Below are 72,089 nucleotides of genomic sequence, written 5' to 3' on the forward strand. Positions count from 1 at the left end.
GGGGGGCACCTCAAAGCCCCCCTCCGTGGCGACATTCCCTCCCCCTCCCTCTCCTACCTGTCCCCCCAGTGATCCGGGCTGCACAGGACGCTATCCGTCCTGTGCAGCCAGTGACAGGACGTCCTCTGTCACATGGCGGCGATCCCCGGCCGCTGATTGGCCGGGGATCGCCGATCTGCCTTACGGCGCTGCTGCGCAGCAGCGCCGTACAATGTAAACAAAGCGGATTATTTCCGCTTGTGTTTACATTTAGCCTGCGAGCCGCCATCGGCGGCCCGCAGGCTATTCACGGAGCCCCCCGCCGTGATTTGAAAGGAAGCTCGCGCGAGCGTCTGCTTCCTAATTAATCAGCCTGCAGCTGGCGACGCAGTACTGCGTCGCTGGTCCTGCAGCTGCCACTTTGCCGACGCACGGTATAAGCGTGCGGTCGGCAAGTGGTTAAGTGACAGGTTCTTAATGGCATGGCATGCAGTCAGGTTCCTAACTTCTTCCCTGTATGCAGCTTACTCATTGTCTGATATTCAGCTCAATGACAGACCTATCATCTGCAAATTTAACAATTACTGTATGTTTGAGTTATGGATAGGTTGGCAATTATGAGTAAACAGTGCATAGAGGAAAGGAATTAGTACACAGCCCTGTGGCATGTCAATGCTCAGGGTAAGGGTGGAGGATGTGTTTTTTCCTAAGCTAACAGCTCGAAGGCAATTTGTAAGAAAGTACAATAACCAGTTAAATATGGGGGGAGCAAGACCTAGTGCATCGAGTCTGTTGGCTACAGCTCAGCATTTAACACTATCGTACCTAGCCAGTTGACCAACAAAGAGCATCCTAACATAGGTGTTGGTCTTTTCTAGGTGTTAGAGGGCAGCATGGAGAACTACACAGATGGTGTCCACAGTCGATCTATTTGTTCGGTAGGCAAACTGGTGTTGATCTAGTTTTGCTGGGATGGAGGCTTTGATGTGTGTGGCTACCAAACCATTCAAAGCACTTGGCGATGACAGGGGTGAGAGCAACTGGTCAGTAGTTATTAAGACAGGTTATCCTTGGATTTGGAACTGGCAGAATGGTTGTAGATTTCAGGCATGAGGGACTACATCCAAGGAGAGAAAGAGGTTGAATATTTGAGTAAATACGTCCGCTGGTTGGCCAGCACAGGCTTGGAGCACCCACCCTTGCACACCCTCAGTACCTGCAGCTTTCCTGATGTTTATATTTGTGAGTGCCTGCCGCACTTCATGTATGTGAAGGACCAAGGCCTGTGAATCTGTAGTGAGCATATTGCATATTGAATTCCTTTCTTGAGGAAAGCTCTGGCTACACTAGTGGAATTAGTGTTTTCAGTTATAGATTCTGACTCCCATTTTTTAGAAGAAGCGTTCAGAATGTATGCTTCCTGCAGATCTTGTACATTAACTGGGCCTAGACCAGCATGCTTATCGCTCCACCCCAGTCACATTAGAAAGTAATCTACTGTTTCTGTAGTATCTAGGAGTGGACCACAATATGTTCATGGAGAGTGGACAGACATCTATATTCAAGTTTTTATTGAGCTGATATGTCTTAGTAGAAGACAGACATAATATTTTTATGTGGAATGGAATGAGGTGCTGGTCAGCTTCTTAGATCTAGGTATGAAAAGACTTCCATACTTCCCTGCTTCACAAATCTCCAATGAACACTGCTGAGTGGTCTTACTCTACATGGTAGACTTAATAAATTAATGTTCTATAAAGGCGTGTACACACTTCCAACAAAAGCGCACAACCAACCCAACTGCATGACCGACTGCACGACTAAGTGATTGCATGACTTGCATGACAATCTCCTTATTGTATACAATATCTTTTGACCCTCATACTCCATGTAGTATGAGGGTCAATATTTTATCTGCGTGTGTGTTGCCGCTGGCTCCTCTTCCTGCCCTCTAGCGGTCAACTCTCTGTCCTCGCTTCTCCTGCATAATGCTCACTGGAAAATGGCAAGATAGTTGTGCAGCCGCATGGGTCCTAGTACCTCACCGTGCCGCTGATTTGCACGCACCTGTGCACGCTCTCATTTGTGTTCTCGTCATGGACCCCTAGCAGACAGATCGTCGGCATCAATGAGATACCGTGCAGTTATTGACAAAATGAAAGTGAAAACTTCTAGTAACCAGTGGTGCTCAAATACCCCTTTTTAAAATTCGAGTTTGGTCGAATTCGAATAGTAAATTATTCGAGGTCAGTCGAATATTCGAGTCGAATAATTTTTACTATTTGATTCGACCTCAGACTTCGAGCTCACTATTCGAGTCGGTATTCGAGCTCATTATTCGAGCTGACTATTCGAATTGGCCTTAAATAGCTTCCAACACTTGTTTTGAGGGTGAAAGATGCAAGAAACATCTTTTTTTCCAAGTAACAACAGCAAGTGATTATGTGGGGATGTTCCTTTAAAAAAAAAAAGGTGGAAAGAGAAGTTGTGTCCAGAATTTTGTTCAGTACTGTATATACTTCTTCTTTATCTTCTATATCTTCTTCTTCTTCTTCTATATCTTCTTCTATATCTTCTTCTTCTATATCTTCTTCTATATCTTCTTCTTCTTCTATATTGTCTTCTTCTTCTTCTTCTTCATCTTCTTCATCTTCTTCATCATCATCATCATCTTCTTCTTCTTCATCTTCTTCTTCATCTTCTTCTTCTTGATCTTCTTCATCTTCTTCATCTTCTTCATCTTCTTCTTCTTCATCTTCTCCATCTTCTTCTTCTTCTTCATCTTCTTCTTCTTGATCTTCTTCATCTTCTTGATCTTCTTCTTCATCTTCTTCTTCATCTTCTTCTTCTTCTTCTTCTTCTTCTTCTTCTTCTTCTTCATCTTCTTGATCTTCTTCTTCTTCTTCTTCTTCTTCTTCATCTTCTTCATCTTCTTTTTCTTGATCTTCTTCATCTTCTTCATCTTCTTTTTCTTCTTCTTCTTCTTCATCTTCTTCTTCTTCTCCTTCTTCTTCTTCTCCTTCTTCTTCTTCTCCTTCTTCTCCTACTTTTTCTATATCGTCTCCTTCTTCTTCACTTATTTCTCTTTTCAATTTTTTTTGTAAAGAAATGCAGCTATTTTTGAGCGTAACAAATAGCTGGTGGCGCACGCATGTTGGAAGCGCCATTGTATGTGCTCCCTGGCAGTGGAAACACACAGACAGCAGGAGGTAAATTCAGCAGCAGGAGGAGGAGGATGAGTGTGTGGCAGCAGGCAGTCAATGAGGCAGGCAGCGTGACATAATAGCCCTGGTACCTAGCGGTGATACCAGGGCTGTAAATAAACACAGCAGGCAGGAGGTCCCAGACAGCGGTCGTGCAGCCCACATCGTGTCCAATACACAACTGGGACAACACAGTTTTCAACCCGGGCACCTCAGAAAAATTAAACTTTTTTTTTTTATGGTTTTTTGGTTTTGTTTGTAAAACAAATTACACAGATATATAGCTATTTTTTGACGTAATAGCTGGTGGCAGAGTGGCAGCAGAATGTAATTCTGTGTACCCTGGCAGTGGGAAACACAGACCGACAGCAGCAGCAGCAGGAGGAATGGAGGAGGAATGTGAGCAGCTATTGTTTGACGTAATAGCTGGTGGCAGAGTGGCAGCAGAATGTAATTCTGTGTACACTGGCAGTGGGAAACACAGACAGACAGCAGCAGCAGCAGGAGGAATGGAGGAGTAGTGTGAGTGTGGCAGCAGGCAGGCAGCATGACATAATAGCCCTGGTACCTAGCGGTGATACCAGGGCTGTAAATAAACACAGCAGGCAGGAGGTCCCAGACAGCGGTCATGCAGCCCACATCGTGTCCAATACACAACTGGGACAACACAGTTTTCAACCCGGGCACCTCTGAAAAATTAAACCTTTTTTTTTTAATGGTTTTTTGGTTTTGTTTGTAAAACAAATTACACAGATATATAGCTATTTTTTGACGTAATAGCTGGTGGCAGAGTGGCAGCAGAATGTAATTCTGTGTACCCTGGCAGTGGGAAACACAGACAGACAGCAGAAGGGCAGTACACAGCAGCCCACTGTAGTTGTAAAATGTGTGGCTGCAGGCGACGTAATAGTCAAAGTGAACCAGGCTGGCTTAGTGAGCAGGAGCCAGGAGGTGTTAAAGGGTGGTAAGGCACATTAACGATGGTTCTAAGTTCCGGCAGCCAGTTCATGTCCCCCTCTCGCCGACAACAGGGGCCAGGAACTCGCCTTCCACCCACGCCTGGTTCATCTTCAGAAACGTCAGTCTGTCCACAGACTTGTGAGACAGACGTGAGCGTTTCTCGGTGACCACGCCACCAGCTGCACTGAAGCAGCGCTCGGACAGCACGCTGGAAGGGGGGCAGGACAGCACTTCCAGGGCGTACTGCGCCAGCTCGCTCCAGATCTCCAGGCGCTTGACCCAATACTCCATGGGATCAACAGGGGCATCGCTGTCAAGCCCGCTGTAGGACCCCATGTAGTCAGCCACCATTCGGGTCAGGCGCTGGCTGTGACCGGAGGAGGATGCTGCTGCATGCACCTCCTCTCTAGTCACTGCTGCCGGAGCCTCTACAGTCCTGTAGAGCTCGTGGCTGAGAGACAGCAGGTCTGTGGGGCGCTTGCTGCTGGATGCAGGCACCTGCTGCTGCCTCTGTGCTAGCTGGACAGTGGGGGTGGAAGGCTGGGGGAAGGCTTCCTCCAAGCGCTCAACAAGGGCCTGCTGCAAGCTCCTTATTTGTTGCGCTGGGTCTCCTCCTGCAGGCGGCAGGAACTGGCTCAACTTCCCCTTGAGGCGCGGGTCCAACATCATGCTGATCCAGATGTCCTCCCTCTGCTTCATCTGGATCACCCTGGGGTCCCTGCGCAGGCACGTCAGCATGTGCGCTGCCATTGGGAAGAGGCGGGCCACGTCTGCTGGCACATCGACGGCAGTGCTGTCCTCCTCATCCTCCTCCTCTGCCGCCTCATCCTCTCTCCACCCCCGCACCAACTCAGCTGCGCTGTGCTGATCCCCCTCATCAGCAGCAAGGTCAGGGACCTCCACCAAGTCCTCCTCCCCCTCAGAGGTGGACTGTGCAGCTGCTTGCCGCTCCTGCTGGTCCAAGGCTGCCGCTCCCTGTTCCAGCAAAGCATCGAGGGCCCTGTTCAGCAGACAAACCAGGGGCACCCACTCGCAGACCATAGCATGGTCCCTGCTCAACAACAGCAGACAATTGACTCATCATGCCTGGGGTCAAAAGAGTGCTGAGTGACAGGTCGGCGACTGACGGTGAACTGGCCTCCTCCCCAGGCCCTGCTGGGCGGCTGCTGCGAACAGGGGTGGTGGTGGTGGTGGTGAGGGTGGAGGCCTCAGATGCAGAGCTGATGGCGGGCTGCTCATCCTCCGTCATCAGTTGCACCACAGTGTCTGCATCCTTTTCCTCAATGGGACGTTTCCGACCCGGCTGGAGGAAAATCAGAGCAGGTGCTACACGCTGCTGCTGCTGTGTCTCTGCAGCGTGAGTTGCAGATGCTCCTGCTGGGCGGCGCCCAAGGCGTCCATGGCCAGTGGCTATAGGAGGAATGTTAGCCACTGACGCTGCTGCTGCTGCGGAACTGTGCATGGTGGCGCGGCCGCGCCCGCGGCTTGCCACAATGCTGCTCCCTCTCCTCCTGATTCCCTTGCTGCCCTTCCCCTTGCCCAGACCGCGCTGGCTGCCACTTCCAGACATCTTCGATGTTTTGGGTGTAAACACAAAAGTTTTTTAAAAGGGCGGGTGAAAAGTGGGGTACTTTAATGGAGTGGGTTGGTGGGCGAGGTGACTGAGTGAGTGTCTAGTACAGTAAGTAAGTAGTAACAGAGTCAGTAAGTACAACTAGAAGTTACAATAATCAGTAGTAATAATCACAAGGAAATAGAGTGTGTGTACACAGACAGTGAGTGAGTGCACGCACACGCAGGAGCTAGCCTATGAACAGTGACTGAGTGTCCCTACTAGTACAGTAAGTAGTAACAGTAAGTACAACCAGAAATTACAATAATCAATCAGTAATCAGAAGGAAATAGAGTGTGTGTACAGTACACAGACAGTGAGTGCACGCACACCCAGGAGCTAGTAGCCTATGAACAGTGACAGTGAGTGTCCTAGTACAGTTACAGTATATAACTATTCAGAAGGAAATAGAGTGTGTGTACAGTACACAGACAGTGAGTGCACGCACACGCAGGAGCTAGTAGCCTATGAACAGTGACAGTGAGTGTCCTAGTACAGTTACAGTATATAACTATTCAGAAGGAAATAGAGTGTGTGTACAGTACACAGACAGTGAGTGCACGCACACGCAGGAGCTAGTAGCCTATGAACAGTGACAGTGAGTGTCCTAGTACAGTTACAGGATATAACTATTCAGAAGGAAATAGAGTGTGTGTACAGTACACAGACAGTGAGTGCACGCACACGCAGGAGCTAGTAGCCTATGAACAGTGACAGTGAGTGTCCTAGTACAGTTACAGTATATAACTATTCAGAAGGAAATAGAGTGTGTGTACAGTACACAGACAGTGAGTGCACGCACACGCAGGAGCTAGTAGCCTATGAACAGTGACAGTGAGTGTCCTAGTACAGTTACAGTATATAACTATTCAGAAGGAAATAGAGTGTGTGTACAGTACACAGACAGTGAGTGCACGCACACGCAGGAGCTAGTAGCCTATGAACAGTGACAGTGAGTGTCCTAGTACAGTTACAGTATATAACTATTCAGAAGGAAATAGAGTGTGTGTACAGTACACAGACAGTGAGTGCACGCACACGCAGGAGCTAGTAGCCTATGAACAGTGACAGTGAGTGTCCTAGTACAGTTACAGTATATAACTATTCAGAAGGAAATAGAGTGTGTGTACAGTACACAGACAGTGAGTGCACGCACACGCAGGAGCTAGTAGCCTATGAACAGTGACAGTGAGTGTCCTAGTACAGTTACAGTATATAACTATTCAGAAGGAAATAGAGTGTGTGTACAGTACACAGACAGTGAGTGCACGCACACGCAGGAGCTAGTAGCCTATGAACAGTGACAGTGAGTATCCTAGTACAGTTACAGTATATAACTATTCAGAAGGAAATAGAGTGTGTGTACAGTACACAGACAGTGAGTGCACGCACACGCAGGAGCTAGTAGCCTATGAACAGTGACAGTGAGTGTCCTAGTACAGTTACAGTATATAACTATTCAGAAGGAAATAGAGTGTGTGTACAGTACACAGACAGTGAGTGCACGCACACGCAGGAGCTAGTAGCCTATGAACAGTGACAGTGAGTGTCCTAGTACAGTTACAGTATATAACTATTCAGAAGGAAATAGAGTGTGTGTACAGTACACAGACAGTGAGTGCACGCACACGCAGGAGCTAGTAGCCTATGAACAGTGACAGTGAGTGTCCTAGTACAGTTACAGTATATAACTATTCAGAAGGAAATAGAGTGTGTGTACAGTACACAGACAGTGAGTGCACGCACACCCAGGAGCTAGTAGCCTATGAACAGTGACAGTGAGTGTCCTAGTACAGTTACAGTATATAACTATTCAGAAGGAAATAGAGTGTGTGTACACTACAGTACACAGACAGTGAGTGCACGCACACGCAGGAGCTAGTAGCCTATGAACAGTGTCAGTGAGTGAGTGTCCTAGTACAGTTACAGTATATAACTATTTAGAAGGAAATAGAGTGTGTGTACAGTACACAGACAGTGAGTGCACGCACACGCAGGAGCTAGTAGCCTATGAACAGTGACAGTGAGTGTCCTAGTACAGTTACAGTATATAACTATTCAGAAGGAAATAGAGTGTGTGTACAGTACACAGACAGTGAGTGCACGCACACGCAGGAGCTAGTAGCCTATGGACAGTGACAGTCAGTGAGTGTCCTAGTACAGTTACAGTATATAACTATTCAGAAGGAAATAGAGTGTGTGTACAGTACACAGACAGTGAGTGCACGCACACCCAGGAGCTAGTAGCCTATGAACAGTGACAGTGAGTGTCCTAGTACAGTTACAGTATATAACTATTCAGAAGGAAATAGAGTGTGTGTACACTACAGTACACAGACAGTGGCCCTGATTCACAAAGCGGTGATAACTCAGTTATCACGCCTAAAAGACTTTAGGCGTGATAAGCCGTGCAAAGCTGAGTTATCACCGATTTGTGCTGCTCTTCGCGCGAAGCTTCCGCGCGCAAAGTTTTGCACGCGTAGCGCACCGCGCTGCGCGCGCAAAGTCCCATAGGGCTCAATGGACGCTGCGCGCGAAGCACGGTACACTGCGCGCGCAGCGCGGTGCGCTACGCGCGCAAAACTTTGCGCGCGGGAGATCGCGCGAGTTTCTTCTTATCACGCCTAAACTGAGTTTAGGCGTGATAAAGGGCTTTTCACAGGCGTGCAAACACTTTGCACCGCTTTGTGAATCAAGCCCAGTGAGTGCACGCACACGCAGGAGCTAGTAGCCTATGAACAGTGTCAGTGAGTGAGTGTCCTAGTACAGTTACAGTATATAACTATTCAGAAGGAAATAGAGTGTGTGTACACTACAGTACAAAGACAGTGAGTGCACGCACACGCAGGAGCTAGTAGCCTATGAACAGTGTCAGTGAGTGAGTGTCCTAGTACAGTTACAGTATATAACTATTCAGAAGGAAAAAGAGTGTGTGTACAGTACACAGACAGTGAGTGCACGCACACGCAGGAGCTAGTAGCCTATGAACAGTGACAGTCAGTGAGTGTCCTAGTACAGTTACAGTATATAACTATTCAGAAGGAAATAGAGTGTGTGTACAGTACACAGACAGTGAGTGCACGCACACGCAGGAGCTAGTAGCCTATGAACAGTGACTGAGTGAGTGTCCTAGTACAGTTACAGTATATAACTACAATACAAAATACAATCAATCAGTACTAAAGGACAGCAGAAATACTGGTATAGATGAGAAATAAACAGAGGACAGGAGAGAACAGCTGCCAACACAGGCAAGGCCCTGAGGCCTAAAGCTGTAAGCCTGCAGCAGCTGTCTGAGTCTCTCTCTATGTAACACAAAAGCTACTAACTAAAATACAATGTCTATCTAACTAACAACAATATAGGTGTATATAGGAGGTGTATGTGAGCAAAAACGCTAGGTAAATGACCACAATAAAGCTCTTGCTAAGCCAACGCACAAAGTAGCAGATCTCTCTCTGTGCAAAGTCGGGCAAGGACGGAGAAACGGAACATGGCGGCCGCTATTTATAGGGTAGGGGCTGGCCAGGGTCCCCCTCAGTGATTGGCTGCCGTCAGAGGGCCTGGGAGCCCTCTGATTGGCTCTAAGGACATCAATCTGGGCTATGACGCTATTCGAGCTCGGTATTCGAGCTCGAATAGCGCTGTTAGCTCGAATAGCGCGAATAGTGAATGGGCTATTCGAGTTCACTCGAATAGCCCATTCGAATAGCTCCAGCTATTCGGAACTCGAATACCGAGCTCGAATAGCTGAAAAAGAGCTCGAATATTCGAGCTCTGCTGAGCACCACTGCTAGTAACTCGTGTATGTAATAAACACTACACGTTAGGGATAAACTGAGGGGGGACATCTGGTAGCCAAATAGTAAACTACACCCTAATACAATACATTCAGGGGCTTAACTAGAAACCACTGGGCCCCCCTGTGAAACTTTGCATGCCCCTCCATCCAAACACCCCCCCTCTTCCCCCCCAGCAACAACCACCCCCTCCATCCAAAAATCTTAAGGCAGGATATATATAAACTTTGACTCCTTACAGCACAGTCAGCAAGCAAATGGCAGTCAATCAGCCTGCCCTCCCTCACGGACCCCCACCCCCTATAAAAAATGCTGTAGCGCCCGCCATGTTCCAGTCAGAAGGGACAGTTCTTGCTGGAGATAGGGAAAGCGTTAGCTAGGCTTGTTTATTTTGATCCTCCCTGGCTAATTGCTGTTTAATCATCCCAAACAGCCCTTCTTTGGGCTACTTCATCCTTGCGCTGTTTTTTTTTTTTGTGTGCGACACTCCACAACCCACAGGCAGCCATCCAGAGCTGGACCCAGTGTCCTCTATAATTATGTGTCACATTAGACACAAGCACAATAGTGCTCCAGGGCATCTGTTATTATCACTCTATTGTGTTTGAACTGTTGCATAGTCTCAGTGTCCACCACCTGTGCCCACTTATAGTGATATTGAATTGTGTACCACATAAAAGCACACAAGCAGAGCACTATCACCACTGCTCCAGGGCCTGTGTTATTACTGTATTCTGTTTGACCTCACCACCTGTTGCTTAGTCCCCACACACACCTGAGGGCCTTACAGACCTGTTAGCGTTAAATCTGGTAAACATGGCGTTTGGTCTATCAAGCGGGCATAATCCTTACATTACCACTCTGGACATTTAAAAGCAGCCCTTTATTCCTCAAATGTAGGAATGTACTGTGATTTCTGCCCTTTAGGGATTAAAACCCGACTCTGCGTCAACTCTGTAATATTTGGTGGGACTTTTGGCATGGATCCCCCTCCGGCATGCCCCTATCCAGGTGTTAGAACCTTTGAAACAAGTTTTCTATTACTTTTGTGGCCAGAAACAGTCTTTGTAGGTTTCTAAATTCGCCTTCCCATTGAAGTCTATGGAGCTTCGCCCGGTTCACGTGAACTCAAACTTTTCCAGAAGTTTGTGTTCGCAAAGGTTGATGTTTGCAACATCTCTAGATATAGATAATTTTATTTTGATAAGTAGTGATAAAGTTATTGGCGAATGAAAGGGAGGAGAGCTGAAAGAGGAAAATTGCTCTAGTTCATAAGGGAAAAAAACCCTCAGTGGTGAACTAGCTAAGAAAGCAATAGATGATAATTTGATTATGTAATTGGGCCTTCATAATTTACAGCAAGGAAGAATGAATAGCATAGCAATGAAATGGCAGGTGCTATTAATGTGCTATTTAAACTGTAATTGTTTGAGATTTGGTCTGTATCGATTGTGGCAACTCTTCTGGTTTTCCAGGGCAATATTGTGACATGTAAAGGCCCAGACTGTACAAATCAGTATAATTTTTTTTTTGCCATAAAGTGGCTACATGCCCATCATAACAATTATAGGAAGGGTTTGTTATAAAGGTTTAGTGAATTGCCCCAGTGAGCTGTATCTGTCCTGGTAAGAATTTGTGTATCCTTTATAAACTAATTTTTCTGTGTACAAGACACTTTTAGAGTAGCAGCTACTTAGGGCGCACTCCACGGGCGACAGGCTATCATCTTCCTATTAACAAGTTTTGGGGAAAGCAGGGAAATTAGGTGCCTTGCCTGGTCCGCCAAAAACGCCAGAAATGGTGAGGCAGGGCCTCGGTGAGTGCCACGTAGCTCCTGAGTTGGGTATCTCTATAGCCGCTATGCACAGCCTTATTCTGGGGTTCCAGTGATTTCCGGAGCCCAAATTACTTCTCCCTCCGAGTTGCTACAAGTCAGAGGTGGAATAGTAATTAACTACTCCCAGAATTTCACCGGCAGCAGGGTGAGTTGTCATTCGGCTCACCCGGTGCCAAAGTGACCAGGTGGCAAGTTGTAATGTAAAACAATATTTTTCGTTTATAGCTTATAAATGAAAATATAGTGCTAAATCAATTGAATACACGTAAATGAAACGGCAAAATACCGTGTATAGCAACAAACGATTCGGAAATGAAACGCCAAATAGCGTCTATAACAAAAAACAATATTTACACTTGTATTAAGCATAGTAATACAATGGTAGATTTTACAGGTATTTTACTGCAATTATACCTAACTATAGGCTCTCCCTATCCCCTAGACCCCCCCTTTGTGTAAATATACATAATTTAATAAATTGTATATATTACAAATATTGTACTGTAAGTATACCTATCCCTACTCTCAAACAGAACCCTCCCTGTACCTATCCCTAACCCCTAGACTAGTGATGGGCGAACACCTGGATGTTCGGGTTCGGGAAAGTTCGCCGAACATGGCCGAGATGTTCGGCATGTTCGGGCCGAACCCCGAACTTTCCGAACATCCAGCTTTTGGGGGCCATATGGGGTCGCAGGCATAAGGGGGGAGCATGCCCCGATCACGGGGGGGGTCGGAAATTCCCCCCATCCCCTCCGCTAGCGCTCCCCCCTCTGCCCGCTTCCCCATTCAAAAGTTTAAGCAAAGTACCTGTAGTGGATGGCCTGGCAGTGGGCGGCACTGTGGAGTGAGGAGGAGGAGTCCGGAGAGTGACGAGTTGAGGGAGGCCGGGCAGCGGGCGTGAGGTCAGAGAAAGGGCGGAAGTACCACAAGGGTACTTCCGCTGAACCGCCCGCTGCCCGGCCTCCCTCAACTCGTCACTCTCCGGACTCCTCCTCCTCACTCCACAGTGCCGCCCACTGCCAGGCCATCCACTACAGGTACTTTGCTTAAACTTTTGAATGGGGAAGCGGGCAGAGGGGGGAGCGCTAGCAGAGGGGGTGGGGGGAATTTCCGACCCCCCCCCCCGCGATCGGGGCATGCTCCCCCCTTATGCCTGCGACCCCATAGGGGGGCAGTATTCGGCCGAACAGGGCCCTGTTCGGCCGAACAGGGGCCCTGTTCGGCCCTGTTCGGCGGCCATTAGAAGTTCGGGGCGAACCCGAACTTAAAAGGCCGAACACCATCAGGTGTTCGGCCGAACGCGAACATCACCCGAACAGGGTGATGTTCTGCAGAACCCCGAACAGTGGCGAACACTGTTCGCCCAACACTACCCTAGACCCCCTGGTGGTGCCTAATCCTAACCACACCCCCGGTGGTGCCTAACCCTAACCCCCCCTTCCCCCGGTGCTGCCTAACCTTAATCACACCCCCGGTGGTCCCTAACCCTAAGACCCCCCTGGTGGTGCCTAACCCTAACCACACCCCTGGTGGTGCCTAACCCTAAGACCCCCCTGGTGCCTAATCCTAAGACCTCCCTGGTGGTGCCTAACCCTAAATCTCCCCTGGTGGTGCCTAACCCTAACCATCCCCCTGGTTGTGCCTAACCCTAACCATTCTCCTGGTCGTGCCTAACCCTAACCATCCCCACTGCACAAACACCCTTACACACATATAAACCTAAAAATGGTATCATCCTGATTCAAAACTTCTTACACATATAAACAATAATATATTTAATCCTTAAAATACTTCACTATAAATAACATGAATAGAATAATTTATATATTTGTAATAGAATAAATAGCGTTAAAATCATGTACACATTAACAATATTATAAATCAAAAAAATAAAAAATATATATATATATTAGAATAGATAGCCTTACAATCACGTACGCATTAAAAATCTTAAAATAACGGTGATATTAAAAGCGATATATTAGAAAACTATAATCAACGCATTATAGGTGTAAAAACAAAGTTAATACCAAAAGCGATGTATTTCCAATAGAACAAGGTTGAAAATGATATTTAAGCATTATACGTATGAAAACGAATTTTAAATGATAAAATAAGTGCAATCGAAAATGTACTTGTTACAGCCCTGAAAGCGAAATTTAAAAACGGAAAAATAAGTAAAAGCTCCTATAAGCGAAATTTAAAAACGAAAAAATAAGTAAACCACAAAGTCAAAACATACTTGTAAACGAGATTTGTAATAAACCTTATTCTGTAAACGAAAACTTTTGTTAACACGATCCCAGCAACGGCTATTTCTCGGGCGCCCTTTTTTCCTGTCGGGCGCCCAATAGCCGATATTTTGCATTGCAGTCTATGGCGGTGCCCTTTTTGTCCATTAGCCATATGCGCCCTTTTTTACTGGCCCCGCCGCTTTTTATTACTTTTAGCTTTAACAAAAGGCTTTAACAAAATTTCAGTTTACAAGAGAAATCACATCAGTTTTCATTACCACGTGTCTGTGCTGGGGCATCTTCTGTTGCATACCTCAGTGTGGCTAGCCTGTGGAGTAAATATGCTTAAACTTGATTTTATTTTGCAATATTAAAATGGCAGTCAAATAATCTTCACAATGTATAAATTCCTGACATTATAGGTAATATATTATGCACGTATCAATGTCAAGGCTGGCATTTAAAGTGTGTAAGCACAGCACCACCTTGTGGCCACATCATAGAATCATTTTGGAAAAAAAAAATGTATGCATTGCTGACATTCATTTCAGCTCCTGTCTCCAATAGCACACCCTAATCTGATAAATGTAAGGCTATGCAGTACAGTAAGCCTTCGAAGTCTTGCCAATTTGTATTCTTAACTGAGAGGGAAACTTTTGATTTTTTGTTCTGTTTGTGTTCATGTTAACAATATCTCCCAATATTTCTGTTCAAGTCTTGTCCCAGAAATAAAATAGGAAGTTGGAGAATATGTCCCAAAGGGTAAAAAGGATTTCCTACCTTTTTTTTTTTTAGATGTATTTTTAACACAGGTGTTCAGGTGCCAAATTTCACAGGCACAGAAAGTAGGAGTAATCTTCCCACTAAAAATAAAATAAACACATACAAACAAAGATGATGGCGTGGTGGTGATGGCGGGCCTGTGAAAGGCTTATGAAGATGATGATGCTTATTATTATTATTGTACTGTACTGTATTGTATTTATATAACCTGAGGAGAGGAGAACGGCAAGTCCTTGATGTACCAGAAACGGTTTTATCTGAAGTGATTTTATCTGATATAAGGTGCACTTTATTCTGGGAATAGTGCAATACCTTGTAGGCGTTTTCATGCAATAGGATCCAGTTTTCATGGCCCTTCAACATGAGTTTAGGCTTTAAGTGTTTGTTGTGAATAAATTGTACCCCACAGTGATATCTAATTCAGTGGAATATGCTATATAGTGTCACATACCACAAGCGATAATCATATGATGCAGGGATATATGCAACTGCGGAAGATGGCGGCGCTATATAAATACTATATATGACTATGTACTATATATACTATGTATGACAAGAAGACACACCCAGCACTAGGGGAAGAGGGAAACAAAGGTGAATGAGGGAGGCTGGTGCACACCAAGAGTGCTTCTGAGCGTTTTTCAAATCAACAGTGATTTGAAAAGCGCTTGGCTAATGTTACCCTATGAGGGTGTTCCCACAGCAGCGTTGTGATTTTTTCAAAATCGCAGGAATACTGCATGTAGCATGTTTTTGAGCGATTCATTCAAAAATCGCTCTGAATATCGCTTGACAAATTCACACTCACAAATTGCTAGCGATTGCTATTGTCATTTTGGCGTTGCACTAGCCCAGAGAGAGGAGGAGTGGAGAAATTGAGAATAGCCTGAGATGGAGCAGAGAGCTTATCTGTATTGCAGTCCCACATCACACAGAGGCTACTTGCCAGGTAATATGACTCCTGCCCCTGCCAGTCTCTCACACAAGTCTGAAAGCAGCCCTCCTGGAGTCTAGGGACTGTCAAAAACTTTTCAACTTGTTTAACACCTTATCCACACATGCAGTCATTATAACAATGGGGAGAGACCAGACAGATGATGTTTGCCCCCGGACCCTGAGTCCAGGCAAGCTCTGCATCATGCTGTGTATATTTACCAGCTTGCCTGCCCTCTAATTGCATCATGTACATAAGGTGAACCTCTTCTGTCCTACATTACACTACAGACAGGCATTTCAGGGGATACTTCAGGGCACTTATAATGAAAAAGGCATTTACACATTTATAGGCTAAAATTCAGGAAATAGCCTAAGCTCTGTCAGGCATCATGAAATAGTAGCAGCGTTTGCAGCTTGACTGAGTTGTTACTGTTTGTGTTTTCTTATCTACTGCACTTATTTACCTCTAGCAGAGCTGAGTTGATAACACAAGGTTCCTCCCCGGTCCGAGGTTACATACTCACAGCTTCTGCAGACTGCAGCACAGGGCAGGCAGGAGTGACTGGTGCCTGAGTCCTGGCTTAAGCTGGCCATACACTGGCTCGATTTGCCGCCGTTTCGACAGCAGATTCGATCACTGGGATCGAATCTGCTGCCAATCGTTCACGCTAAACGCACCCGCCGATCCGATTTCCTCCCGAAATCGGATCGGTCCATCGATCGCGCCGTGCGGGAAATTACCGTCGATCGCCCGCGGGTAGGGAGCGCGTCGCTAGCGGCGGCCGATCCGATACAGGTATACATTACCTGACGCTGGCTCCCGGGCATCTTCTCCGCGCTGCACTGCTCTGTTCCTGCTTCCATCCCAGCATACATTAACTTCCTGTGTCACTCCAGTGACCAGGAAGTTCAAATAGAGGGCGCTCTATTTGAACTTCCTAGTCACGGAGTGACACAGTGTATGCTGGGATGCAGTGCGGGATGCTGGGGTGCAGCGCGGAGAAGAGGACCCGGAGCCAGCTTCAGGTAATGTATATGGGGGGGAGGGGGGGGGACAGGCGGCAGGAGCAGCTCAACAGATTGTGATCGGTTTCAGGCTGAAATCGATTCACAATCTGTTTGCAGTAAAGGCAGCCATACGATCCCTCTCTGATCAGATTCGATCAGATAGGGATCTGTCAGTTGGTCGATCTAATGGCAAATCGACCAGTGTATGGCTACCTTTAGCTGACACTTCTGTGCTGTGGAGAGTCGGGGGACTCGAGAATCAACATTCTCTCACTAACGCAGGCTGCAGCTTCTTGTGGGGGCGGGCTCGGCTGCCTCTCTCATTCTATTAGCTGGAGGGAGGCACCAGAAGTAAGAAGGAAAAGTAAGAAGGGAGGGAGAACAGGCTGTTTATATTATGCGGGCTTCCCTGGCTGAATACACAGCTCAGTGCAGGGGGGGGGGGGAGGTTCCAGGCACCCGGAATACCCCCTTCAGTTCGCCAGTGAGTTCATCAGGTGAACATGCTAGGACGTATTCACAAACAAGAACGCTTGAATCCCAACATGAATATGCATTTCTAAACATGGTCACCAGAGCAAATTCCATCCCTATTGGCCATTCCATTCCAGCTTACCTTAAGAGCACACATCCTGCTGGGCATTATGGGACAAAAGATCTCCACTGGTAAACGTGAGCGATAGTTTGTGGATGTCACTGGTTGTAAAAAACTCCATCCTCATAGCCAGGACAATCTGGTTTCACTATAATCAACTTCTAGCATTTTATTACAGTCTAACTAAACGCCCTCAATGCATCTCAATAGCAGCAAAAGCAAACAACTAAAAATAAATAGCTAGATGGAATAAGTTGCATATAAATTGGTATAGAATATTTCCTGTGGTTCCAAAGGCCTGCTGAAAATAATTCAGTGCTCGGGAAACAATGCTTCATATCTGGTGAGAATGCTTTGACATAAAAAGAATTTTGAATAAAATCTTGCCAATAATGAATGCATCATCCACCTGATAACTGTAGTTAAGAACTCTGAAGTTGAGTTGGTCTTCAGGTCATGAAGAAGAGCTGGCTGTGCAGTTTGATTTTCTGATTACTGCCATACTTCCATGTACAGTAAGCACTTGAGGAATCCAAATAGTTGTTAGTCAGCTTATGGAATTCTCTTCTGCATCATCCAGGTCACTGGCATATTATACAGATCAGGCACCAGGTGTGGCTTTCTTAATCTGCGTCTCAACTTTTGTAAAAGCTGTTGCATGGCATAGCAACCATGTCAGAACTAGTTAAAGGATGTTGTGAGGGCAATACTGCCTCATTACAGTAACTAGTAAAATGGGTGATTTTTGATGACCTAACATCTGAAAATTATTCCTTCCTTCAACCATTAGGGCCTATTTCCACTACACACAGATTGGATGCAGAATTGATGCAGAATGGATGCAGAAAAACTGACTCCAATGAATGCCTATGGGAAAATCTGCATCAGAAAAACTGCATTTAGTGGAAACAGGCCCATAGGCTTTCATTGGAGTCAGTTTTTCTGCATCCATTCTGCATCCAATCTGCGTGTAGTGGAAACAGGCCCTTAGTCATTGACAATTGCTGTTTTCTTTCCTACAAATGTTTTTACCCAATAAGTAACTGCCATCTGACTTACATCACAGAGGCCTATTGTTAGAATATCAGTAAAGAGCAGTTACCAATATTCTACAATCAGCTTTGCAACAACTGTTTCCCGGGCTAATCCTAAAATATTCCCCTCTCCTTTCTAATAATACAAAATTATCCAGTGTAAAGTAAAGGAACTGCTCAGGCTCCCAGGTTTCTGATGCAATTTAATCTGTGCCAATTACCTTAAAGGGGCACTATGGCGAAAAATTGTAAAATGTAAAATATGTGCAAACATAACCAAATAAGAAGTACGGTACGTTTTTTTCCAGAGTAAAATGAGCCATAAATTACTTTTCTCCTATGTTGCCGTCACTTACAGTAGGGAGTAGAAATCTGACAGAAGAGACAGGTTTTGGACTAGTCCATCTCTTCATAGGGGATTCTCAACGAGGCTTTTATTCTTTATAAAGCTATTCCCTAAAAATGGTTTAGACAATGATGCTGGCCAGCTTCCTTGCTTGCTACATAGTTTTTGGGCAGTTGGAAAGAGCAACTGCCATTCACTAAGTGCTTTTAAAAATAAATAAATCCCTGAGAATCCCCCATGAAGAGATGGACTAGTGCAAAACCTGTCACTTCTGTCAGATTTCTACTACCTACTGTAAGTGACAGCAACATAGGAGAAAAGTAATTTATGGCTCATTTTACTCTGAAACAAATTTACTTCTTATTAGTTTATGTTCGCACATATTTTAAATGTTAAAAATTTTCGCCGTAGTGCCCCTTTAATAACAAATGCTTACCAGCAGTTCCTAGATCCACATTATAAGGGGATAAATTGCATAGTCCAGCATTGGTGTCCTTCCATACTCATGGTTCCCATATTTCACCAGTCGTTTATTAATATACTAGCTGATTGCCCGGCGTTGCCCGGATATGTATTTGGCTGGTGTTGGCTCGGCCCACTTTTCTAACCCTAACACACAATAACTCAATGACCTAGTTTTTGAGCTTTGCATTGTCTGGCATCAATAATTTGCATTGAAATGAAACAAATCTGATTGGCTGTGGCTCCACCCTCTTTTCTGAATTTGAACCCCAGTCACCCAATGACCAACTGTACCAGATTTAACCACTTGCCGACCGCCCCCACTTGATGGGCGGTGGCAAAGACTGGGCCTAAACGACTGCAATACGCCCAAAGGCGGAGGCAGCGGCAGGCGTGGTTATGCGGCGATCGCGTCATTTGTGACGCGATTAGCCGCCGGCGACTGGCTCCGCCCCCCTCGCGCTGTAACCCGCCGGCCGCTCGGAAGCGCCGGCGGGTTACTAGCACCCGGATCGCCGCATGTACATAGTATAATAGGCTTTGTAATGTATACAAAGCCTATTATACTGGCTGCCTCCTGCCCTGGTGGTCCCAGTGTCCGAGGGACCACCAGGGCAGGCTGCAGCCACCCTAGTCTGCACCAAGCACACTGATCCTGCCCCCCCCCTTCCCTCTGATCGCCCATAGCACCCCTCAGACCCCCCCTGCCCACCCCCCAGACCCCTGTTTGCACCCAATCACCCCCCTAATCACCCATCAATCACTCCCTGTCACTATCTATAAACGCTATTTTTTTTAACCCTAAACTGCCCTCTGCTCCCTCCTGATCACCCCCCCACCCCTCAGATTCTCTCCAGACCCCCCCCCAGACCCCCCCCCGGACCCTCCCCCCCCTGTGTACTGTATGCATCTATCCCCCCTGATCACCTGCAAATCACCTGTCAATCACCCATCAATCACCCCCTGTCACTGCCACCCATCAATCAGCCCCTAACCTGCCCCTTGCTGGCAATCTGATCAGCCACCCACACCATCAGATTGCCCCAGACCTACCCTCAGATCACCTCCAAAGTGCATTGTTTACATCTGTTCTGCCATCTAATCACCCACTGATCACCCTTCAATCAGCCCCTGTCACTGATACCCATCAGATTAGAACCCTATCTGCCCCTAGGGCACCCAAACACCCGCCCACACCCTCAGAATGCCCTCAGACCCCAGCCCTGATCACCTCGCCAGTGCATTGCTTGCATCTATTTCCCCCCTCTAATCACACCTTGAGACACCCATCAATCACCTCCTGTCACCACCTGTCACCCCCTAGCACACCTACCCATCAGATCAGGCCCTAATTTGCCCCGTGTGGGCTCTTGATCACTCGGCCAAACCCTCAGACCCCCTTCCGATCACCTCCCCAGTGCATTGATTGCATCTATTTTCCCCTCTAACCACCCCCTGAGACACCCATCAATCACCTCCTGTCACCCCCTAGCACTCCTATCCATCAGATCAGTCCAAATACAACCTGTCATCTAAGAGGCCACCCTGCTTATGACCGGTTCCACAAAATTTGCCCCCGCCCTCATAGACCACCTGTCATCAAAATTTGCAGATGCTTATACCCCTGAACAGTCATTTTGAGAAATTTGGTTTCCCGACTACTCACGGTTTTGGGCCTGTAAAATGCCAGGGCAGTATAGGAACCCCACAAGTGACCCCATTTTAGAAAAAAGACACCCCAAGGTATTCTGTTAGGTGTATGACGAATTCATAGAAGATTTTATTTTTTGTCAACAGTTAGTGAAAAATGACACTTTGTGAAAAAAACAATAAAAATCAATTTCCGCTAACTTGTGACAAAAAATAAAATCTTCTATGAACTCACCATACACCTAACGGAATACCTTGGGGTGTCTTCTTTCTAAAATGGGGTCACTTGTGGGGTTCCTATACTGCCCTGGCATTTTAGGGGCACTAAACCGTGAGGAGTAGTCTAGAACAGTGTTTCTCAACACGCGGTTCGCGTACCCCAGGGGGTACGCGAGACCATAGCTGGGGGTACGCAGCCAGGAGGGGATGCAGCGCAAAACGGGGGAGCATGCCCACACATAGCGGCGGGGAGGGGGGTCCACTCCCCCCCACCCTCACCTTGGACTCCCCCATCAGCGCTTCCCCCTCCGACACGCATTAATAGCAGCGGCGGCGGCATGGTAAAAGGAACGCGGACTTACTTCCGCGTTCCACGCCAGAGGTCCTTCTCTCTCAGCGATGACGCTACTTCCTGTTTATCAGGAAGTAGTGTCAGGCTCAGAGAAGTTCGGACCTCCGGCATGGAACGCAGAAGTAAGTGTGCGTTCCTTTTACCATGCCGCCGCCGCTGCTATTAATGCGTGTCAGAGGGGGAAGCACTGACGGGGGAGTCCAAGGTGAGGGAGGGGGGGAGTGGACCCCCCGCCGCTATGTGTGGGCATGCTCCCCCGTTTTGCGCTGCATCCCCTCCTGGCTATACTTTGGGCACACATGCCTAACTAAACTGTAGGCACCCATGCCTAGCTATCCTGGGGGCATCCATGCCAGGCTGTACTAAGGGCACCCATGACTGGCTATACTGGGGGTACTTATACCTAACTATACTGGGGGCACCTATACCTGGCTATACTGGGGGCATCCATGCCAGGCTGTACTAAGGGCACCCATGCCTGACTATACTGGGAGGCACCCATGCCTTGCTATACTGTTGGGCACCCATGCCTGGCTATACTGGACGACACCCAATCCTGGCTGTACTGGGGGCACCCATGCCTGGCTATACTAGGGGCACCCATGCCTAGCTATGAGGACACCTATACCTATATATACTGTGGGCACCAACCCATGCCTGGCTATACTGGGGGCACCTATACCTAGCTAAACTGAGGGCACCTATACTGGGGGGCGGGCACCTATACCTGGATATCTATCTATACTGGGGGCACCTATATCTGCGGTGCGGTATATATGCGGTATAAGTGTGCGTGTGTGTGCGCGTGTATGTATGTATATATATATATATATATATAATACACGTGGGGGGGTACTTGGCTGGAACTGAATTGCGGTAGGGGGGTACTTGGGCCGAAAAAGTTGAGAAACACTGGTCTAGAAAACAAATGCCTCAAAATGACCTGTGAATAGGACGTTGGGCCCCTTAGCGCACCTAGGCTGCAAAAAAGTGTCACACATGTGGTATCGATGTACTCAGGAGAAGTAGTATAATGTGTTTTGTGGTGTATTTTTACACATACCCATGCTGGGTGGGAGAAATCTCTCTGTAAATGGACAATTGTGTTTAAAAAAAAAATCAAAAATGTGTCATTTACAGAGATATTTCTCCCACCCAGCATGGTTATATGTAAAAATACACCACAAAACACATTATTCTACTTCTCCTGAGTACGGCGATACCACATGTGTGACACTTTTTTTGCACCCTAACTGCGCTAAGGGGCCCAAAGTCCAATGAGTACCTTTAGGATTTCAAGGGTCATTTTGCGGCATTTGGTTTCCAGACTACTCCTCACAGTTTAGGGCCCCTAAAATGCCAGGGCAGTATAGGAACCCCACAAGTGACCCCATTTTAGAAAGAAGACACCCCAAGGTATTCTATTAGATGTATGGTGAGCTCATAGAAGATTTTATTTTTTATCACAAGTTAGCGGAAATTGATTTGTATTGTTTTTTTTTTTCACAAAGTGTCATTTTCCGCTAACTTGTGACAAAAAAAAATCTTCTATGAACTCACCATACTCCTAACAGAATACCTTGGGGTGTCTTCTTTCTAAAATGGGGTCACTTGTGGGGTTCCTATACTGCCCTGGCATTTTAGGGGCCCTAAACCGTGAGGAGTAGTCTAGAATCCAAATGCCTCAAAATGACCTGTGAAATCCTAAAGGTACTCATTGGACTTTGGGCCCCTTAGCGCACCTAGGTTGCAAAAAAGTGTCACACATGTGGTATCGCCATACTCAGAAGAAGTAGTATAATGTGTTTTGGGGTGTATTTTTATACATATCCATGCTGGGTGGGAGAAATCTCTCTGTAAATGGACAATTGTGTGTAAAAAAAATCAAACAATTGTCATTTACAGAGATATTTCTCCCACCCAGCATCTGTATTTGTAAAAATACACCACAAAACACATTATACTACTTCTCCTGAGTGCGGCGGTACCACATGTGTGGCATTTCTTTGCACCCTAAGTGCGCTAAAGGGCCCAAAGTCCAATGAGTACCTTTAGGATTTCACAGGTCATTTTGAGGCATTTGGTTTCAAGACTACTCCTCACGGTTTAGGGCCCCTAAAATGCCAGGGCAGTATAGGAACCCCACAAATGACCCCATTTTAGAAAGAAGACACCCCAAGGTATTCCGTTAGGAGTATGGTGAGTTCATAGAAGATTTTATTTGAACCCCAGTCACCCAATGACCAACTGTAGCAGGTTTGAGGCGAGGCATCTGTTATTAACAGAGCAAAAATGGAAGCAATTCAAATATTTCCCTTGAAAATCAACATGTGAATCTTGATTGGCTATTATAGGCTCCACCCACTTCCCATAATATTAATCTCAGTCACCCAGTGACCATCTGGGCAAAGTTTGAGAACCCTGCCATTAACAGTGTAAGATTGGCTGCAGTCTATATTTTCCTAGTGAAATTTGGTTTTGACTCCACCCACTTTTTGTAACCTTGACACAGTCACTCAATGACCAAGTTTGTGAGCTCTGGGGTCCTTGGCATCAATCATTTGTAATTTACCAGTGAGATGAAACAAATCTGATTGGCTGTTTGTAGCTCCACCCCCTTTTCTGAATTTGAACCCCATCAAAATTGTGTGAATGGAAGTAGTTTATCCAGTAAAGTAATCTGATTGGCTGTTTGTGGCTCCACCCCTTTAGTGGATTTGAACCCCAGCCACTTTATGACCGACTGTAGCCGGTTTGAGGCTTCTGCCATTATTAGTGTAAGAGTGGCAGCAATTTCAATATTTCCCTTAAAAATTAATAGGTGAATTTTGATTGCCTGTTGTAGGTTCCACCCAGTTTCCTTAATATTAATCCCAGTCATCTATTGACCAACTGTGTCACGTTTGAGAACCCTGCCAATAACAGAATGGCTGAAATCAGTTTAAGAAATCTGTTTGGCTGTTTGTAGCTCCACCCCTTTAGTGAATTTGGACCTCAGTCACCTATCAGGTAAGAGACCTCTGCCATTAACAGTGTAAGAATGGTAGCAATGTAAATATTCCCCTTGAAAATCAATAGGTGAAATTTGATTGGCTGTTGTTGGCTCCACCCACATTTCTGAATATTAATCCCAGTCACCCAGTGGCCCACTGTGTCAAGTTTAGGAACCCTGCCATTAACAGTGTAAGAATGGCTGCAGTTTATATTTTCCTCTGGAAAAAAAATGTAGTTGTTGGCTCTGCCCACTTTTTCTAACCTTGACATAGTCACTCAATGACCAAGTTTATGAGCTTTGGGCTTTTGGTATCAATAATTTGTATATTCCCATTGAAATTAAACAAGTCTTATTGGGTGTTTGTGGCTCCGCCCCCTTTCCGAATTTGAACCCCAGTCACCCAGTGACTAACAGTACCAGGTTTGAAGCATCTGCTATTAACCTCCTTGCCGGTTCATTTCCTCCGGCAAGGAGGCAGCGCAGGAGTTTTTGTTCTTTTTTTTTTAAATCATGTAGCGAGCCGAGGGCTCGCTACATGATAGCCGCTGAGCGGCGGCATCCCCCCACCCACTCCGATCGCCTTCGGCGATCAGAGTATGCAGGAAATCCCGTTGAGAACGGGATTTCCTGCAGGGCTTCCCCGGTTGCCATGGCGACGGGGCGGGATGATGTCACCGATGTCATGGACGTCGGGACGTCATGGGGAATCCCGATCCGCCCCTCAACGCTGCCTGGCACTGATTGGCCAGGCAGCGCAGGGGTCTGGGGCAGGAGGGAGCGGCTCGGCGCGGCGGATTGCGGCGGATCGGTGGCGATCAGAAGTTACAAGCAGCTAGCAAAGTGCTAGCTGCTTGTAACAAAAAATAAATTATGCAAATCGGCCCAGCGGGGCCTGAGCAATCCTCCTGCGCAGGTTACCCCGAACTGAGTTCGGGATAACCGGCAAGGAGGTTAACAATGTAAGAATGGCAGCAATGTAAATATTCCCTTTGAAAATCAACAGGTGAATTTTAATTGGCTGTTGTAGGCTCCACCCACTCTCTTGAATATTCATCCCATTCACCCAGTGACCAACTGTGCAAAGTTTGAGAACCCTGCCAGTAACAGTGTAAGAATGGCTGCAGTTTATATTTTCCTAGTGAACTTTATTTTTGGCTCCACCCACTTTTTGTAACCTTGACACACAGTCACTCAATGACCAAGTTTGAGAGCTTTCAGGTTCCTGGCATTGAAAATGTGTGAATGGAAGCAGTTTATCCACCAAGCAAGTCTGATTGGCTTTTTGTGGCCCCGCCCCTTTAGTGAATTTGGACCCCAGTCACCCAATGACCGAGTGTAGCAAGTATAAAGCCTCTGCCATTAACAGTGTAAGAATGGCAGCAGTTTTAATATTCCCTTTGAAAATCAATAGGTGACTTTTGATTGGCTGTTGTAGGCTCCACCCACATTTCTGAATATTAATCCCAGTCATCCAGTGACCAACTGTGTCAAGATTGAAAACCCTGCGATTAACAGTGTAAGAATGGCTGCATTTTACATTTTCCCATTTAAAATGAATGGCTGAAATTTGATTGGCTGTGTTATGCTCCGCCCACTTTTCCTGGATTTGTAACCTTGGTCATGAAGTGACCACCTGTGCCAAGTGTGGGGACTCTGGCTTGATTACTGTGAGAATGGCAGCCTTTTACATTTTTTCCATTGACTTGAATGGGTGGAATCTGATTGGCTGTTTGTACCTCCGCCCATGTGTGCAGGGGGGACTCGAGACCCCCAGAACATATCATCCCAGGTAGTAAGGGATCTTTGTACCAAGTTTTGTTCAAATCGGTCAAGCCGTTTTCGAGTGATCGCACGACACACACACACACACACACACACGCACGCACACACACACACACACACACACACGCGCGCGATTTTATATATATAGATGGAAAAAGAAAGGTGTTATAGAAGCTGAGCATCGACATTTCACTTACTTTCTTGTCATGGTTGCTACTACTGGACTGCAATACTGAGCAAAAGTGTTTGGTAGGTGTGAAAAATACTGTAAGCTAAGGACGCTTTTACACATAGAAGTGTTATTATTTTATTTTTAACAATTACCAATGCCAAGTGAATAAGCAAAAGGAAATGTTGATCAATTCAGTACTTGGGGTGATCACCCCCTGCTTTCAAATAATTAAATAAAAAATCAATTCTTCTAGGTATACTTGCACACAATGTACAGTATCATACAGCACACAGTATCTTTGCCTGGGACAGATCATTCTGATTTAATATAACTACCTTGCGTTTGCTGCTATGCTTAGTCTTACAGTAGTATATGACCTGTAACATGAAATAGTCTTTGCTGCAACATCACCCTGGTAGCAGATTTTGAATGTTCCTCAGACACTTTTAAGCCTCCTTCATAGCTGTTTTCTTTTCAATTAATCACTGTGTTTCCAATTACACATGGAAATGATGGTCATTAGCACCTGTTTGCTATAATTGGTAAATCCTACACCTGACTATGATCCTAAAAAGATCGCTGACTTGCAAGTGTATCTATAAAAATTGATGCTATTTTAAAGAAAAAGGGTAATTACCACAAATATTGATATCTCATCCCATGCAGGTGTACTTATGCCTATGACTATTCTCTCTCTGTTTCGGTTATGACCCGGCTTGTGAACTCCTTTTTGCTCTACCTGCTCAAAACTTGGGCTGTAATCTACACACAGACTGATCTCAGCATGCCCTGATCTAGACTTGTGACATCAACTCTGACCTCTGCCGGCCTTGACCTTGGCCTGTATACTAAGATATGCATCAGTCCAACCCCCAGCTGGTGTATTGTTTTATCTCTACCACTCTAGCTGAACATTAGAGACATAAGTGCAGCTTAATGACAGCAGTGCGTGGTAATAATCTCCAGCGCATGCTTTGCAGCCATAGCGTGCGCTGCTAAATTATGCTATGCTCCTATAGTTTAACGGGCACTTCATTAAACTTAACAAGCACTCCACTGAACCCGCCCTGAGCCCCGGCGGGTTCAGTGGCTTCAACGGACGAGATGCCCACACTTTGATTGGCCCAATAGGGTGCTTTTCATTTGATAGTCAGCCTATTGGGCCAATCAAAGTGCAGGAATCTCGTCAATTGAAGCCAATGAACGCGCCGGGGCTCAGGGCGGATTCAGAGGAGCGCTCATTAAGTTTAACAAAGTACTTGTTAAACTATGGGAGCATAGCGTAATTTAGCAGCACACGCTATGGCTGCATAGTGTGCACTGGAGATTATTACCACGCACTGCTGTGATTAAGCTGCGCTGCTGTAGCAGCACAGCTTAGTAAATCAACCCCTTTGTATGCTTAACATCATCTACCTGCTCCATCTCCACATTGCAGTGTTACTGTGACAAATACCCATCTCCGTATCATTCTGAACATAGATTTTTCCCGGCATTCAGGAACACTATCTATACACCAGCACTGTGAAAAGAGTGTCACTAGCAATGTTATCTACACTGAGGGCTGTTGCCCACACATACCTAGATATCTGCCACGGGATCAGATAAAAATGGCGCACAGCGCCGATGTATAAAAATTGTGCCGCATTGCATTGCATTGTAAAACGCTATTTAGCGTTTTCAATGTTAAATTATGGCGCATGGACTCATTCAACATCTGTGCTACACAGTGCTACAACCTCTAATTAAGTGTTAATAGCATTGAACGTAAATTAACCCTTGGTGATCTTTTGTGCTTTGTAGAGATGTATTTAGGGTAATTAATGCATGTAGCAACACATCCCTTTGTAATGTAAATTAACCCCCGTTTATTGTCCTGCCTTGCTTGATAATCATTTTATTGTTGCCTACTAGAATGGTGATTTACTTTTAATACCCCTGCTCTGAGTCCCACGACCGTTTGTTTTGTAATTAATATATAATTGTAATCCAATCTGAATGCATTCAGAAATAAAGTTTAATATTTATGGCATTAAAAAAAAGTTGACATTGAGTGGATGTGAATTGAAAACCGCAAATGCTATACTTCACTTAACCGCAACAATACCATACCACAGATTTCCTAGCTGTGTGTTGTCCATAGACTTAATAAATAGAAAAAATGGTACAGCACCATCTACAATAGAAAAATTGTACTGCAATGAACTACTAGTCATTAAGCCTATGGACAAAGAGTCTTAACAGAAGTGATACAGTGTAGTGGGTTCAGAGCTGTCTTGTAAGTATTACCTTTTGCGGTTACTTTCCACTCGACATTAACTTTACTTTTGACCTGAAAATTAAACTTTATTTCAGAAATTAGATACTGCAGTAGGATGTGGGACTAGGCAGCATAGAGCTGCAGCAGCAGCTCTAGGAATACCTATTTTATTTCTGCAGATGTCTCTGACGTGGAGAGATCAGCATCTCATAACGCTAGATGCCGGTAATAACATATTTGTTACTAACAATAGTTAACGTTTTGGAAATGCCATAAAACGTTAAATAACGTTGGTAGCACAAAGTCATTACCAGCAATACCCTGTGCCATTTTTCAACCACGCCATTTTCCACTGTACCTATCTGCCACAGTGTGTTTGCTAGGCAGTAACAGGGTCTGCATACCACATCTGCAAAGTTCCCTGGTGTCTAATGGCCTCCCTCCCCTATACATTTCCCTGGTGTCTGTCTACCACCTCTTCCTTCTTGTATACAGTTCCTTGGTATCTAGTGGCCCCCTCCCTCCCCTATACAGCTCCCTGATGTCCAGATTTTACCCGAGGGCCAGAGTTTGACATCTATGCTCTAAGCAAAGTCTGTGTCGGCCTCTGCTGTGCTCCTGCAGAATGACACACAGTTAAAGACACAGTATTCTATATGTATATTTCTACATCAGTGTACACATGCAGGTTCAATTAGGGATGGTTAGTGAGATGCTAATAATTTCAACATGATGCTAATTTTATACCAATTGCATGCATATTTAAGCAGATTGGAACTGGATCAAACATGTGCAGCTATTGTGTTTAATTCCACTATTTTCCAAATGTCATGAAATCTGGAAGTAAATGGTTATTATTTTTTTTCACTTTAGGTTTCCTTAAAGGGATACTGTAGGGGGGTCGGGGGAAAATGAGTTGAACTTACCCGGGGCTTCTAACGGTCTCCCGCAGACATCCTGTGCCCATGCAGCCGCTTACCAATGCTCTGGCCCCGCCTCCGGTTCACTTCTGGAATTTCAGACTTTAAAGTCTGAAAACCACTAAGCTTGCGTTGCCGTGTCCTCGCTCCTGCTGATGTCGCCAGGAGCGTACTGCGCAGGCACAGACCATACTGGGACTGCGCAGTGCGCTCCTGGTGACATCAGCGGGAGAGAGGACACGGCAACACAGGTGCAGTGGTGCTCAGACTTTAAAGTCTGTAATTCCAGAGGTGAACCGGAGGCGGGGCCAGAGCATTGGTGAGTGGCTGCGCGGGCACAGGACTTCTGCGGGGGACCATTAGAAGCCACGGGTAAGTTCAACTCATTTTCCCCCGACTCCCCTACAGTATCCCTCTAAATGAGTGTGTATATTAAAATTAAACAAACTCTAACATATCCTACAGAAAAACAAAAGGAATACATGATGAAAGGAACACTTGTAGCAGACCTTAACTGAGAAAAATCTTCAGAGAAAATTAATTGTATGTGTAGTACTAATGGTAAGTAGAACATTAGTAACATAGAACAGAGTCTAATGTTTTTATTTTCAGTTTAAGAATTTAATTTTTAAGAATGAATTCTAAACAGCCATGACAGTCTGATGTAAAAGCAGTTTTTTACAACTGGAAAACACACAGATGTAATCACCCTTTATACTTTTCAGCACTAAAACCTTATCAACACTGTTTTTCAGAAAACCAGAATTTGACTTTTTTTTGATTGCCTAATTTGCATAGATAACAGTTCTAGTTTTTTAACACTTGCGGTACTGCAAATAGAAAGGTACTTAAGACAAATTCTTCGTACGACTAGTACTATATGTACCTATGTTTATCTCATCATGAGTCGGTTTCAGATAACCCTTAAAGCAAACCTGTGACTTTTCTAAAAGGTAAAGTCAGATTCATCTAGCGGTGGTTTCGAGGAGGACATGGGAAGCCTTTGGAGGATTCTCAAAAACATTGTTTAAACTTACATAGTATACTGTAAAAAATGTTTTTTTTTACTATAAACAAAGGCTAAAGTTATTAACCAAAGACTTCCCTAGATAAATTAGCACAGTGCCAAAAATAATAATTCTTCAGTTGAGCACAAATTAAATTTCTTCTTTGAACATGCATTTTTCTTGCATTTTTTAAAATATCAAATTGAATTTTCAATTTTTCAAATATTTCATTACATATTGATTTTTGACAAATTTACAGACCACTCCCCCTTATAACTACGTTCTTGGAATTCAAGACAATCATGAGGGCAAATCCTTCAGAACTGTGATTGGTCAATGTATACCCAAGTTTGCACAGGCATGTTAATGCAAGTAATTAATTAGCACACTCACATGTCCTGTTCATACAAACTCTGTTAAAAGCCTTTTGCTATTTCAAGTGGAAAAAAAAAAAATCTTATGGGCATATGGAGCAATTAGTGGCAGAGTATCAAAGCAAGCGGAGAGGGAATATGCAAAACAGGACAGTGTCAGCTCAGATTGGCTTCGTCAGGGTTCTAACAAGAATATGGAAATGAGAGAGAATGATATGAGCAAGGAAAATAATTGTTATTTTATTTAACCCTTAAGTTTCTAGTGATATTATATTATTTCTGAGAAATGTAATACCCAACATACTCCTGTTTAAGTGATTTAGAAGGAATAAGTGGATTGAACATAAGCAAGATAATGTTATGTATTCCTCCCACCCAGGGAGTTAAACTAAACTGAATATATATATATATATATATATATATATATATATATATATATATATATGTATATATATGTATATATATATATATATATGTATATATATGTATATATATATATATATATATATATATGTATAATATATATGTAATAATACGTAGAACACAAGATAGTATGTAGACCATTAGTAGCAAAGAAAAGAGTGTTATATTGTTATTTTTAATTCTAAGGCTTTATATATAATATTGCATCTTTATGTCACATTGCAGTTTAGAAACCACACTCTGCATTACAAGCTGCAAAACAGAGTAGAGCTAATGGCCCTTTGATCTTTTCTGCAGTAAAGCCTTATCTCAAGTTGTATCTCACTGTTTATTGGGTGTTTAAGCTCTGCAGAAAACAAGACTGAGTTCCACTAAGTTGGTAATAGCACAAATAAGCTCTTTTGCATACATAACAACTCAAGTGTTTTAACTCTTTCTGTACTGGAAACAACATGAGACTTTTTTTCTACTAATGTTCTATTTGTTATCTGTACTACACATTTATTCATTATCTCATAGGACACAGAGGGACATAAAAGGTACAGACGGTACAAAGGAGACAAACATTTAGGGGAATTAGAGGACAAGGTTCATAAGACACCCCTGTGCCATAGATGCACCAGGATAAGTATGTATATTTTTTTTCCCCTGATTTTTGTCCTCTAAACCTTGGTGCGTCTTATGGTCCGAAAAATACGGTACCTGCAATATTTATTTCAGCCATTTAAAGACACAAGACTGTTATTCCTATACTTTCTGTTTGCTGAATTGATGTTAAGATCTCTGCAAGGATGAGTGCAGACAGAAAAGGGATGCAACACTTTAAAAGCAGGGCACTTAAAACAGGGGTGGAGGCACCCAATGCATAAAATATAGGCTAATAAGCTGTTAATCTTATAAACAGAGAGGTAACCTTACCTCTCTTGAAGAATTTGGACCAGTTTATTGAAAAAAAAGTATTTTATTCTAGCACAAAATAGAGAATGCGTTTTGCGGCTGCTTGACCGCTTCCTCACGTCAGTGAAAAAACAGGTGCCTTAACTGCTATGGCTGTGTAGCAAGCATGAGCGCCTCTCTTAGTTGTCCTAAAGAACTTCCAGAGTGCGACCACCCAGTTCCTGTCACAGACCTAGAAAACCGAACGGGGATGGTTCATTTCCCGCCGGCTCTGATGGTGGTTGCAAGGATTTGCAGCCCACCTTTGTGAGTATATACATGCTTAGCAATTTGCTTTTCTGAATCTTACACAATTCCGCACCATTGGGCTCCTGGTCTCCTTTTGTCTTTTAGATGAACCTGCTAAGCTATCTTTAGAAGCAGGGGATCAACTTCGAAGCAGATTCTCCAAACATGGATAACAGACCCAGCAGCTGGCTTACCAGTAGTACTGTAAATAAAAAATAAAAATTATATATATATATATAGAGAGAGAGAGAGAGACAAACAAGACACATTTCTGTTTTTTGTTTGAGTCCGCCTGGAGAAAATTTATATTGCGCTTTTCTCCTTGCAGAATCAAAGCGCCAGAGCTGCAGCCACTAGGGTGTGTTCTATAGGCAGTAGTAGTGTTAGGGAGTCTTGCCCAAGGTCTTCTACTGAATAGGTGCTGTTTTACTGAACAGGCAGAGCCGAGATTCAAACCCTGGTCTCCTGTGTCAAAGGCAGAGCCCTTACCATTAAACTATCCAGCCACTGAGAGAGAAGCTGGCCACTGTGTGCCTGTATGCCCTTCCATCTGGCACACACTCCCTCCCGCCCCACTTCATTCTGATTGGCGACGTCGCTAAATGTGTTTGCCCCGCCCGAGCCCCCTCCTTCCCGGCTGTGATTGGCCATGGTGCTGGTCAGATATCATGGCAGGTAATGACGCACACATGCAGCAGAGTGGCACATGTCCAGGAAGATGGTGCAGCAACTCCTGTCCTGTGCATAGCATACACCACCAGCTTGTTTTGTGTTAATTGCTTAGTGATTTGAGAGCCTCAGCTTTCATCTCCAGAGTTCCCCAGCACCATGAAAGCATTACAAGTGGTGGGCAAAATAGACCATTTATTATAAAGTGTACTTAAATGTTTTTAAATGTCTTAAACAAGGCTCAAGGCTCCATGTTTAGAGAAATGTTTTCTCATCTTCAGCACAGAATAACATTGATACTGGGGTGACATGCCATTACATTAAAATTTGATTAAAATCATCAGTTCAAATTCTTACATTGTCGATCATCATTGCATTGAAGATATTTTAGGAAAACATAAATAAAAGCACAATAGCTATTTAATAGTTAGGTGGGATTCATTAAAAAAAATATTATTAGGCCTTGAGGAAACCAACAAACCTAACAAAAACTAGTGTTCTTTTCTTGAAGACTAAATATGCCTGAAAAAAAAAGGAAAAAAAAAGGGACCTCATGCCTTGCTTCTGTTGGCGAATTGCTATGAGGTATAGTGAATATTATTTATTGTACAAACTGCCAGGAAAACTATGCATCAGGCGCAGGAGGAAAATGCACCTTTGCCTCTTAGCCTAGTCTACACTGATGTGAAAATACCTGATGTGAAAATAAACTTATGAGATGATTAACTGTTTGTATTTTACTAATGGCACTTATAACATGAACTGAGTCTCATATTTTATTTTCAGTTATGGGCTTCATTTTAAGGCTGGATTCTAAACAGCAGCCATGACAAGTCCGCCTTGCTGAGCTAAACAAAACAAGCAAAATGAATGACCCTTTGAACTTTCTGATGCCAAAACCTTATCAGAAGCCTTTTGTCACACAAATAATACTTGTTAGGCCTCTATTTATTTTTGAGAACCAGAGGCATCCCTTACACAGGCTGAGATTTTCTTTGGCACTGTATTTGGCCTGAGGAAGTGGGCAAGGACCCATGAAATGCGTTGTCTAGTGCTTAATAAAATTTGTGAATCTTATATACGAATTTGCCATCATTTGAGGTAAGCCACCTTAACCTTTTCTTTTTTTAGCTGTTTTTAACATAGTTTTATCACCATTTGGGCGCCTGTTTCCCCCTTGTGTTATCCACCCTCTTCTGAGAGGGGTGTTCTATTTTGGTTAGGTGTTTTCTCACCCTTACAACCAACTTGGAATCTTTTGCTAAGAGTGTGACTGCGTCCAGTGCTTCTGGACACCCGAGTGGAGTTGGAGTTGTTGATTTGCACCTGCCTTCAGTGGTTGGTTGCCCACCTGCAACCTTAGTTTGTGAGTACTACTCTCTACTTAAATCAGCCGACTCTTTGTTGTGATTTACTACACTATTGTGGTTCCCGGGTTCTCTGTGCTTTTTCTCTCATAGTGTATCACGTTGGTGCGTGATGAGATAGCATGCACTTCAGGTACGTGAGGTAGCGTACAGGTAATTACCACAATAATACACAAAGAGTAGTCTAGATCATTCTAAGGTCATGTATAGGTCAGACAGGCCGAGTCAGTAACGTAATCAGATGGTAGAGGTACAAGAGGGCTAAACAATAGCGAGGTCAGGAAGCAAGCGAGAAGTCGGTACACAGATAATATACAATATAATGTTATAGATAAATTACGAAAATAATTACGAAAATAACAAAAGACTGACTAACTGGAGTACATATATATTGTGCGTCTACACAATATATCAATGTAGCTAAAAGTAGCTAGCTAGGCCTAGAACCAACGAACTGATTAATATCTAGGTCGGTGAGCACTGAACGTTCTGGTCTTAAAATACAAAATGCTTAATCAGTAGCCACTCCCATCTGTGATGTCACCTAGTGACATCACCTGCAGCCATCCCTACATCCTCTTTCTGAGCCTATAAGGCTCACTCGAACTCGCGCGCGACCCAAAGGTCACACCACGCATGCACGAGTCAGGAGACACCGCCGGAGGGACACCGGGAATGCCACCAGCAGACTCCAGTGCAGAAGCCCTGCCACTCTCCCAGACCATGCTGGAGATGCCGTGGGACCTGCCGCTGGAAGGTAAGCTCATTACAGGGTGTCCCTCTTTTATCACCCTACACAGCTGCAGCTATTTTAGAAGCTAATTTGCAGAGAAAACAACTTTTATCACTTGCTGTACTGGAAAGCAGAAAGGGATGTTCACTTCAGACAATTTCTAAATAGGGCTAGTACTATATGTACCTAAGGTAATCTCATCATGTCACGTGTCATTTTAGTTGTGCTTTAGATATAGCAACTTGGCATACAGAAACAACATACACTGCAATACTAGAAATATATTATAACATATTTATTTTAATTTATAACTTTTACAGTCTTCATTAACCTTTACTTTGGGTAAGTTTTGAATGCATGCAAACAATACAAAAAAGTATTCAATGCAGTGCCTTCAGATTTTACTATTTAAATGTGATTACAGTGAATATAAACAGGAATGATAAAGTAGTGGGCGTATGTTTGATTATGGCAGCAGGTTACTTCCAACTAATTGTTAGCAAATGGAAAAAAAATTGGGGAAAAAAATAATAGTTTGTCCAATTGTTGCCGGTGCTCTCAGAAGCGTCAGACTATTGAAGACTATCACGTCCCACTGCTCTCAAGCATGAAGACCTCCTCTGGGTTTAAAATAAATAATCTGAATTATATTTATTCCCTTTACTTAAAATTGGCATGTAGTTCTGGTTTAACATCATATGCCAGGTCCAGAAGTTCCCGTAGTACTTTTTCCTTGAATTTTTGGAAGTTGGAGCTGTAGGCTTGAATCTTCTCAACGGTCTGTTCATCAATCTTCACTGCCAAGTTACCCTGAGAGCCCATTATCTGGGAAATAAAAGAGATATGTCTCTGAGTTAATCAGCAATGCCACCTAGTAGGTGTTTTTATTGGAATAAAACACAAGTGGCCACAGCAAGAGGCGTAACTAGAAATGATGGAGCCTCCAGTACACTTGAGTGGTGACACCCTTCTTTCTTGTGGATAGAAGTAGACATGAAGTCTCACCTCATACAGTCAATCCACCCAATGTAAATATGGCATGGTAATGAATACTGCTACTGCAGGTTCTGCAGGCTCCAAAGCATCTCTACACTTTTTTTTAAAAGGATACCTTAGCGATAAATATTTTTCAAAAAGGATGCATAATGTGCGTGTGGGGAGTTGAGCAGATGCTTACCACGCTTGCCATGCCTCAGCGCCTCCCTCCGTCCTTCTGGTAATTATTTAAGTTCTGTAAATCCTGGTCGGCGTGGTCAGTGCCTTCTGACCCGGACATACTACGCTGCACATGTGCAGTATATCCACTTGGGCAACAACATGAACGTGCTTATATCATATGGGGTTGCAGGAAAGAGCAACCAGGAATGCTCGGGAGCGCAACGCAGGAAGTACAGAGCTTGGAGAATTACTGAAGGATGGAGGGAGACATCGGGGCACGGAGATTCGGTAAGCATCTGCATAACTCCCCATACACACATTAAGCGTCCTTTTTGAAAAATATTTATCGCTAAGGTATCCTTTAAGAATCAAAATTACAAATGATAATGTAGCCCTGTGCAGTTTTTTCACAATAACAAAGTATCGTTGAACATTTTCTATGTGATTCGGAACTGAAAATGGTCAATAAGATGCTATTGATTTTGAGCCGATGTTAATTTTAATGTAGTGTGGAATCGGACCTCTCAAAAGCATCAGCTGTTGCTTCTCACTGGTGTAATTTTAAGCCACAAAAATGTGTGTACAATTCAAATAAAATATGCATCATCTCAAGGTATTCATTCTATATCTGTGTTCATGCTAACACGGTTCCATTAACATTGTTAGTGTATCTTCCTGCAGAGTATAACTGTACCTACATATGTACTTACAGTTCTTCAAAAAAGTCTGGAAAAAGCTACTACTAAGATGTCTGCATAAAGAAATCAGGTCACTGTGGTCTACTGCCACTTAAACCCATGGAGGCAACTATAAATAACATTGATATCTCCTGTCTGTTTACGGGATCTAGAATGTAGAAACAAATGGTGGATGGCAAGGGGTGCTTCACTTTCAGTCTTAGATCAGTAAACACGTATGAGGGCTGTTTCCTGCAGAGATCGAGACTTGGTTCCTCAGGCGATTCAAGGTTGAATATTGTAAAGTCTTAAGGCTTATGAGGTCTCTGTTACTATTGAGCAGGGAGGAGGGATGACATGCGGTGCATGATGGAGCAGCTCCTGGTGGGCAAGGTGTGTAGGAGAACAATGCACTTGAGGGTTGATTGGGCATTGGATGTTTCTAAAGATTTGGCATTTTGGATATTTAGGCAACATTGGAGGGCTCCTGTACCCACACTAGAGTCTCGTCTGAGGTGGTCCTTGTTGGAATTTAAGTATGCTATGCTTGAATTTGGAGGCCTCAATTACTTTAGATAACTGGTTTTAGGAAAAAGACTTGCTCTGCAGAGTTTCTCTTTAAGGAGGATTTCTCTTAGAGAGAAATAGAGGCATTTATGGAAGCACGATGTAGAACATTGTGCTGTGTTTTTCACAAGGCCGGAGCGAGTATCAGCTCCAGATGTACTGACATCCAGGCAGTGGCGTGGCTAAGGAGCTCTGGGCCCCGATGCAAGTTTTACAATGGGGCCCCCCAAGCACTCTATACATAGCAATTAATACGGTGCACCAAAACCTTCCAATGGCAACTACAGTGTCAGAGGTGCAAGAAGGGGATGGGGAACAGTTTGTTAATGATTACCACTATTCAAAGTATCTATAGAAGTGATTATTATGAGCACAGGACCAATAGAGAGCTAATACTGTAGATGAGGGAGAGCCCTTCGGGGCCCCTCTGGCCCAAGGGCTCCGATGCAGTCGCTACCTCTGCACCCCCTATTGCTACGCCCCTGCATCCAGGCGGTCTTGTGGGGTAAACATCAAGTGTTTTCATATTTCCTAAAGGTAAACAATGGCCAGGGAGCAGAAAACAATGTTCTCCTAAGAATAAGGAAGCAGGTAATTGGAAAATGGAATTTTCCAGTGCATGCGCAGTAAAGTGCTGGTGATTCTAACCCATGGTCTTGCCAGCTTATGGCAGGCAGAGGAGAAGACTGGCACCGGACTCCACCCTCTGGGGGTGGAGTCCAGGGTTAACTCTTGACTGGCTGTTTATAAGGAACAGACGGTCTAGAGGAAGGCACTCTTTCAGTTTCTACTTTCACTCCAACTTCTGCTTATACTTCTAACTCACAGTATCTGTCTGCTGTATATAGGCCTAAGTGCAACATAGCATAGATATTCATAAGATAAAGCCTGGTTATCATTCACAAGAAATGGACCAAGAGTCTGCAACGCTTATGATTAAAGCAGCGTACACACGCCGGACTTTAGGCAACGACGGGTCCGTCGTTGCCTCCCGCTGGGTGGGCGTGCCAGCGACAGTCCGGCGTGTGTACGCTCTGTCGTCAGACTGATACGGCTGTTTCTGAGCGATCCGCCCGGCGGATCGCTCAGAAACAGCCGTATCAGTCTGACGACAGAGCGTACACACGCCGGACTGTCGCTGGCACGCCCACCCAGCGGGAGGCAACGACGGACCCGTCGTTGCCTAAAGTCCGGCGTGTGTACGGACCTTAAGACTTACTACAGATCGATTGCTTTGCTGAGGTAACGAACATGTAACAAAGATAAGATTGCTGCTTAACCCACCTGTATATCTGTTTGCCGAATAAACTCCTTAAACTTTGAAGACATCTAATCAGTTCTATCTCCTGTGCTGTTGCTGTGATGAGTGTCAAGTTATCACACGTTCTGTGATATGGTGCCGAACAAAGGTGTAGTGTTGTTGCCCATACCATTTATTACAGTCCTTATCGTCTGGCTCAGCCAAGTTTGATCTAGCTTATGTACTTAGCTTAAGGCTGTGATGCTGGAAGTCCCCCCCCCCCCCCCCTACTAGCAGAAGCCCCAATGCCTGCATATCTCCTAGGGTTTTTTCTTAGTTTCTTACAGAAGATACAAATATTATTGTGTACAATAGTTAGTTTGGATTAGAGAGGCATTAGGATGCAGAGGGTGCAACTACACCTGGTCCCCTGGACTAGAGTGGCCACCAAGGGCTCTCTTTCAACTGTTGCATTACATGTTCATTAGTACTGCAGTCACATTAGTCACTTCACTATGTGTTTTTTTTTATAGTGTTTATCAATTGCAAGGTGCTAAATTCCTCTCACACATTAGCTATCTCTGAAAAGATGGTTTTACTCAGGGGTATAGCTATAAACCATGAGGTCTCCCCTGTGAAAATTTCATGGGGCCCCCTACCTAAGTTTCACCCACCTCCCTTTCCCTGTGGTAACCACTTTACCCCCTTATTAACCCCTTTGCAAGTGCGGTCAATCATTACAAGTGTGACAATAATAACTACCTCCCGCAAACCAGGTGATCTGACTCAAGTCTGACTGGATTAGCAACATGATTTTTTTCAGGGTTGTGACTCAGACTCTACTGATGCCAGAAGATCAACAGTACTACCAGGCAACTGGTTTTGTTTTGAAGGAAATAAATATGGGTGCCTCCAGAACACTCTTATCTCAGGTTTACTTTAACAGCCTGGCTTAGTGGGGCCCTAGTCTCTCTCCAGATCCCAATAGACAACCAGGTTTTAGGGCCCTTTGTCAGTGGAAAGCACAATCGCAAGAGCTTTTTCCCGGCATTTGCAATCACGCAACCTGCAATTTCCACTTGCCGCAATTGCACCGTAAAGCCATCAGGAACAGAGCGTGATCACACCAAGAATTGTGTGGCCTGCGTTTTGGGAAAAAATGAATCATGCTATTAGAAAACTACTACTGCGATTTACATGTAAATCGCAGTGCAGTTGTGATTCTCAAAAGAGCTTTTTGAAGTGGATTGCAGCCTAGTGTAAAAGGGCCCTTAATCATGTTCTAAATACAATTAAAGTTGCCTGAATATAAGAGGGAAATTCGTATAATATCAGGTATTTATTTTTATTTTACAGACAGGCATGTTGTTACAAATACTTACTGAGTTCTGAATGCGTCGGAAATCGCTCTCTCTTTTTAGCTTATACTGGTCAACATCTGCTGTGGCTTCCTCCTTTGCTTGCCTTAGACGTTTATTTTTTCCTATAATGAACAGTTTTATAATTTAAACATTTATATCAACAATAGCAAGAATGAAGAGAGAGAGAGATTCTAAAAATAACATTCATGGGCTTAAAGAGGATTTCTTTAAGAAACCAGCCAAAGGGTTTCAATGCTTCCCCAACCTTAGCACTACTAAGTAATCATAATCTTTTACATTAAATAATAAAGTCAAAAATACCACATGCAAACACGCAAAAAAAAAAAAAATACCCTGAGTAGGGTGGATCTTGGCTAACAGAGTGATTGATAGTAGGCTGTGACACACTCATTTGGTAGTTTAAGCTATGAAACCTTTGGATATTTTTTATATTCACATAAAAACAAGGTAAGGATGCAAAAATAATGTTTGCCACTTTTTCTTGGATTACATAGAGCTGAACTGATTGGAATGACTTTTTTACACAAAAGAGGAAAATCCCTAAAATGTCAGGATCGTTCTTAGGACATGTCACTTAGGTCCTGATTAACTAAGCCAAGGGATTGTAGTTTGTGCTTAGAGGACAACTGAAGCGAGAGAGATATGGAGGCAGCCATATTTATTTCCTTTTAAGCAATACCAGTTGCCTGGCTAGCTTAATGAACATCTGCCTCTAATACTTTTAGCTATAGACCCTGAACAAGCATGCAGCAGATCAGGTGTTTCTGACATTATTGTCAGATCTGACTAGATTAGCTGTATGCTTCTTTCTGGTGTGATTCAGACACTACTGCAGCCAAATAGATCAGCAGTACTGCCAGGCAACTGGAAATATTTCAAAGGAATAAATATGACAGCACGGTGGCGTAGCAGTTAGCGCTCTCGCCTTGCAGCACTGGGCCCCCGGTTCGAATCCCAGCCAGGTCAACATGTGAAAGGAGTTTGTATGTTCTCCCCTTGTCTGCGTGGGTTTCCTCTGGGTAATCCTGTTTCCTCCCACATCCCAAAAAACATACAGATAAGCTATTTGGCTTCCCCCTAAATCGTCCCTAGACTATGATACATGCACTACACGATACATACATAGACATACGACTATGGTAGGGACTAGATTGTGAGCCCCTCTGAGGGCCAGTTAGTGACAAGACAATATACTCTGTAAAGCGCTGTGTAATATGTTGGTGTTATATAAATTCTTAAATAAATGACAGCCTCCAGGTTCTTCCCATTTCAGTTGTCCTTTGAGGTAGCCACACACAATACATGCTTGTTCAAGGTCTATGGCTAAAACTCTTAGAGGCAGAGGATCAGCAGGACAGCCAGGCAACTGGTATTGCTTAAAAGGAGATAAATATGGCAGCCTCCATATCCCTATATAAAGATCCCTATAGAGGATAGTCAGATATGTGAGCAAGATCTGCCCACCCTAAGGGCCTTCTGGAAGTTGACTGTGATAATAATGTCTCTGAAGAAGAGAATAAGTGGAGAGTCGCTAGCAAACGCTGCTGGGGAGATTCATATCGGGAACAACAACAAGGGAGACACAAAGTGGGCACAGAGAGAGACACAGACACCTGGGGCTTCCTCCAGACTCTTCACCCTGATCGCTTCTTCGCCGCTGTCCTCCGCCTCCTGGATCCTCTGCAATCCTCCTGGTTACTTCGGCTACCCCGTCATGCTCCCGCAGCTGGGAGCGTTCTGCGTCTGCACAGTAGTACTGCGCAGGTACAGAACGTATCATCTCAGGTTTACTTTAAGAGAGGTGAATTGAGGGTTCTTGAACTTTACTTTAATAATATTTAGGAGGAAATTTCTATTAGGAATAGGTATAGCTTATTGATGATTGGGATTGTTTGGGATTCCATATTTTTATATAGTTTTTTTTTCAGGGGCGTAACTACAAATCATAGGGGCCCCACAGTAAAACTTTGACGGGGCCCCCAGTGTACACCCTTTCCCTTGCCTAGCGCTGGTAACCCTCACAGCTCAGGTGCCCATTTTGCAGGGATCATAAAACAAGTGTGGACATCATATTCTTCACATGCAGAACTGTAGTTACATAAACACCTGATCTGAATGATGGACCCCTTTATCAGAGGAAGTTGGGGCCCCCTTACAACTCTGGGCCCCCCTGCAGTCGCAGGGCCTGCTCCCCTGTAGTTACACCCCTGCCTTTTTCCCTCTGCTGTACTTTTGTTGTGGTATTTTACATAATAGGTGTTTTTTTCTCTCCCCTCATTTACATTTGAGTTCAGTTTAATGTGTACACAGATATTCAAGTTAATATTCAGTTGTGTACTTTTGCTTTATGAGGTAATTCATATACAATGTTAAATCTTCTACTATTGCGTCAGCTATAGTCATTGTATCCTTATTTCTTGTATGCTGTTTTCTGAAAACTTAATAAAAACAAGAAATATAAAAAAATACATTTTACCCTGAAAACAGACTGAAGTTTACAATCTGGTTTATAGGGAAGCAACATAAACTGAATTAAAACACAATCCACCCAAAATGAATCATTACAATTGATCAGTGTGTGTGCATGGCTAGTTTAGGTTCACACCATGCAATTTCCATCATGTCTGATCTGATTTCCGATCGATTTTTCGATCGATTTTCTGTTCACTTTTATGATAAATCGTTTGAAAAACAGATCGGAAATCAGATCAGACATGTTGGAAATAGTCGATCTGACAGTACATCTGTCAGAAAATTGCATAGTGTGTACCTAGCGTTACATTGTCAGCTAATTCCCACCCACGGAATTGCTGAAGTGTTTACTGTAGAATACCGTAGGCATTGTATGCTTAAACAACAAACAGCAAGTCCTTTTCCAATTCATAAGACTGTTGTCACAACACACAGAGGGACATAAACATAAATGTGTATTCTTACAAGAAACCTAATACTTGTGGCTGGGACTTTTCCATTCCTTTCAACAAAACGTGGCTGCAGGCCTATTTAGCCAGATATGAAAGGGTTAACTGCATTGCAATGCTCCTTGTGTCATGTGTTAACAGCAACAGCATCTTGTGCTAGCCAGCTTCTGTATAAAGTATACTCACTGGCACTGCAATGATTGTAGTGACAACACAAGCTGCTGAGATAGGAGACTGTACCCTGCTCAAACCAGAAGGGGGCAAGCACAGTTACAGCAAAGTACATGCAGAGGTCACACACCCATGTCACCTCTACTGCAGCTGTGTTCTGCAATATGTACATTTTCCCTCCAGTCTACTCTTATAGCTCCTAAAGCAAAAACAAATCAGTGTTATAAAACGGAGGGAAAGAAGAGGTCCGGCCTTGATTTCAAAGGCAGCTAGGTGTAAATCAGTGGATGATGTCACTACATATGTGTGTGAAAAGCTGCATGATTCATCTATCTATGCAATAGTGTAAGAAATAAATCTGCTTCATAGCCAAGCAATGAACACATTGTTTGCTGAAATAAAATTATGATCCTACAGAAAACCCTATAAAGTTGGAGTGATTGTATGATCAAAGGCTAGTGGCTATTGTAGGGTCTCTTTGATTTTGCCTCCCTTTGTTTGCACATTATTTCCAGATGCATTTATCTTTACATATTTCTGACCACAGGACAGTCCATAAAGGCAGGTTCAGGATGCAGCAAGTAAAGCATTTGCGGACTAGGTGCGGATTAATAGAGAAACACATGTGTAGGATTAAACTGCTCCATAGAGACTGAGGTGTGGCGGCAGAAATGTGTGTTATACATTGGGCCAACAGAATGACAGTGACAGGCTTTTCATGCACATATAAGAAAAAACACTGAAACAATCAAAGCCAGCTTAATACCATGTGTATCAGGCTTCACATCTTCCTCATGACATAGGCCCGGACTCTTTTGTATATCTATTTATAATTCACCAAATACAGCCAATGTGCTAGAAAAAGAAATACCTCCTATAAAAATGTTTATCATATAAATCACCAGTGTTTCTCTAATTGTAAGATGCCCTTATTAGTACCCACAGACTTCTTTCTTCATGTTGGCTTCTACTAGCGTATATAGCTCTGGAAAAAATAAGATATCACTGCAATTTATTGTTTAGGGCCCGTTTCCACTACATGTATATACGCTTGCGAGCTGCATGGGAAAGTACTGCATACAGGTATCATTTTAGGGGCTTACCGTTCAGATCGCACTTCAGTGCGAATCTGGATCGCGTGCAGCCAAATACTTTAACCACAGCGCAGTTACCAATTCAGACTGCGGTTACGCAGCAGAACGGGAGCCGTGTCCGATTTGGGAGCCGTGTCCGAGGCTCCCAGTGGAACTTGGCCCTTAATCAGCGTCTGTAGGAGTATGACAGCCATTTCATGCCAGCGTCTGCTAAATTCCTACACAAAAAAGTAAGGCCACCGGTCAACTGTAGGCAATGCTTGGACAAGCGCTTTGTGTTGCATTTTTAAAAGCGTTTTGTGGAGTGATTTAAGCTGCGTTTACAAGTGCTGTTTTGTCTTTTTGTCTGCGTTTACAAGTGCTGTTTTTTCTTTTTAAGGCTGCTTACACGCCATTGCTGTGCGTTGTAACTTGTGTTACAACGCACAGCAATGTAACACAAGTGGGCTGTTCACACAGCCCACGTTGTGTTACATGTAATGCTGCACGTTCTCCCGAAAGTGCAGCATGCTACGGCGTTAGAGCGGCTATAGCCGCGTTAGACTGTTTGCACATGCTCAGTGGGGGGCAGAGAGGAGGCGGGGAGAGCCAGCTACAGTAACCGCGCACATGGCTACTTAATATTCACTGCACTGGCGGCAGCTGATTGGCCGGCGGGACCACGTGATGAGGAGTGTCTCGCTCCGCATCACGTGGTCCCGCCGGCCAATCAGCGCCACTCTGGGAGACCTTATAGGGATAGAGCCGCCTAACGCGGCTCACTCTACCGTCCTATCTTGCAGCACCATACGTTGTGTTAGGTGCACGTTATGCGACCTTAACGTGGCACCTAACGCAACGTCTTGGTGTGCAAGTAGCCTAAATGAAGTTTTATCTACTGGCTAAGTCTGATTGAGTCCGTGTGTGCTGGCTTACAGCATATGGCTGACCTTTTATGCAAAGGGTCGGGGCTACATGCCGGAAGATGGCGCACATGGACATATCGAGGCCCAACAGGTAGATAAAACTTTATTAAAAACCGAATCATGGCTCACAAAATTGCTGCAAAATCGCTTTTGAAGATTCAAAAGTGATTTTCCAGTGCCTCCTATACTTTACATAGAAGTGCAATCACTCCAAAAATGCTACAGGACCAGCAATTCACTCTTGTGGGGTCACCTGCATACACTTTAATTGGCATAGCGCTGGCGATCCCAAAGTGTAGCTTAAAGCACTCTAGTGGGCCCCTAGCCTCATTTTGCTTTTTGAGGTTCTGATCACCTTAATCAAATCTTATTTAATGAGGAAGAGTATTAAAAAATACTGCTGTAATCAGCACTCTCGTCTTGGATGGCATAACACTGCTCAAAGTATATAAGGTAACTGGGAATTTAAAAATAACTATAGACCATGCCAAAAACAGGTGAAAAGAAAGGTACAATTTTGACTTTAATGACACAAGGATACAGTGAGCATCAGGTTGCTTCTTTCTATCCATAATATTTTAATGACAGCAGTATTGAGTACTGCCATCTTTAAAAGCAAGCAAAAGGCAACTGGGACAACAAAACTAAAACCTTGCAGAAGGTGAAAATGAATCAGCACTGAGAGGGATGACCGCAAACTCATTCAATTGTCACTCAAGAACTATAGGCTGATATCAAATGACCTTCAAACATACTGACAAACTGAAACTGGGGTCAATTGCATGGCAAGATCTGGGCAGCATGTAGTGGACTAGTAAGCGGTTCAAAGAGCCAATCTGCTAAGAGAATAAGTTTCACTGGGGGCTGGATTGGATCATTTGAGGCACTATTCCAATACCTTTTCTTGGTCAGATCCACTGTGGATAAACTGACCCACTAATGTTCTTACCCCTTTTCTTTGGTATACCCAGTATTGTACAGCATTGCATTGCTGCAGGATTGTGGGAAAAGTTATGCTGATAAGAACAACTGTATAGGCAACATGTAGCAAAGGAACTTGATAATTTAGAAGAAGGTGCTATTTAAAAAAGGTGCTGCCTAAATAGTTGCATTTAATCTCACAAGATCGTGCTCTAAAAATGTGAAGATACTAAAAGGTAGTTAAGACAACGGAACATCAGAGATGATCAATGAGATGCTAATTTTTCTAACGTGCATGTAAACTTAACGCAAATTGTAAGGAGCTTGAATTTGGGCGAGCTCAAATCATCTGGAAGTGCATTTAATTAGCCCAGTTCCAATCTTGATATACCTTTCATTAATCTGCTTTGGAAAACTAAGCATTTCATTGAGCTGTACAGTATATTATGCTGGGAATACACCATACAATTTTCTGTTAGATTCTTCTGTTAGATTTTTCTGTTAGATTTTCTGTTAGAATGCATAATTAGATTATTTTCTGTAGAGAATGGTCATTATCTCCGGTGCATTGTCTTCTGTTTATCACCTGCTGAGTAGAACAATGCCTAATTGCTCAGCAGATAGATGGTAAGATAGATACAATTCCAACATGTTGAACTTTATCTATCTGGCAGGTAAATCTAACAGAAAATGTTATGGTGTTTTCCCAGCATTAGATCCAATTATAATTTGACAGCAATACTGTAATGCTAGGCATACACGGCAGTGTACTTTCTTATCAATCGAACCGCTGATGGCTCGATACCGCCGCACTATCTGCTAGATAGTATGCCTTGTATGCCCAGCATAAGCCTCCCAAACAGGAGCGCAGACAACAATAAGAAATTTGCAAGTGTTTGAAGTTTCTTCAAACTACACAAAATTATAGTACTTTACATACAGTATAAACTCAAAAAGGATATTTTGGCCCATATGCAATTCACTTTTTCACCTGAGTTTTCTCCTAGGTGATAATTTTAAACTTATCAATAAAATGCTTTTTAAGCAACCAGAAAGCAAGAAAATACTCAAAATAATTTGATAGTACCTTTTCACCTACGTTTTGGTACTTTATTAGTTGAGAAGTGCTGGAAAGTTATTTTAAATCGAAGATGAAAAAGTTTCTCCTAGGAGAAAACTCAGGTGAAAAAGTGAATTGCATATGGGCCTTTATGTATTGCTAGCAACCTTTTCCACTGGCTACAAATGAGATTCTGGGCTTTATGCAATTCACTTTTTCACCTGAGTTTTCTCCTAGGAGATCATTTTAATCTTGTCAATAAAATGCCTTTTAACCACTTCCCGACCGCCTAACGCACAGAGGCGGCCGGGAAGTGAAGCCCTGAAGGACCGGCTCACCCACAGAGGCGGCGGTCCTTCTAAGGGCATGGGCGGAGCGATCGCGTCATCCGTGACGCGATCCTCCGCCCGGGATCGTTACATGGACATTTTGTCTCCGCTCGCCGGCCACTTAGCAGAGCCGGCGAGCGGAGGAATCCGCACAATAGGCCAATCAGGAGGTATAAGGCACTTTGTTAGGTAAACAAAGTGCCTTATACGTGCTTCCTCCTCGCCTCGTGGTCTGATTGTTGCAGAGACCACTAGCGAGGAGGAAGCACATTGTAAGTATCAGCACACGTGGTTTTTTTTGCCCACAGAGTCCCTGATCTACCACCCCAGGCCTCATACCCCCCCTGATCACCCCAGCAGACCCCTGCCCAGCACCCTTGCACCCCTGCAAAACCCCCACCCCCCCCACCTGCCACTAACTAGCGACGCTGCCCTTTAGTTTAGGTCCCTAACTGCCACCTAATCACCCCTGATCCCCCCCCCCCTACCTTTAGATCACCCCCAGACCCCATCCCAGACTACCCCCCTGTATACATCTGTATACAGCTACCTTATCCCCTGATCCCCCTCTGATCCCCCTCTGATCACCTGTCTATCACCTGTCCATCACCCCTTAGCACCCCCACCCATCAGAGCAGACCCTAACTGCCCCGCGGGGGTAACCGATCACCTGCCCAGGCCCTCGATTGCCCTCATACCCCCCGCCTGATTACATCCCCTGCTCTTTGTTTACATCTGTCCTCCCCAGCGATCACTAACTGATCTGCGATCAGTAACCCCCTGTGTCTGCCTCTCATCAGATCAGGACTCAGTCTGCCCCGTGCAGGCTCCTGATCAACCCCCCACCCCCTCAAATCGCCCTCAGACCCCCCCCCTAATCACCGTCCAAGTGCATTGTATTTGACTGTGCTGCGCTTGTATTCGATTGTGCTGCGCTTGTATTCGATTGTGCTGTAATTGTATTTGATTGTCCCGTGATCGGCTTCGATTGCCCCGTGATTGTTTGATTGCCTGAGACCCCACTTCCCACCACACCCAACCCCACCCTCCCCCCCACCACACCCAACCCCACCCTCCCCCCCCCCACCACCTTCCGAGTGCATCAGATTTGCTTGTGCTGTGATTGGAGTCGATTGTGCTGTAATTGTATTTGATTGTCCCGTGATCGACTTCGATTGCCCCGTGATTGTTTGATTGCCTGAGACCCCACTTCCCGCCACACCCAATCCCACCCTCCCCCCATCACCTTCCGAGTGCATCAGATTTGCTTGTGCTGCGCTTGTATTCGATTGTGCTGTAATTGTATTTGATTGTCCCGTGATCGGCTTCGATTGCCCCGTGATTGTTTGATTGCCTGAGACCCCACTTCCCACCACACCCAACCCCACCCTCTCCCCCACCACACCCAACCCCACCCTCCCCCCCCCACCACCTTCCGAGTGCATCAGATTTGCTTGTGCTGTGATTGGAGTCGATTGTGCTGTAATTGTATTTGATTGTCCCGTGATCGACTTCGATTGCCCCGTGATTGTTTGATTGCCTGAGACCCCACTTCCCGCCACACCCAATCCCACCCTCCCCCCATCACCTTCCGAGTGCATCAGATTTGCTTGTGCTGCGCTTGTATTCGATTGTGCTGTAATTGTATTTGATTGTCCCGTGATCGGCTTCGATTGCCCCGTGATTGTTTGATTGCCTGAGACCCCACTTCCCACCACACAGAACAGAACATCTGCGTAGACGAGTCCCTCTTACGCTTTACTGGGCGCCTTGGCATCAAACAGTACATCCCAAGCAAGCGCGCCCGGTATGGGGTGAAACTGTATAAGCTCTGTGAAAGGGCCACAGGCTATACATGTCGTTTTAGGGTCTATGAGGGAAAAGACTCAAAATTGGAGCCGGTCGGATGCCCTGACTACCTGGGGAGCAGTGGAAAGGTTGTGTGGGACTTGGTGTCACCCTTGTTCCAGAAGGGGTACCATCTTTTTGTGGACAATTATTACACAAGTGTGGCCCTCTTTCAGCACTTAAAGTTAGAAGGAATCCGATGCTGTGGCACTGCGCGGCCTAGTCGCCAGGGCTTCCCCCAACGGCTCGTTACCACCAGACTTCAATGGGGGCAGAGGGCCGCCTTGCGTACTGAAGACCTGCTCGCGGTGAAATGGAGGGACAAGAGGGACGTTTACTTTCTGTCCACCATTCACACAGACACGACAGTCCAAATTCAACGGGCAACTAAGGTCATTGAAAAGCCCCTTGTCGTCCACGAATATAATGTCAACATGGGAGGGGTGGACTTCAATGACCAGAGGTTAGCGCCCTATTTAATTTCCCGGAAAACAAGACGCTGGTATAAGAAAGTGTCTTTTTATCTGATTCAATTGGCAGTTTACAACAGCTTTGTTCTCTACAGTAAGGCTGGGAGAACTGGATCTTTCCTTCAATTTCAGGAACAGATCGTTCTGGACATCCTGTATCCAGGAGGTGCCAGGCCCCCCCCCCCCAGATGCAACTAGCCGACTGCATGGAAGGCATTACGCCTATCAGCTTCCGTGTGCCCCAGGTCAACGCATCCGAAGAAAACGTTGCCGTGTCTGCAGCAGGGCTGGAACAAGGACTGACACCGTTTATTATTGTCCCCGCTGTCCTGACCAGCCTGGCCTATGTGTAGGGCCGTGTTTTGAGAGGTACCACGAGTAGGTACACTATTAGAACCTAGGGAACTCCAGACACAGGAGTAGGCACACACTCAGTGGTCTTTCGCACATTGTCGCAGGGAGAGGAGAGATAAGCTTGAAAACCAAACGGGTAAGCATAAAAGTGGCAAGAAGGATCGGTTTCCATGCTTGATATTGCTGATCTGTCCTGGGTTGGCAATATAAGACGGCATGTTTGAATTTCCCTTGAGTGTGGACACCCCCGGTTTATATGTGATTTGGGCCTATGATGATGCTTTAATGCCACACAGAGTCATCTCTATTGGCAGGCATATTGCTGTATCCTACAGGCATAATGCTGTATACTAAAGTTCTGAGGCCCAGTCACATAAGTTGGTGGCTCACCCTGAGTGCAGGGTGGCACGGGGTGTCTCTCTCCTGAGGTTATCACTGCCATTGATGTGGAGGAAGATCTGCCATTGATGTGGAGCAAGGTATGTTTGCCGTTCATTTTTCCTTTCAGCCCAGAGTGCATTACCCGTATACCCAATATAAGGAGTATAGCAGAAACTCCTAATACTGGCCATACATGTAATGATTGCAGAGACCCTAAAATGCCAGGACACATTATGTGAGGTGCACGGTGAGTTCATAAGTTTTTGTCACAAGTTAGCAGAATTTTTTTTTTATTTTTTTTTTCTAACAAAGTGTCATTTTCCGTTTACTTGTGACAAAAAATAAGATTTTCAATGACCTCACCATTACCCTCATGGAATACCTTGTTGTGTATTCTTTCCAAAATGGGGTCATTTGTGGGGTTTGTTAACTGTCCTGGCAAGTGGGCGGGGTGCTAAATTGTGAGCACCCCTGTAAAGCCTAAAGGTACTCATTGGACTCTGGGCCCCTTAGCGCAGTTAGGGTGCAAAAAAGTGCCACACATGTGGTATCGCCGTACTCGGGAGAAGTAGTACAATGTGTTTTGGGGTGTATTTTTACACATACCCATGCTGGGTGGGAGAAATACCTCTGTAAATGACAATCTTTTGATTTTTTTTACACACAATTGTCCATTTACAGAGGTATTTCTCCCACCCAGCATGGGTATGTGTAAAAATACACCCCAAAACACATTGTACTACTTCTCCCGAGTACGGCAATAGCACATGTGTGGCACTTTTTTGCACCCTAACTGCGCTAAAGGGCCCAAAGTCCAATGAGTACCTTTAGGATTTCACAGGTCATTTTGCGGAATTTCGTTTCCAGACTACTCCTCACGGTTTAGGGCCCCTAAAATGCCAGGACAGTATAGGAACCCCACAAATGACCCCATTTTAGAAAGAAGACACCCCAAGGTATTCCGTTAGGAGTATGGTGAGTTCATAGAAGATTTTATATTTTGTCACAAGTTAGTGGAAAATGACACTTTGTGAAAAAAACAATAAAAATCAATTTTCCGCTAACTTTTGACAAAAAAAAAAATCTTCTATGAACTCACCATACTCCTAACGGAATACCTTGGGGTGTCTTCTTTCTAAAATGGGGTCATTTGTGGGGTTCCTATACTGCCCTGGCATTTTAGGGGCCCTAAACCGTGAGGAGTAGTCTTGAAACGAAATTTCTCAAAATGACCTGTGAAATCCTAAAGGTACTCATTGGACTTTGGGCCCTTTAGCGCAGTTAGGGTGCAAAAAAGTGCCACACATGTGGTATCGCCGTACTCAGGAGAAGTAGTATAATGTGTTTTGTGGTGTATTTTTACACATACCCATGCTGAGTGGGAGAAATATCTCTGTAAATGGACAATTGTGTGTAAAAAATTAACAAATTGTCATTTACAGAGATATTTCTCCCACCCAGCATGGGTATGTGTAAAAATACACCCCAAAACACATTATACTACTTCTCCTGAGTACGGCAATACCACATGTGTGGCACTTTTTTGCAGCCTAACTGCGCTAAGGGGTCCAAAGTCCAATGAGCACCTTTAGGCTTTACAGGGGTGCTTACAATTTAGCACCCCCCAAAATGTCAGGACAGTAAACACACCCCACAAATGACCCCATTTTGGAAAGTAGACCCTTCAAGGTATTCAGAGAGGGGTATGGTGAGTCTGTGGCAGATTTCATTTTTTTTTGGTGCAAGTTAGAAGAAATGGAAACTTTTTTTTTTTTTTCTCACAAAGTGTCATTTTCCGCTTACTTGTGACAAAAAATAATATCTTCTATGAACTCACTATGCCTCTCAGTGAATACTTTGGGATGTCTTCTTTCCAAAATGGGGTCATTTGGGGGGTATTTATACTATCCTGGAATTCTAGCCCCTCATGAAACATGACAGGGGGTCAGAAAAGTCATAGATGCTTGAAAATGGGAAAATTCACTTTTTGCACCATAGTTTGTAAACGCCATAACTTTTACCCAAACCAATAAATATACGCTGAATGGGTTTTTTTTAATCAAAAACATGTTTGTCCACATTTTTCGCGCTGCATGTATACAGAAATTTTACTTTATTTGAAAACTGTCAGCACAGAAAGTTAAAAAAATCATTTTTTTGCCAAAATTCATGTCTTTTTTGCTGAATATAATAAAAAGTAAAAATCGCAGGAGCAATTAAATAGCACCAAAAGAAAGCTTTATTAGTGACAAGAAAAGGAGCCAAAATTCATTTAGGTGGTAGGTTGTATGAGCGAGCAATAAACCGTGAAAGCTGCAGTGGTCTGAATGGAAAAAAAGTGGCCGGTCCTTAAGGGGTAGAAAGCCCTAGGTCCTCAAGTGGTTAAGCCACCAAAAAGCAAGAAAATACTCCAAATAATTTTGCTAGTACTTTTTCACCTACTTTTTGGTACTTTTTTTAGTTGAAAAGTCCTGGAAAATTATTTTAAATCGAAGATAAAAAATTATCTCCTAGGAGAAAACTCAGGTGAAAAAAGTGAATTGCATAAGGCCCTCTGTGTACAGATTGCCACAATTTGGCTATCACGAGGGCACTACAATTAACATGTTAATCGTAGTGCCCCTTTTCTGCTGCTGCACTTCATTTTATGGCCAAAGAGAAATGCAGTACATGCTGCATTTTCAGTGCAATTGCACTTGGCCTGTATTAGGTTTTTAATAACCCCTGAAATTGCCACTAAAAAGGCACTCAGTTTTTGGGTGAAAATCGCAATTGGCATCATGATTTTTCAATGGAATGGTCCTTAGGGCTCAAACCCACTAGCAGCCCTTTCTAAGTGCTTGTTATTTGAAAAGCTCTTGCAAATGCATTGCTATGAATGAGGATTTTCTATAAAATCACATCGCTAAAGTGGGATCACACCCATAGCATTACATTAGCAAGCGCCTTTCAAATCACATGCGCTTAGAAATGGCTTATTAACATACTGCTAGTGGGTTCCAGGCCTTACACTGATATCAGGCTTTCATTTCTTCAAAAATTACTGCAAATATAACAAACTTTCTTTCAATAGAAGCTGTTCCTTGGTCATCTCTGGAATATATTCACAGAAATAATGACCATATGTTGTATTCATTAAAGTTTAAACTCATCATCAACCTTGTGAAAGGGGCCCAATGTGGCATACAATCAATTATTCTCTTTTAGGAAGTTGAATGGAGAGGAATGGTTGTGCGATCACCTTGCACCACCTGATCTGGATCAGATGTCTGGAGACATCTGATCAAGAATCAGTTGAAGTACTGAAACAATTAACTTTGCACCAATCTGTTACATATAAACCACGATAACACAAAACGTCTTACTTTTTTTGGCCTCTTCGAGTTTATCTTTTGCTCTCTTCTCTGCTTGGAGGAGCTGCTGGATGCCCTGGGACTGACTAGCCATAGTTTATTGTAGTTATTCCGGTCTCTGACCTCTGCTAGGATCCTGCAACCAGAAGTCATAGCTTTTTGTACTGTCATGCCTTCACTGTTTGCTGTCACAACATTAGCGGCTGCCTGCTGAACTGGCTGGGGCAGTACAGAACTGGTTTCATTCTTTCCTGAATAAAAATATAAAACACTACAAAAGACTGTTCACTTCTGTCACTAGTGAGATCCACTGAAACTGTCAAAACATACTCTTAATTCTTCATCCAGAGAAGATGATTTCATGATCTTAATGCAAAGGCCTAGCTATCACCATCCAAATTAAATGCTAATTTGGACATTAAACAATACTGAAAGGTTTATACCATTCCCTATTAGGAATGTGTTGTTTGTCAGAGCTAATCACTGGCCTCTGTCACCTCGCTACAGTGACAACGGTAGGTTCTCAATAGCTTACATTTAATACAGGCGCTCAATAAAAAGGGCGCAAGGTAATATCAGTATTCTACGACCCCCTCTGTAATGTAAATATCACACTTACGCTACCTATCTACCCCTAACAACCCCCCACCTACTCCTAACACTCATTTCCTCTCTATATATGCCTTAAGGCAGGGAGGCAGGGATCCCCAACCTTTTCCGGGGACCGCTTTCTGACCAAATTTTTGTCCGGGGACGGGGGGGGGTTGAGGTGTTTAGAAGTATGGGGTGATGAGTGGGGTGCGCGACCTAGTGAACAGTGTCGTGCGCAGCGGGTTCTGGGGGGGGGGGGTTCTGGGGTGCAGCTGCATTGCCCCAGTATAGGTAGTTTAGTTGCCCCAGTATGGCTAGTATAGTGCCCCAGTATAGTGCCCCAGTATAACTAGTATAGTGACCAGTATAGCTAGTATAGTCCCAGTATGGGTAGGTAGTGCCCCAGTACAGCTAGTATAGTGCCCAGTAAAGCTAGTATAGTGCCCAGTAAAGTGCCCTAGTATGGGTAGGTGGTGCCCCTGCTCCTGTTACCTTATGAGCGAGCAGGCGGCCGCTTCCGGATTCCCCCAGGCGCCGCTCTCCTTCATGCCTCATCTCCGATACCAGCAGCGCGTCTTGCGGAGGAGGGAAGGAGGCGGGGCAGCGGCTTCCTGTAGCGGCGATATGTTACGCCGCTACCATGGCAACCGCTGCCCCGCCTCCTTCCCTCCTCCGCAAGACGCGCTGTTAGCGGAGATGCTGCATGAAGAAGAGAGACGCCTGGGGGAATCCGTAAGCGGCCGCTTGCTCATAAGATAACATTAGCGGCAGCCGCGGGGGTGGGGGGGTGGGGGGGGGGGGGCGAGAGGACAGACCCGCTGCGGCCCAACTGGAAACTGCCAACGGACCGGCAGTGAGCCGCGGCCCTGTGGTTGGGGACCCCTGCCTTAAGGTACCCATTAATGATCAATTTATTATTTTTTCTGATCGATTCCATTAAATTGTAACAATCGCTAAATCAATCATTTGATGTCAATTGGCACCATCAACAACTGTATCCAATCTGTTCGAACAGAAGGTCAATCATTCGCTAAATTGTACCATTAATGGTTACCTTTACACTAGCCAGATACTTAAAGGAAACCTACATCAAAGTACAAAAGTTTCATTTACCTGGGGCTTCTACCAGCCCCTTCCAGACATCCTGTTTCCACGCCATCCTCGAACGATCCTCTGGTTCCCCGGCGTGACTTAGTTTTGGTTTTGACCGAGTGGCCAGTCCAGGGCCAATGCATGCATCCTTGCATTGCCCGGAGCGTTCTGCACAGGCACAGTACGAGATCCTGCAGTCCCCTGCTGTGGCTTAGTTGCAAGGACGGGGCTGTGCAGGCACAATGGCCATCAACTGGCTAGTCGGTGAAAACCAAAACCATGCCGCAGCAGGGGACCGAAGTATCTTTCAAGGATGGCGTGGGCACAGGACGTCTGGAGGGGGCTGGTAGAAGCCCCAGGTAAGTGAATTTTTTTTGTACTTTGATTTAGGTACACTTTAAATTATCTCCCATATATTTAGCCTAATGCTAAATTTCAGTACTGCAGTGCAATTATGAAAAGCTAGCACCTAAATTATCCCCCATCCGCTGCTCAGGTCAGCTATACTAAAGCTCTAACACTATATTTTGATACTGCAGTGCCTATACAAAAACCTGGTGCATAAATTTCCCCTATCAGGATTTGAGGTTCAGCTATATTATAGCTGAGCACCTATTTTAGCGATTTCATTCTGCCAAATTACACTCTAGGCACCACCATAGCTGCTAATTAGATATCATATCAACACCCAAGTTACCAGGCGTCACCTCACACCTCATACCTGCTTTGCTTTAATCGCCCTCTTTTAGAGACAGAGGGCCTGATTCACAAAGCTTTTCTGTATTATCTCATCTTATTTATTAACTTACAATTTATCTCTCCTTAAATGACTTAACTCATTATTTACCTCTCCTTATCTAAACTTAACTCATGGTTTAGCTCTCCTTATTTGACATAACTCATGGTTTAGCTGATGAATAAAAGAAGAGAACAATCCTCTGAGGCTCCGTGCGCACGGAGCCTCAGAGGAAGCTCACTCAGAGCGAAACGGTCGTCAGGCGGGCCGCTGCCACTCCCACATTGCCCCACAGCCAGGACCAAAACAGGGTATGTCAGTTATGTTTGCTTTCCTGTGAAAAACCTGAATGTTTTATGGATGAAGATGTTTACTGACTGAAATACAATTAAAAAGGCCTTGGAGCAGTGCAGGATTGTTCTCTTCTTTTATTCATCAGCTGTACTATATCTAGTTTACCTATCCATGCTTGCAAAAGGCTATACCCTGCACCCTGATACCATATAGTGGAGACTCTCCCCCAAGGCTGATATCCACTGTGCCAGCCCCTTTTCACTCTGTTTATTCATCGTAATAACTCATGGTTTAGCTCTCCTTATTTGACATAACTCATGGTTTAGCTCTCCTTATTTGACATAACTCATGGTTTAGCTCTCCTTATTTGACATAACTCATGGTTTAGCTCTCCTCATTTACATAACTCATGGTTTAGCTCTCCTTATTTTACATAACTCATGGTTTAGGTCTCCTTATCTAATTATCTCATAAATTATATCTCCTTATTTGTTTATCTCATGCATTAGCACTCCATACAGTCAAGGCGAAACATAAGTAACCTTTGTGAATCAACCTCAATGTCCCTCTTTTGTAACCAACTCCCTCTTTGTTACAATAGAGATGACATTAAGAATGCCCTTTCTAAATACACTAATCACCCAAAACATTAAAAACACCCATCTAATATTCTGTATGCTCCTCTTGTCTCAACAAAAAAGCTCTGACTCTGACATAGAGGTTGCAGAGGTTTCCTAGGGCACTGCCTCACACTCTAGTCTAGGTGATGATATGATGGTAATGAGTACCACTTTTTGGTTTTTTGAATAGTGTTAATTATTAAGGGCCCCTTTGCATAGGCTGCAATGCAATTGCAATTTTCTCTGTTTACACCATTTGCTTCCATGGTTTTCTAAGCTGTTAAGAAAAAACAAAATGTCTATCACAAAAGCTGAACAAAATGCATCATGCAGCGTTTTTGTGATGGCTAAAAATCAAAGCAAACCAGTAGAAAAATGTCCCATGATCAGAATCTACCAATATCAATGAGGTGTAAATAATTCAAAGTTATTAAATAAGTATGCAAATGTTGTATGCAAATTTAGGCAGCTTGAAAATGGACTAATCGAATCCCACCTTACCCTACATTCCATTGGCCCATTTTCAAGCTGCATACATTTTCATAAAAATTAACATAATTCTGTATAAACTCTGAATTATTTCCATCTCATTGACCATCCCTAACTATAAGCAGTGCTTATTCCAAAGCTAAAAGTTGTGTTCAAATTCTTCTTTTGATTGTCATTCAGTTTTGAACCTGTTTGTTGTTCAAGACCAAGCAAAGCCAGGACCAGGCAGGCAGCAGGTAGACAAACATCTCCATCACCCCTCCCACCATGCTGAGTATCACAGGGAGCACTATACTTACCTGCTTCCAGCACTGCGGATCTCCGTGTATCGCAGCAGCAGCACTCTCTACTACTTGACTCGCACAAGTCATGTGATAGGGACTCGGTGAATGGCAGCAGAGAGACTGTACATGCATGGAGCCTCTGTGACGGATGAGACCCACAGCACTGGAAGCGGTAGGGAGCGTAATATTACCTTTCCAGTGCTGCGGGTCTCCTATGTGCATCACAGTACACTCTCTCTGCTGCCATTTACTGTCTCCCTACCACATGACCGAGGCGAGTCATGTGATTGGGGGCTCAGCGAATGGCAGCAGCAAGTGCTGGAAGCAGGAAAATATAATATAAAATAAATAAATGTAAATATAATGCTCCCTGCACTTCTCTGCATGCGGAGAGGAGGAGGATGTTTCATGTGGTGTAAAAAAAAGGAGGCACAAATGACTACTGTGCAGGAGCCATGTTATTAGCAGAATGATCAGTAACATAAATAACAGTAATTGCAGGAAACAGGACGTAAACCCCGCAGTCATATATCATAGAGTTGTACTTGCACAAACATAACATCCATAACATCTTCCCCTTTTTAATGTTAATAAATGAGCATTCTAAATTTGAAGAGACATAACAATAATGCATTCTATATTCTATAGATTAAGTCTAATAGGTGGTTTGGAGCATCTGCCACTACGGGTGACAATTGTTTGGCGCATCTGCCACTATGGGTGACAATTGTCCCTGGTACACAGAGTCCTTTAGCCCTCTTGGAAGTTTCTGGGCTCTTCTCATCTCCTGCTGATGTTGCACATATGCTGAAAGTATGGTTAATAATTCCAATGTGCGAAGGGAGCGGGCTGGGTGAAATTAGAAGTGCGTTTATTGAACATTTTCTATAATGAACAAGCACATGTCTTTATTAGTCTGAAGATACAGCATCTATATTCATCAATACATTCTCCATAACAAGTATAACTTTCCTATAACAGACATTAACCATATAACATGTGCAGCTGCTCTATGATTACTTAATCAGCATCACAGTAAGCAAACAGTGCATTATACCTCATACAGACACATCAGCTCCCTATAGCAATCACATCCACTATACAGTAGCACCAAGTGACCCATCAGTATATTTCACTCACAATTGTGTGTGAGGTCTTAACACCCTGCTGCCATCTAATATTGATTTACTAAAAGGGTCATGAATTGTTTCCTGATATAACTGGCATTATCTTGGATTGCTGAGGCTGGCAATGATATAGATATTAGTTTATTTTTATGGGGTGCCTATTTTTGACATATCTTACACTGACAGACTCCGTGTTTGACTGCTGGTAGGTGTACTTGCTTGCTCAGGACTGTCAGTACCATTGGTCTGAGGCACCCCTTCTATACATTCCTCACAGTCAAGGGGCACGTTTATCCCTGTTGTACTAAGAGAGTCTGGCTTATCAATAGGGTATTGTGATGTAAGTTTTTCTGCCACTCGTAAATCCACACGATTGCGACGATATAGAGTTCCGTCAATGTCCACAAGATACGAACGTGGTGCAACTTTTTGCAAACAAGTACCCATTCTCCAACAGACCGTTCGATCCCCAGGTAAAGGTTTCATAATTATTATTGTTATGTCTCTTAAATTGCAACTTTTCTGCAACACCTTGTACGACACAAGGTTCCAAAAGCTTATTTGCTGCCGGTAAGGAGGTCTTTAACCTCCTTGACATCAGTCTTTGCACTGGACTACTATCCATGCCTTCGGTTGGAGTGTTTCTCCAATGCAGAATGGCCTTCCATGAGTCTTTACCATCACTGTATGCTTTCTTGCATAAGTTCTTCACAGTCTTTACAGCTGCTTCAGCTTTCCCATTCGCCTGTGGATAACGTGACGATGAAGTAATATGCTCGAACTCCCATTCATTGGCAAATCTTCTAAATTGCAAGCTTGAAAACTGAGGGCCATTATCGGAGATCACTTTATCTGGTTGGCCATAACGGGCAACCTGAGATTTGTACCGCTTAATTGTGGTTTCAGTGGACAAATGAGGAAGAAGATCTATTTCCCAGAAGTCTGAATAATGGTCAACTAATAACAGGTATTCTTTGCCAGCATAGTTGAACAAGTCCATACTGATGATCTGCCATGGACATGTTGGAATCTCATGCGACATTATGGTTTCCTTCTGTTGTAAGTGGGCGTATTCATTGCAGGTAGGACAATTACTGACAAAATCTTTGATTTCACCTTGCATGTTAGGCCAGTAAAGCGTATCACGAGCTTGTCTGCAGCATGCTTCACCTCCAATGTGGCTGGAGTGTATGCGTAATAACATCTCTGCTCTCATTGACTTCGGCACTATGACCCTTGGACCCTTGTACAAGATACCATTTTGTACGCTGATCTCATCTCTGAAGGACCAATATTCCCGTACAGATGCAGGAACTGCCTCCTTATCATCTGGCCACCCACTCAAGAGAACAGACTTTAGAGCTTGTAAAGTTGCGTCACCGTCAGTGTGCTGTATGAGTTGCTGTAGACGCTGAGTGGTGACATTAAGATAGTCTGCTTGATTGGTATCGACAAAGAAAATTTGCTCCTCTTGCAGCAGACAAATTGTTCGATGCTCATGCTCACCTCCAGGTGTCACATTATCCAATGTAGCTCTGCTCAAAGTATCACTGATATACATTTCACATCCTGGCTTGTAGACAACATTGAGGTTGTAATTCTGTAATGTAAGCATCATGCTCTGCAAACGCTTGGGAGCACACAAAAGGGGCTTCTTGAATATGGCTATCAGAGGTTTGTGATCAGTTTCAGCTGTAATGGAGTCCCGCCCATAGAGATAATGATGGAAGCGTTGGCAGGCGAATACAATACTTAAAAATTCCTTCTCAATTTGAGCATAGTTTCGCTCAGCTGATGAAAGAGATCTGGACGCATATGCAACCGGTTGACCTTCTTGCAAAAGACAACAACCTAGGCCATTTTTGCTAGAGTCACTTTGTATGGCAACAGGTTTAGTAACATCATAGTATTTCAACACTGGTGCAGAGGTGACTGACCAAGCGTTTAATCTCCTCTACTGCCTGGTCATGCTTGGGAAGCCAGTGCCAAACCGCATCTCTGTCCAAAAGTCGTCTTAGTGGCTCACACACCTCAGATAAGTGTGGTAAGAATTTTGCTAGATATGTAACAAAGCCAATAAATCTCTGTACTGGTTTGGCATCAGCAGGCTGTGGCATGTCCACAATGGCTTTAATCTTCTCTGGGTCAGCTTTCAAGCCTTGTGAAGACAGGATATGCCCATGAAAGCAGACTTCTTGTACCTTGAACTGCAATTTCTTTACGCTAAGCCTCAGCATCACCTGTCTGCAACGATCTAGTAGCGCTATAAACTTCTCGTCATGGTCGCTCTCTGCTTCTTCATCAGTACTACCACAGCCAACTATAAGGATTTCATCAGCTATTGGGTCAATTCCATGGAGCCCACTCAATAATTCATGTTGCTTACTCTGGTAGACCTCTGCTGCCACAGAGACTTCAAATGGAAGTTTAAGCCATCTCTTTCTGCCCCAAGGAGTCCAGAAGGTGGTCATGTAGCTGCTTTTTTCATCTAGTTTGCTCTGTAAAAAGGCATCCCTTGCATCCACAAGTGTGAAAATACGTGCTTTTGGAAGTTTGTGCAAAACGTCATTGAGCGTAGGCATTAGGTAGTGTGACCGCATCAGGGCCATATTCAAAAACTTTTGATCAATACAGATTCTGATCTTTTCAGGCTTCCTGATAACTACCATGTTGCTTATCCAGTCTGTGGGCTCTGATACTGAAGTTAGATGTCCCTCAGCTTCATATTTGTCCAGTTGTGCTTTCACCTGTGGCTTAATAGCTATTGGCATATTCCATGGAGCACATTGTACTGGTCGAATGGCAGGGTCAAGTTCAAAGTGCACCTCTCCTGGAACAGACACTACCGGGCCCTCAAACACATCACTGTAGGCATGAAGAATTTTCTGTCAATCTCGGGCACCAGTGATAATTAGATTGCCAGGTGTAAATTGTAGTACACACACATTATAATGTGGACATTCATAGTGTGAATCCAGCCTTAAAGAGAACCCGAGGTGTGTTTGAAGAATGTTATCTGCATACAGAGGCTGGATCTGCCTATACAGCCCAGCCTCTGTTGCTATCCCAAACCCCCCTAAGGTCCCCCTGCACTCTGCAATCCCTCATAAAACACAGCCGCGCTGCTGACACGCAGCTTGTCAGAGCGGGCTGTGTTTATCTCTATAGTGTCAGTCTGCTGCTCTCCCCGCCTCCTGCAGAACTCCGGTCCCCGCCTGCGTCCCTTCCCTCCCCGCTGATTGGAGGAAAGGGATGGGGCAGGGACTGGAGCTCTGTAGGAGGCGGGGGAGCAGCGGAGACTGACACTACAGATGTAAACACAGCCCGCACAGCTGGGCTGTGATTTATGTCTGATTGCAGAGTGCAGGGGGACCTTAGGGGGGTTTGGGATAGCAACAGAGGCTGGGCTGTATAGGCAGATCCAGCCTCTGTATGCAGATAACATTCTTCAAACACACCTCTGGTTCTCTTTAAAGGAAACCTGTAATGTTATAAAAAAGGAGTTTACTCGCCGCCACTCAGTTTCACTTTGTGAGTTGGTGGGCCACTGCACCTGCATGGCCCTGGCCACGTGCGTCCTCCCTCCAGCTCGCGTCACCAGGAGTGTCCTGCACTGGCGCAGTACGAGTTCCTGGCGATGCAAGCAGGAGCGAGGATATGCGCGGCAAGGGCTGCGCAAGTGCAGTGCCTGTTGTCTTGTGAGTCGGCGGCAAAGAAACAGAGACGTGGCAGGGACTAGAGTAGCCTTTGAAAATATTGCGGGCGCAGGGCGGCTGCAGGGGGCTGGAAGAAGCCCCAGGTAGGTGAAACTCTTTTTTTTTTTCCCTTTAGGGCCTGTACACACTGCTGCGCTTTTAAAATCGGATCACATGCATTTTGTAATTGGTCTTTTGAAAAATCATGAAAATCGTGAAGACCTGTACACACTGGTGCAATGCGATTTTTCTATTTTCATGAAGGCTTTTTGCGATTTAACCTTCCTGGCGGTAACCCCGCGCAGGAGGTTTTCTCAGGCCCTGCTCGGCCGATTTTCTTAATTTTTTTTTTGCTGGTAGCACTTTGCTAGCTGCGCCAGCACACCGATCGGCGCTGCCCCGCGCCCGATCGCCGCTATCCGTAGCGGCGCGCGGCCCCCCCCAGACCCCGTGCGCTGCCTGGCCAATCAGTGCCAGGCAGCGCCGAGGGGTGGATCGGGACTCCCAATGACGTCCCGACGTCGCTGACGTCGGTGACGTCATCCCGCCCCGTCGCCATAGCGACGGGGGAAGCCCTCCAGGAAATCCCGTTCTTTGAACGGGATTTCCTGATCGAAGCGAGTGGGGGGATGCCGCTGAGCAGCGGCTATCATGTAGCGAGCCCTGGACTCGCTACATGATTTAAAAAAAAAAAAAAAAACTGCTGCGCTGCCTCCTGGCGGAATTTTTCATACCGCCAGGAGGGTTAAAAGTCACATGTGATTTTAAAAAGGCAATGCGAGTGCAGCAGTGTGTACAGGCCTTTAAGGTCCGCTTTAAGATAGTGTGGTCCATTACAACACAGAGATGTGGCAATGCACACAGTGAACCTAGCCTAACTACTTTCTGTCTAGATAACAATCTCGTGTGTGTGTGTGTGTGTGTGTGTGTGTGTGTGTGTGTTTGTGTGTTTGTGTGTGTGTTTAGGGTGGGGGGAGGGGACAGGTCTTTTTGTCTAGGGTGACAAATAGGCCAGAAATGTCCCTGCACCCACCAGATGGAGCTCTAGTAAATGAGATTGTTTTGATGTGCTGTAACTCATCTCATGGTGCATGCTGGGGCTAAAGGAGGAGGACAGGGACTGATTTCATTGAGTTGCCATGGATAGCTGAAGGGTGATAAAAAGATTTAAAGACAACCGAGGTGACCTGACATGATGAGATAGACATGGGAATGCAAAGTGCCGAGCACACAAATAACTAGGCTGTGTTCCTTTCTTTATTTCTCTGCCTGAAAGAGTTATACATCAGGTATGAAAGTGACAGTTTCTGTCTGGGTCGAACTGGGTCAGACTCTAGCATAACCCTCACTGATAACTAATTACAACTTTCCTGTCAGTAAATGGCTTCTGAGAGCAGGTAAGAGATAAACAGGGTCAATAATTCATAGATTTGAGCTCTGGCATACTTCAATGCCTGTGTCATTGAGCAGAGACAATGAAACAGTAAAAACTTTAAAACTTGTTTTAAATGTAAAAGAAAACTGTGGGATAGCTAAAAAAGTAATTTTTAGGAGAAGGAGGATAAATACAATTTTTTTTCTCATCAGTTTATTTTCACCTCGGAAGTCCTTTAAGAAGCGTTGTCCTTGGAACAAGTTACAGTATTTGCTTATTCAGTGAGTTATAGCACCTATAAAATGGTTAAAGGGGCACTACAGCGAAAATCTGTAAAATTTTAAATATGTACAAGCATATACAAATAAGAAGTACATTTTTTTCCAGAGTAAAATGAGCCATAAATTACTTTTCTCCTATGTTGCTGTCACTTACAGTAGGTAGTAGAAATCTGACAGAAGTGACAGGTTTTGGACTAACCCATCTCTTTATAGGGGATTCTCAGGGATATATTTATTTTCAAAAGCACTCTGAATGGCAGTTGCTCTGTTCAACTGCCAAAAAACTGTGTAGGGAGCATTGAAACTGGCCAGCATTATTGTTTAAATCCTTTTTCAGGAATATCTTTATAAAGAATAAAAGCCTTGCTGAGAATCCCCTATGAAGAGATGGACTAGTCCAAAACCTGTCACTTCTGTCAGATTTCTACTTACTACTGGAAGTGACAGCATTATAGGAGAAAAGTAATTTAAGGCTCATTTTACTCTGGAAAAAATGTACTTCTTATTGCACATATTTTACATTTTACAGTTTTTCGCTTTAGTGCCCCTTTAAGTGCTTGAATATTATAATTTCAACTATGCAAACCAGGAATGAGTTATTTTTCCAGCTTGAGCTTTATTATACTTTAAGCCGGGAATAGCTAATACAATGCATTAATAAATCAAGCCGTTGTTCAGGCTCATGTTTTCTTAATGCGTATTGTGTGGAATATGTTAGTTTTCAGTGTGCAAAGTTTTGTGCATTGCATGTAAACCATGTTTGCATTACCCGTTTTTATTATTTGCTTTGTGTAATGATTGGTGTCAGCAACACAGGTTTTTCTGATTATTGGTGATCTGCAGTATCACCAACAATACAGACGGTATACCTGATTATGTGGTGATCTGCAGAATCACCAATAATACTAGTATAGCTAGACACAGGACACCCAATGTGGTATTGTGTTTGGTGCAACAGTAATAAGGAGAAGTTATCTCCCGAGGAGCGAGAGATTCAGACAATACTGCAGCCAAGGGTCCCCTGAGGGGCAGGGGATTCAGACTGCACTGCAGCCAGTGGACACCTGAGGAGCAGGGACCACTGACTGTGCTTGAAAAGATGATCATCTGAGGAGCAGGTGATCAAAGACTCTTATTGCAGCTAACAGACACCTGAGGAGCAAGTGTCACAGACAGGGCAGCAAGGCTGATCACCTAAGGTTTAGGTGACAGCTCTAAGGATTCCCTCACTAGTGGCAAGACCCACTAGTGAGGACAGAAGGTCAGGCAAGCAGAGTCAGCAACGTACGGACAGATAAGGTAAAGAGGCAGAAGGCTGATTTGGAGCGGGTCAGGAAAATATGGCGTGGGGAAAAAATGGCGCACAGTGATAAATCTTTTAAAACGGTATTTATAGTTTTAAGGATATGCAGTAACTTTATTTAAAACGCTATTTATCGTTGGTCTGACCCCCGCCCCTCATGTCCTGCGGTGTCCCCCGGTTCCTGTCTTCTGCCTCCCCCGCCACCCCTCGCACGTCCAATTTTTGTCTCCCAGTGATTTCATCTCTGCCCCGGACTGGAGTGTAATGCTACAACAGTCCTACCTAAGCAGATCTTACGAACAGCTGATGGATGTATCTGCTCGCTGCCGCTGATGACTTTCTGATGCACCAATCACGCTGGGGGCGCTGCTCCAGAATTGCCAATCACCGCTGCTCATTTCTCTGCTCCGTCTGCTAATTGGACCCAATGCTCCCGCCTCCGAGACCATCGCGTCCAATTAGCAGACGGAGCAGAGACATGAGCAGCGGTGATTGGCAGTTCTGGAGCAGCGCCCCCAGCGTGATTGGTGCATCAGAAAGTCATCAGCGGCAGCGAGCAGATACATCCATCAGCTGTTCGTAAGATCTGCTTAGGTAGGACTGTTGTAGCATTACACTCCAGTCCGGGGCAGAGATGAAATCACTGGGAGACAAAATTGGACGTGCGAGGGGTGGCGGGGGAGGCAGAAGACAGGAACCGGGGGACACCGCAGGACATGAGGGGCGGGGGTCAGACCAACGATAAATAGCGTTTTAAATAAAGTTACTGCATATCCTTAAAACTATAAATACCGTTTTAAAAGATTTATCACTGTGCGCCATTTTTTCCCCACGCCATTTTTGACTGTACGCGATTTGGAGTTAAGGTACAGGCAGTGTCGGCAACAGTAATCAGATTGGCAGAAGTACCGAATCAGCAACCAGGAGAGTAGTCAGGAAAGTGAAAGGTCATAACAGATAAACAGTAGCAATATAGCAATATGCTAGTCTAGGTGTGAAGTGCTTGGTTTCAACAGCTGGGAACTAGACTAAAGAATGGTACACAGATATCACAATGCAATTAGTACTTTAAGCTATCAACGGAAACTGACTAAGTGTGAATTCCCAGCTCCAGCTGGTTTTAACACACTGTAAGATCTGACTAGGGTCTGAGCGCTCACACGTAAGCATTCGCAACAGCAGACAACTCGCAACTAACAGGCAAGTCCTATATATACCCAGAGTACTCCACAGCGCCGCCCCAGTCACTCAGCTAATCCGGAGCATAGCTGGAGTCAGCTGACCGGCTTGATCAGCTGACTCCCCTTTTACTTGCATAAAGGTCCTGTCGCCTGGTGCGCGCACGCGTAGCTCTTAATCTGTGTGCACTAGAAGGACCAGGCGAACCAGCAGCATGTAGCTGCGCGGCAGAAGCCGCTGGCTGGAACGCGGAGATGGCCGCCATGCCGCTTGCCCATGCGGCGGCATCTCTGCTATTCTTTACACTTTGCTACTGTCTCCAGTGGGAATGTCAGATGCAGCTTTTTTAGACTAAACAGCCGTTTCTAAACTGTCCAGTCCCTGAAATAGTCATAGGCTGGGAGAGGACCCAAGCCTTTTTAACCCCTTGTCACCCATGCATACTCAAATCACAGCCCAGGCTGCTTCAACCACTACAGTTAGATTGGGACATAGGGGCTGATCTGCTGGTGGACAACCTGTTAGGCCTTACACACAATATGTATGGGGGCTTTACTAAGTACTGTAAGTGAAAATGTCCCAATTCACCACGAGATAGAACTTTAAAAAAGAATTGACTACTCATCGCTTTAGCTGCCAGTTCTTCTGCTGCTATTGTAGGGACTGCTGCAGCACTCCCTCAGGCAAGAGAGGTAAAAACCAAGAAAAAAATATGTACGTTTCTAGACAGCTGACATGGTGGTAGCAGACTGATTGCTAGATGGCAGGGATTCGATGGGGGTTGTCAAGATCTCGACAGGCAAAAAACAAAGGGGAAACAGTCCCACCAGGGAAATAAGAAATTCCCCAATAGGGGAATATACTATGGCTGCAAAAAATACATGTTTTTTTGTGTGTGATTTTTGACTTTATACTATTCATACCTGTTTTTTTAGACAATTACACTGACATTATTACCTCAAAGTAACAAGAAATTTTTCAGGTGAGATTACTTCAGATAATTGGTATCCCTCTTCTGAAGCTGAGCCCAAAGAAGATGAAGCAGATCACCAAAGTAAAAACAAAACATTCAAGTCTGCACAACTAAGATTATTATAATGCTGGGAGGAGGAAGAGAAAGTGGGCAGGGTGTTGGGATGGGACGCATGAAGGGAGCATGAGGAACACTAATAAACACTGGAAACAAAACAAAGGAATATGTACTGTAAATGGAAATTGTCACCCAGTAGTAGTCATAGAACTTCTCTGGATGTCGCTCCTGGTTATCACATATCCTGAAGCAATGGATGAACCCACCATCTTCTTCTCCACATTGGCCTTTGTCAGCTCCAATAACATACAATGAGAACCACAGCTAATCTACTTAGTATGAAAGACTCTGTAACCAGGGACCTCTGTAAAGGGGAACTTCAGCCTAAACAAACATACTGTCATTAAATTACATTAGTTATGCTAATTAAAATAGATAGGTAATATAATCTCTTACCCACCCTGTTTTAAAAGAACAGTCAAATGTTTGTGATTTCATGGGGGGCAGCCATCTTTTTGTTTGAAAGGATATGACTGGGAGCATGACACACAATTCCAACTGTCCTGTGTCCTGATCACCCCTTCCAGCTGAGCACGCTAGGCTTCAAATCTCAAATTCAGCAAAAAAAAAAAAAAATGTGCGCTAAAACAGCAGATGGAGAACAACCACATCAGAAATCCCATCATGCTTTGCACAGCATCAGGGGGAAAATGCCCGGGCAGATTTTTTTTTTGCAGCTAAAAATGAGGCTTGGGTAAGAAAAAAGTTCTGATGCTGCGAAACTGTTAAAGAAACACCAAGCCTTTTCAGTGCTGCTGAGTAGAATTTTAGTCTGGAGGCTATATTTAACAATATTGTAAAAAAAATGACAAAATAACGACCAGCACACACTCCTCTCTTATGGCCACAAAAATATGCACATCTGCAAAAAAGGTAAATTGTTTTCATAGGATATTGTCATATCCAATAAAATTACAGTGCAACTGATACAAAAAGGCATACCAGTGGATTAAAAAAAACACACAACACTGCAATGGGCTTTAGGGCCCTTTTCCACCAGCGCTGAATCGCAAAAACGCAAACCGCTAGCGATTTTACAATCGCTACGGTTTGCTTTTTAACATAGGAATCGCGGTAGGTCATTTCCACTACCGCGATTCGTTTTTGCCGGCAACGCGAACGCGCGGCAGAGCGATATTTGCCGCGATTTTGCTATGCAGTGCATAGCATAGCAAAATCGCGGCCGCGAACGTCGGGGAATCGCCGGTAATTGCGATTCAGCAATCGCTAGCGTTCAGCGTGAACGCTAGCGATTGCTAGTGGAAAAGGGCCCTCAGTGTATATGGGGTGTTAAAAAGCTGGTACATAAATGCAATTGAAATATAAGAAACAAGCCTAACAACATTGCAATGCTGCAGCTCTGCAGAGTCTCACCGTAAGTTCCTCCATTCTCAGTGTAATGAAGTATTTACCCTTCCCACAACCTGCCCAGCATGTTTGTGAAAAAGTTCAACAAAAGAGTTGTGAGTAAGGGTTTCACATTGCAGGCAGGTTTGGGTGGATTAGGTAAAAAAGATGCAGGAGCAGCACCACTATAAATGGTGCCGCCATAGTCAGCCATCGTAAAAGCCAGGATTAGTGGTAATGAATGGTAATTACGGTGCCCAGCACCCGATAAATAGCGGGCGTCATAATTACTGTTCATTGCTGCAAATCGCGGCTTTTACTACTGTTGCCTATGGCAACAGCAGGGTAGTTTAGGGGTTAAGATTAGGGTGTGTGTGTGTGTGTGTGTGTGTGTGTGTGTGTGTGTGTGTGTGTGTGTGTGTGTGTGAATTAAGGTTAGGTGTAGTTAATTTTAGGCATAAAGGGGTTGGTTAAGTTGGTCACCAGGAGGGGTTGTTTAAGGTTAGGCAGCAGGGAAAGTGGTTAAGGTTAGGTGCCAAGGGATTGCTTAAGGTTAGGCAGCACCAGGTGAGATCTTAGGGTTAGGCATAGGTAGGGGTGGGGTTCTGTGCAAGAGTACGGTTAGGTCATATTAAAATATTGGTAAAATATTGGTAAAGATTGCCTATATTTTACTATAGGGATTAGTAGTAAGATTTTACCAATGTTCTAACTACTGGCAGGCTCCGACACTATTTTCATCAGGCACCAATTTTATAGGTATATGGTTAGGGTGATGAGGGGGACACATGGCTTTAATAAAAGATGCAGTTCTGGACACAAACAGTTAACCTCTCTTAGCATTAGGAGGAGGTCAGGTGACCTGTTTTGAGATGGTGAAGTAACTTCCACTCTATTGGCAATAAAGAGATGAAGGATGCACCCTGCAGGACAGTACATGTACTATCACATATATTTAAAATGGGAGGCTGAGCTAGGACTTTAGAATTCGGGCCCATACCAGTGGGTGGAATCACTATAGGCTCTTAGCACCCTTGCCTGGAGTTCACAGTATGACTCACTTGCAGGGCCAGCGCTACCATAAAGGCAAAGGAGGCAATTGCCTCAGGGCCCCAGAGCCTGTAGGGGCCCCCAGTGGCTACAAGAGGAAAACCATTTTTTTTAAAACGACCTTATAGTTTTTGAGAAAATCGATTTTAAAGTTTCAAAGGAAAAAAAATACACATTTAAAAACCTGCCGACTTTAACGGTTAATAGCAAATCCACCTTAAATGCTAGAATCCCTACATTTGCAGGATATGTTAATGAGTTCATTGGGAATAAGAGGAAAAAACAATTTTTCAAAAAGACCTTATAGTTTTTCAGAAAATCGATTTTAAACTTTCGAGGGAAAAAGTATACTTTTAAACGCAGTAAATGTCACTTTTAGTAGCAAACTTAACGGTAGTGTAATTTTACATGTATCAAAAAAAAGAGAAATACATTTCCTGACGGGGTTTCCAGGGGGTCCATACGCAGCCACAGCGCTTTGGCCAAGGATCGCTATAAAGCCGCAATATGGCTATAAGAAGATCCCGGGCATTTTTTCCTATTTTCCCCAATTTTTTTATGTTTAAAGTGTGGAAATTTTTTTTTTTAATTATGTGGGGTCCCCCCTCCTGAAACTTTTTAACCCCTTGTCCCCATGCAGGCTGGGATAGCCAGAATGTGGAGCTCCGACCGATTGGGGCTTCACACCCTGACTATACCAGCTGCAAAAAAGGTCCCTTAATGCCGATTTATGTTCCGGGGTATCTTTTGGGGGGCCCCCCAGGTTTATTTTGCCCTGGGGACCCATTGTTGCTTAAACCGGCCCTGCTCAATTGCTGAACTCAGCCCGAGGAGGTCTCTCTCTTACTGAGGACTTTTCCTTTACTATGTAATGTACATCACCTTGGAATGCAGCAGCATGAGTTTGTTACTTTCAGAGGAAGAAACTTCAAGTTGAGAAGAGCAAAACCAGGAACTCTTTTATCAAAAAAAGGCAACTACTGTTACTGCTTTGTTTTTTCGGTGAGAGAACAATATAATTAAGGAACCTTATTCTGACCACAAACAATTCTGAAAACTGCAGCCGGAGCTGCTCCAATTATTCTAATCTAGTCACGAGACTCCATAAGTATGGTGATGGTTTATCTGCATTTACTAAATGGGCCCTCTTGCTGAGTAAACTGGGTGGCAAGAGGTGTGTTTAAAGTAAACTGAGCATCTCTAATAAAAAATATATCAAAGAAACTTTCCCCTAAGGGGTGTTCAAATACTATATGGTTTGAGTTTTCTTTCTTGGGGAGGGGGCATCAAGCATTTAACTACCTTTGGTGTGGGCTACTCCCTAGCCACCTGTGTTTATGTGGACCTCTATTTAGCTTGGAGACCTTGGGCAAGACTCCCTAACACTGCTACTGCCTGCAAAGCGCGCCTTAGTGGCTGTCAACAGGAGAAAATCACGATATAAATGTCCCATGTTTTGTCTTTTTCTACCAAGTCTGAGTGGCAGCTCTGTGCTGCTGTACAGGTGTGAGCCATCCTGAGCAGGGCGGCCACGCTTGTTCTCGTACGTGAGAACATCCGTGCTCTTCTAGGGTCCAAACTATGGAACAACAAGGTAGAAACAGAGTACGGAGACAGTGTAAGCTTCTGGAGGATCCAGAGGCTTCCCTCTTCTGAGCTAAGCATCTGTTTTTTTTGGCTTTTCAATGTTACATGTTTGCTTTAAGAGGAGAACAGATTTCGCTGCCTGGGTCTGGGTTTCAGCTGTCACTGGCCAAGAGTGAGTGTCATTCATATCTAGTGAATTACCATGAGGGACACATCAG

General features: G+C 44.3%; 1 protein-coding gene across 1 annotated transcript; it reads right to left on the reverse strand.

The window, feature by feature from the left end:
* Positions 1–35,221: 35,221 nt before the first annotated feature.
* Positions 35,222–53,862, reverse strand: ATP6V1G3 (ATPase H+ transporting V1 subunit G3). The gene is made up of 3 exons (XM_068242655.1): positions 53,744–53,862; positions 39,925–40,025; positions 35,222–35,725 (listed from the first exon to the last, which is right to left on the reverse strand). Exons 1-3 carry the CDS (start codon positions 53,823–53,825, stop codon positions 35,561–35,563), a joined length of 348 nt encoding a protein of 115 aa, XP_068098756.1. The 5' UTR covers positions 53,826–53,862; the 3' UTR covers positions 35,222–35,560.
* Positions 53,863–72,089: the final 18,227 nt, after the last annotated feature.

The sequence above is a fragment of the Hyperolius riggenbachi genome, chromosome 6 (genome assembly GCF_040937935.1).
Source record: "Hyperolius riggenbachi isolate aHypRig1 chromosome 6, aHypRig1.pri, whole genome shotgun sequence".
NCBI classification, from domain to species: Eukaryota; Metazoa; Chordata; class Amphibia; order Anura; family Hyperoliidae; genus Hyperolius; species Hyperolius riggenbachi.

What these genes read in the sequence shown, in the direction of transcription:
- ATP6V1G3 (XM_068242655.1), bottom strand. Translation starts at nt 53,825, where the DNA reads ATGGCTAGTCAGTCCCAGGGCATCCAGCAGCTCCTCCAAGCAGAGAAG. An exon ending in ACTCGAAGAGGCCAAAAAAA is followed by an intron (nt 40,026 to 53,743) that starts GTAAGACGTTTT and finishes TGTTCATTATAG; the next exon opens with GAAAAAATAAACGTCTAAGG. An exon ending in TCCGACGCATTCAGAACTCA is followed by an intron (nt 35,726 to 39,924) that starts GTAAGTATTTGT and finishes TTTATTTCCCAG; the next exon opens with ATAATGGGCTCTCAGGGTAA.